Source organism: Manis pentadactyla, chromosome X (assembly GCF_030020395.1).
Source record: "Manis pentadactyla isolate mManPen7 chromosome X, mManPen7.hap1, whole genome shotgun sequence".
Lineage (NCBI taxonomy): Eukaryota > Metazoa > Chordata > Mammalia > Pholidota > Manidae > Manis > Manis pentadactyla.
Window position 1 is genome coordinate 98,628,756 of NC_080038.1, and position 72,089 is coordinate 98,700,844.

Genomic DNA, 72,089 nt, shown 5'->3' on the forward strand with positions numbered 1-72,089 from the left:
TGAGGAGACAAAAAAATGCCCTGCAAATGACAGAACAAGAAAAAAACCAGTGAAAAAAGCTAAATGAAACAGAGTTAACCAATCTGCCTGATAGTTTAAATAATGCCTATAAAAATACTCACTGGACTTGACAAAACAATAGCAGAACTCAAGGCAGTCCTCAACAAAGGGATTGAAAGTCTAAAAAAAAGAACCAATTGGAGATGAAGAATTCAATAAATGGAATAGGAGGGAATGAAGAGCAGACTAGAGGATGCAGAAGAATGGATCAGTGACTTAGAGCAATGGAAAACACTCAAGCTAAACAGAAGAGGGAAGAAAGAATTAAATAATAGACAAGATATCTCTGGTATAACATCAAACATCCTAATATCCATATTATAGGAGTCCCAGAAGGAGAAGGGGAGGGAAAGGAACAGAAAATTTGTTTGATGAGGTAACAGCTTAAAACTTCCCAAACTGGGGAAGGAAACAGTCTACCAGATCCAGGAAGCATGGAGAGCTCCAAACCAGAAGAACCCAAGGAGATCCACATGAAGACACATCATAATCAAAATGTCAAAGATCAAAGACAAAGAGAGAATCTTAAAAAGAGCAAGAGAAAAGCAACAAATTACATAAAAGAGAAACCTCATAATATTATCAGCTGACTGTTCTGCAGAAACTCTACAGGCCAGAAAGGAATGGCATGGGATATTTAAAATGCTGAACAGAAAAAAATTCCAAACAAGAATATTCTATTTATCAATGTTATCATACAAAATTGAATGAGAAAGAAAGAGCTCTACAGATGAAACATAAGTTAAAAGAATTCAGTACTACTAAACCAGTCTTACAAGAAATGTTAAAGGCATTCCTTTAAGAGGAAAAGAAAAGGCCCTAAGTAGGAGCAAGAAATTTAAGAAAGGGAAAATTTTCTCCTGGTAAAGCAATCATATAGCAGAGGCAGTAGATCATTTACTTGAAAACTAGTATGAACGTCAAGAAGTCAAAAATGACCAAAGCAATTTTATCTAAAAGTTACTTAAAGGAATCTATATAAAGGTGTAAAAGAAGCTATTATATACATCAAATGGGGAAGAGGGAGAGTAAAACATATAGTGCTGTTAGAATGCGTTTGAATGTAAGTGACCATCAGCTTCTTATAGATTGTTATATTCCTATGATGTCATATTAGAACCCTATGGTAACCACAAATCAAATACTTATAATAAATACACAAAAAAGAAAGAAGGGAACCCAATCACAACACTAAGAAACTCATAAAACACAAGAGAAGAGAGCAAGATATTAAAGCAACCTGTGTCCATCAATAGATGAATGGATAAAGATGTGTTACATATACACAGTGGAATACTATTCAGCCATAAAAAAAGAAATCCTGCGGTCTACAACAACATGGATGGACCTAGATGGCATTATGTTAAGTGAAATAAGCCAGGTGGAGAAAGACAAATACCATATGGTTTCACTTATCAATGGAATATAATAACAAATCATAACAAAATGAACAAAATCAGTAGACTTACAGACACTTTGAAGTGAATGGTGGTTACCATGGGAGACAGGTTGTGTAGGTGTGTGCTCAGGTACCCCTCTACTGCCTCAGGCATCACCTCCACCTCCTCCTAGTCCTGGGGCAGGGCCCAGTCCTCTAGAAGGTAAGCCACCTCAGACCACATGCCTACTGGGGGATACTCAAATGTCTCCCCATCCATAGGGGCAGCCTGCTGAAGCCCCCCTCCCATGAGGGCAGCCTGTTCCATTCTTTGGCTTACAGTGAATCCTGCCTACCATGCCAATTGTCTTGCCTGAGGGTTTCAGCTCTGGTCAAGTTCACCATGGATTCAGTAAGACCAAGAAATGACAACAGAACATTCTTGGGGTAAAAGGATTTATACCTGGATTTGTTCTCCTGGTGGTAGGTCAAGCATGAGAATTATGTCTGTCTTCAGGTCTACAATCCAAGTCCATCTCTGCCTTCACCCAGAGTACTGGGAAGAGCTCTTCATATAGTGACTCAGTCAATAATAACTTATTGCCTATGGGTTTGGAAAGATTAGACTAGCATTAGGCCAGTTATATCGTCAAGTAGTTTAGGGTCAGGTAAAGATCCTGGCCATAGGAACTTCCATTTTCCCCACATTCTGCAAAAATGATATAGGAGGGCAGTTGGTATCTCTAAAAGCAAGATACTTTTCCTCATATAAAATAAATAGATAACACAAAAGATAAAAACTGGGATCACAAAGCACATGAAACAAAAAGAAATAGGGGTGCGATTTTAATCCTCAACCAATGGGTGATTAGAATATAAAAACCTGGTCATGCTTTTCCTAAGAAAAGGCATCAGAATTGGCAATGACAGACACCAGTTTGACCCAAAAGGGGTAGAGACTTTTGCCTGTTCTACCCTGACTCATTTCCTGTGACCTCAAGCCTTGCCCAGTTTTGACTGAGTGGGTAGGTGATTTTTGACATAGAACATAGATACAGGGATTACAAAAGAAGCATGAGACATTAGGAGAGCCTGGTACGGTGACTGTATGACAATTATGTCCCTAAATAAGTGATATCTGAAATTCTTTCCCCAAGATCCCAGTACTCACATGCTCGTGTATGAAAATCTGTCTCTTGCAGTATTTCTGTGGGTAAAAAGATAGTAAATACTACTCAAAAAATGACAGATGATTTCGTTTCAGCTGGTGCAAGGAACAGAGTTACCCTGCACAGAAAGGAATAAGAAGATGACCTCTGTTGACTTCCCATAGGTAGTGAGCCCCAACTGATAGTGATGAAGCTGGAGAATAGGGGTGAAGTAAGAAGATGTGTTGCATTTGGACCTTCTGTGGGTATCAGACCCTTTACCAACTTCTTCATGACACTTAGAATGTTCTTAGTCAAGAGGATTCCTGGTTCTCACCTGCAGATATCAACAGCATGGAGGCTGTCCAGGAGGTGCTTATCTGAAGGATCTTTGTGGATGTAATTAATATAGAGATCTTAAAATGATATCAGTGTGGATTGGGGTGGACCCTAAATCCAATAATGAGATTCCTTATAAGAAACAAAAAAGAAGACAGAGACAGGGAAGAAGGCCATGTGAAGATGGAGGAAGAGATTTGAGTTATGCTGTCACAAGGCAAGGAAACCTCAGAGCCACCAGAAGTTGGAAGAGGCAAGGGGATGCTCCCCTAGAACTTTTAGAGAAATCATGGCTCTGCTGACACCTTGACTTTGGATTCCTGGCCGCCAGAAATGTGATAGAATTATTTTCTGTTCTTTAAGATATTTTATTTGTGGTACTTTGTTATAGTAGCCCTAGGAAGCTGTAACTCTGGGGGATGGGGAGAAATAAGTTCCCAGCCTGGGGCAAATTTCCTTTGAAGCCAAAATCAGTCAAAGGGAGAAATAAAGTGGGATAAACCCGTTTATTGCTTCCTGGCAGTCGTCCACTTCTGTGTGAACTTGTCTCTCACAACCCAGCTGCCAAAAGGGACTCCACAAAAACTTTCTGGTCCAGATATACCCTGGCTCTCCCCACCCTTGTAATCACCTATTGATATGGATATGGACTACTTCTCTCCACCCCTGGAAACACCTATTGATATGGAGATGCACTAAGGCGAGGCAAGAGATTCTGGAAATATTGCAATATTACCCACAGCCCACCCCTCCAGAAATCTCGCCTCACAGTCTACTCACTCCCCATCTTCCGCAATGGCCCCTGTGTGAGAAAACTGGAACGAGGTAACCAGACTAATAACATACAATAACAACAGCAATAAAATCAAGATAATCCTCAAACTGGAGGATTCAGCTAGGTTCAAAGTCCTATGCAGATTAAGTCCATACCTCGCCCATTCCACAAGCACCAGTAGCTGAATGGATAGGGAGTTTAGAATAATGAAAATGCAGCAGCTGCAGCCAGGGGAAGAGTCCAGGCCACAGGGACTGAAGATGAAAATAACCTTAAGGGCAATAAGATACACATTTTAATGACATCAGCATAGGAAAATCTTGTCCATCAGGAAGGATGCATGCAAGAAAGTGGTCCTATGATAGGAATGGATTATCATCATGGTCCAGTAGACCAGACCTTCACCCCCTCCCTGTGGTATTTACAGATGGGTCAAAATATAGGGCTATGGGAGATACATGTACTGGCCATAAAGATAGAACAAAACATCCCCGTAGAATGCTTTTACCTCCTGGATGTTTTGGGTAAACTACCGTGATCTTTGGGGGCCACTCTGCTGTTACTCCAGGAATACACATGAGGTCAGCTTCCAGGCCTTTTCCCTAAGGTGCCAAAAGGGCCAGCCATCACTGGTCCATGTGTCAAAATATCCAGAGCCACGTCTACTCAGTAGAGTCTCTTGGGTTTAATGCAGTTGGGGCTGGCAGCAGGATGTTGCTCTATGGCCAAATCCTGGCTTCAATAACTCTTCTTTGGTTTGCACATACAGTTGTATAGGAGAGGCAGTAATATGTGCTAGCATGTTCACAGGGCTCAAGGATTCTTTTAGGGGCTTCTCATTCAAACGCTGTAGCACTGTCCATAAACAAACTGACCATCCCTGTAGACTATTGATATCTGATTTCAGGCCAAATTGCAATAAACTGTCTTATATCTGTATCATGCCTGCCCCAGCAGGATTATAGGGTACATGAAATTTCCACTTTATTCCTAATTGCTGCACCCATTCTTATAATGCATGTCCAGTAGAGTGGGTGCCTTGATCGCTCTCAATCACCTGCAGCCGGCCATAGGCTGCAAAGAGATGCTCTAGGTCCCTTTTGATGGTTTGTTGATCTGTACTATGTGCAAGAAAAGCAACAAGCAGCTCAGTAGCTGTGTCCACACAAGTCATGGCATACTGATATCCTTCTGATATGGGCAAAGGCCCAATATAGTTTATCTTTCACTTGACAAGGGGTAATGGCCCCTTTACTGTTTTCCCATGTTGCTGTGGGACTTGGTGTATGCCCCTCTCAGAGCACACAAGGCACTCCTTCTGGGCTCTGCTGATTCCTTCAAAAGTTAACAGCAAGCCCCACTGACAGGCTACAGCCCACATTGTCTTTTGCCCCACATGCAACAAATGCTGATGTAAACATTGTGCTACATCAGAGGCAGATTTTCTTTCTAGCCAATGCATCTGGGCCAATGCGACTGCTTCATAATTCCCCGGGAATGCCAAAGGCAAATGGCCAGTGACATGATATATGGTAACTCTCTTAGTCTGACCAGAGACCCATAGGTCTTGCTACAACTCTTGCCCCAAAAGGGGCTGGTAACCAACCATCCAGCTGGCATGGTACCATGTTGGTAGCCACAGACTCAAGCCCTGAAAGATGGCCCAGCTGTCAGTGAAGACAACTATATGGGAGAGCTCCTACATGAGCACGAGCCATACTGCCCACAATTCAGCCCATTGACTGCTATTCCTCTCTCCATCCTCCATGCCTATCATTTCAGTCTGAGGATAGAAAGCCACAGCTCTCCACTCTGTGGCCTTTGGGTCCATTTTTGCACCCACCCCACAATGGGGCAGGTGTTCATTACCTTTGCCACAACTATTTCAGCGGTGGGCTCCGTAGCCAGCAAGGCATGGTACATGGCAGCTAATTGCTTCTCTATCAAGGTGTACTGGACCTCTGTTCCTTTCCATAATTGTGACCAGAATCCAAAAGGACGGCGGGTCTGTTCAAGCCACTGCCAAAGGCCCCATCTATAACCATCTATGGTTACATGAACACCTAGCTCACAGGGCCTTGATAAGTCTATTACACTCAAGGCCTTTATGGCCTTTACTGCTCACTTAGCAGCAGTAAAAGCAGCTATACATGTTTTATCCCAGTCCAACCAGTATAAGGGCTTCAGAATTTGTGCAAAGTTCAGGATAAACACTCTCCAGTAGCCCAAAAGACCCAAACACTCTTGTGGTACTGCCACAGTGGTAGGGGTATGGAAAGCCTGAACTTTGTCTATTACTGCTTCTGGGATAACTTTAGTTTTACCCAACCAAAAAACCTCCAAGAACTTTTCTGACAAACTAGGTCCCTGAAGGTTGTTCATTCACAACCCATCCTTTCTCCTGTAGATGTTACAGCAGTCTAAAAACTGACCCCTCTAAATATGCAAGAGAACTAGACATGAACATGATATCCTCTATATAATGATACAGTCCATCATTGGCACTTTCTCCCATGCTGCCAAGTCCTGAGTTACAAATCCATGACAAATGGTGGGATTGCGAAGGTATCCCTATGGTAGGACAGCGAGTGTTCACTGCCATCCTTCCCATGTGAAGGCAAACTGTTGCTGACTTTCTTGTGCTATATCAATAGAGAAGAAAGCATTAGCAAGGCCTACAACATAATGATATGTCCCTAGTTCATGACTGAGGGTGTCCATAATAGCTGCTATAGAAGGGACAGCAGCATGCAAAGTGGATGTGACTTTATTCAATTCCCTGTAATCCACGGTCATATTCCAGGAGCCATCTGGCTTTTTCAGTGGCCACACTGGAGAATTAAGAGGACTATGAGTGGGCTTTATGATGCCCAACTTCTCCAATTTCTGTACAGTGTCTCCAATTTCCTTGTGCCCTCAAGCAATTTATACTGCTTAGTATTTGTCACCTGCCAAGGTGCAGGAAGAGCTACAGGTGGGTGCTTAGGGTGTCCCCTCAGAACTGCCTTTACCACATGTACCCTCAGTTTGAACTCACCTGCAGTGGTCTGTAGCCACAGGCCTTAAAGTATATCTATGCCCAAAATATATTCAGGGATGGGAGAAATATACATGATATACTCCTTTGGGGGTAAACGCCCTATCCCCAATGAGATTTGGGCTTTCTTCACTCTAATTGCCTTACCCCCATAGCCATCTATCACAGCAGGGGTCCCAGTAAAATGCTCAGGGTTGCCATGAGTCAAAGAACACTCAGCTCCTGTGTCCACCAGTGCCAGGACATGTTGTACATTCACAGGGGACCAATGAATTTCTAATTCTACATGTAGCCTATGGTCCCCACCATGTCCCACAAGGTGGGGGCCTTGACCCTCCCCTCAGTCAAACTGCAATGCCCAATCCTTTGTGAGGGTGGTGTGGGGGTGAGGGCCCAGAGTGGAGCCTGAGTACTGTCTCTCAGGATGTCTTGCAGGGACACAGGCCAGACATGGAGCTTTGCCTCCGGCTTCCATGTCCTGGACCTCAGCAGGTAAAACTGTTGCTCTGGCTTTAATTGTTGCCACAGTGCTGACGAGAACCAATTGGGCTGCCCATTCAGGTTTTTCTTTCACTACCCCCACTTTTATCAAATCAACCCGCATTTGGATTCTTGGGACCTTCACAGGGCCATTTGCACTTCTCCTTTCAGTTGTAGCCTATACTCTCTTCCATGCTCTAATTGTTTCAGCCTCCCCCAGATCTGCTAAATTACAAGTAACCTCACTTATAGGTCGCCCTATGTGGGGGGCAAGAATAGTCAGTAGGGACCTAAAGAGAGATGGGGTAGCTGTATGGAGCACCAGATTTCTCATTCCTATGGTGATCAACTCCTCATCTGGGCCCTGGGCATCCATATGATAGATGATATTTTTCATGCCGAGCTCCCGTAACACCTGCTGGAGCTCTGCATATGTTTTCGAGCTAGTGGGTAAGTATGGTAAATCACCCTGATTACGTCAAACTGCCCTGATGGCTGCTGTCAGCCATATAGAACCGCCTGATTCCCTGAGGTATGACGGGCACTGTTCAACCTCTGCCAGAGGGAAGGGTGAGTCATCAGGGAAGCCATTCTACCCATTTTAGAACAGGACATAACAATGTTTTCACCCCCATACTGCAGAGATGCAAAAGCCGTGTAGGCAGAAGTTTCGGTGGCTCTGCCAAAACCAGATGCTCATGTCCACCAGCTCATCCTGGGTATAGGGGTGAAGCATGGAGTGCTCTCCAACTTGGGGAGGGGACTGCTCCTCCACCTGAGGAGCCCACTGTTACTGCATTTTTACTTTCTTAATTACAACCATGTGGGCCTTTCATATGTGAGGAGCTGGTGCCTCAGGCGTTGGCCTCATCAACAGTTCTGCCCTCATCTCCACACCCTCATCCTTCCTCAACATCTCCTCTACCATCTCTGGGGCTGAAGGCACTGCTCTTTCCTTCCTCTCCCCAATGGCCTCCTGCAGTGTGGATTTTCCTGCTGCCTCCTCCCTTGCTGCTAATGTATCTTCCAGGAGTGTAACCCATCTTCTCAATAACTGTCTCTCTTTCTTAAGAGCATCCCATAGGTGATGCCAAAGTGTGTTTCCGTCCTGCCACAGTGTGCCTCTCTCCTCAATAACACCTTTTACTATCTCAAGAAACAAACATCCCACTCAGGGCCTCTAAGCAGTCTTCGTTTTCACAGAGGTAGATATTCCACAGCTTCTGGGGTCTCTAACCTTCCCCAATTCTTGGGAAAGACCAACCCATCTAGGTGGCGCTTTACACTAGACCAATTTCCCACTAGGGGCTTCCAAATTGGAAGCCCCACAGACAGTGGGCAACCTGAAGCTGCACCATCTACTGCTTCAGCCACCAGGGCCTCCCCACCATCCCTAGGGGCAACCTGCCCAAGCGTCACACCCGTGAAGACATATTTTGGGTTTAAGGATCCTGCTGACTATGCCAGCTGTTACTCCAGTGAGAAAATAAATTACCAGCCTGGGGCAAGTTACCTTTGAAGCTAAAATCAGTGAAAGGGAGAAGTAAAGTGGGAGAAAGCTGTTTATTGCTTACAAATAATCAACCACTTCTGCTAGCCCATGTCTGTTATGACCTGGCTGCAAAAAGTCACCCCACTAAACCTGTCTGGTTCAGATATACTCTCGTTCCCCCCACCCTTGTAACCACCTGTGATATAGAGATGGACTATTTCTCTCCACCCCTTGGAAACACCTGTTGATATGGAGATGCACTAAGACCAGGTGAGAGATTCTGGAAATACTTCAATTTTACCCACAGAAACTAATGCATATCTTGGTAACAGGAATAGGGTGTTATGTCAGCTAATGCCTAAGAATGTGAAAGTAGCTTTAGAATCTTGGAATGGTTAGAGAATGGAATAATTTTGAAGTACATGATAGAAAAGACCTAGGTGGTTTTGAGGATACTGTTGATGGAAATATGGAGATTAAAGGTGTTCTGGTGAGGTCTCAGAAATGAAGAATATATTGGAAAATTTAGGAAAGTCTATCCTTGTTATCATTGGAGAAAACTTTGCTGAATTATGTTTTGTTGGGTGGAAAGCAGAATTTATAAACAATGGACTTGTATATTTAGCAGAGATTTTGAAGGAATGTGTTTCTTCTTGTTGTTTATAGTAGACAGCCTGGTTTTCTTTGCTGTTTGTAATAAAAGGTGAGAGGAAAGAGTGACATTGAAGAAAGAACTGTTCAGTAAAAAGGAACCAATGCTTGATGATTTGGAAATTTTTCAGCCTATTTAAGTTGCAGAAGATTTTAAGTGTGCTCTGGATAAAGAGCCAAGAGTGTGGCTGGACACCATTTGCTGAATATATTATATGTGTGATGAATGACTCCAATCAACCTTCTCAGCAGAATCCAGGAACAGAGATGAGGTTATCCAGTTAATATCTGTGGAGAACCTGCTCATCTGATGGCATGGATCCCCTAGATATGTATGGGAGACCCAGAAGATTTTGGAGAATAATGTTATGCAATGAAAAACACTTCCAGCTTGCCTAGACTTCTAGGGTTCTAGGGTTCTAAGGGTAAGAAACAGGTTGATAGAACTACTTGGCTTTTAACATGTGTCATCCTTCAATTTAAAAAAAAAAAAGAAGAATGACCCTGAGGGCAAAGACACAGATAGAGAGGCAGAGTCTGGAGAGGGCAGGGCTGCTTCTTGTTCTCTGCCTATCCAAGTTATTCTTGGGTGTTGATACCTAACAAAATTCTGCCTGCTGGGTTTCAAACTGGCCTGGTACCAGTGACTCCTTTAATCCTTTCATACTCTCCCTTTCAGAATAAGAATGTGTACCATATGCCAGTCCCACCATTGTACTTTGGAAACACATACCTTGTTTTCTAGTTTTACAGGTCCACAGATGGAGAGAAATTTTACCTGCACATGTATCATAGCCAGAGATTCACCTATACCTGATTTAGATGATGAGATTTAGGACATTTTGAGTCAATGTTTAGATGAGATATTTGACTTGGAGTTGATATGGAATTCATTAAGACTTTTGGGGATGGTGAGATGAGGTGAATGTATTTTCCCATGGGATGGATGTGAATTTTGGGGAGACATACATAAGAATGGAGGGGGTTGAATAGTGGCATTCAAAAGATATATTTACCTGGATACTCAGAATGTGACTTTGTTTGGAATAAAGGTCTTTGCAGATAAAATTAAGGTAGGAATCTCAAGAAGAAATCAACCTGAATTAGAGTGCACTGTAAGACCAGAGATGGGTGATCTTATAAGACACAGAAAGGGGAATACATAGAAACAGGGAAGAAGGCCATGTGAAGATGGAGACAGAGGTAAAAGTTATGTCCGCCACAAGCCAAAAAACAGCAGGAGCAACCAGATCTGAAAGAGGCAAGAAAGATTCTTCCCTAGAGCCTTTGAAAGAGCATGGCCCTGATGGCACCTTAGTTTTGGTGTCTAGCCTCCAGAAGAGAGAGAGAACAAACTTTTGTTGTTTTAAGCTATCCACTTTTGTTATGTCAGCCCAAGGACACAAATGCATCAATATAGAGACATATGCATGCATGCATGAGTTTTTCTGAAAATAAAATGTTTTCTTATTGAGCACCTTATCTCCAAGGTTGCAGTTGCGGCTTTGAAGGTTATTATGGTTGGATAGCTTTTCATATATATCTTGGGCATTCTTATTGCTTTTAATAACAGTTCTCGATTGATTTTGGTTTCCCTTTTCTCTACTGGTTTCTTTATATGTCAAGGATATTAATACAATGTCAGTCATATATGAGGACAATTTTTTCTTTCCAGGTTATCTTGTACTCTTTAATGTTGTTTTCCCCAAATGGATTATTTTAAAATTTGAATAGATTTGTATGGCTAAGAAAGTAATACTGTTTCCCACATAAAAACATATTTTACTAATACACTAGGGGAACAGAAACACCAGACCCAGGTTTACCAGGTTTACAGAGCATCTCCTAGCTCACAGTCACATGGCCCTGGGGAGCACACACAGCCTGGGCTGTGGTTGGAGGATTGGTCCAGGATTTGGGACTCTACCTCACAGTTCCTCAGGAGTCGCTGACCCTTTCTGAATTACCCTTTCTTCTTCTGAAGTACAAAAATGCCTGCCTCAAACGGATTTTGCATGGATTTGACATAACATGGAACATCATTCTTTATTATTGAAAGAATCAGGGATCCTGGGTGGGACAAGTGCATATAACAACTTGTCCTCCCAGCTGGGACCAGACCTCCTGGCTCAGTCTCAGGGATATACTCATAATGGAGGGAAAACATAATAGAGATGATGAGGATGAAGGTGAAGACACCCAAGAGTTTCTCGTCAGGGCTGTGTTGTCAGGATCCTGAATTAGTCTGTGTGTGAACTTCCTCTGGGATCTTGTGCTTGGTCTGGAGGAAATGAAGGAGGATAGTTAGCAGATTAGTAGAGCCAGGAACCCTGGGTTTTATCTCTTAGCCACCCAGTCTCCCCTCGCTTCTCCTGAGCATCCAGTACTCACCTTGGGCAGAGTGAGCACCTGTGTGGCCCTGGTGCAGTCCCAGTCGTTATCATGAAAGTACCTGGGGTGGAGGAAAGGCAGGTGACATCCATTAGGACCAAAGTGGAGAGTTTCACACCAGACGGTGCCATTTCCTAATCTGTGTGACAGAAACACGCCTGCACATTTACTGGGATATATGCAGCAGAATGAGCCCTGTGACACAGTGTGTCATGGGAAGCTCTACTGAAACTCAAATATTGTCAATAAATGAATGAGGTCCATGAAATTCACAAAAGTAACGCACACCTGTTCAAAACCACTGAGTAGCTTAGTATTCATGGACACGGAAATGTTCAGGCTGATAATGAGTGCAAGAAAGAAGCAAACAAGTCACCTGCAAGTTCCCATTATTCACTCCTCCCCGGCAGCTCCTTCATATCCCCGTGTACACCCAGCACTCACTTCTGAGACTACTGGATGTTCATCCCAGACTGGGTGAAGAAAGCCTGCACCATTTCCTGCTGCTCCTGGGAGAGGGTGGGCATGATACTGCAGCAGGGTGTGGGCACTAGGATGCAGAACACACTCTGAGTCTCAATGCCCCTGGCGTCCCTCACAAACAGCTCATCATTCACAATGTAGAGACTGCAGGACAAATGGGTCCTCAGACAACCAGACAGACAGACAACTGCACACCTCCAACAATGATCCTGTCCCCACTGCCACTGAGCAGTCAGATTCCCTCCATACTCCTGCCGTGCCTGCCCCCCAGATGCCTTGGCTGGTACCTTTGCCCCTCTCACTGATCCTACCTTTGGAGAGATTGTCTGCCAGTTTCACTAGATTTATAGGTTTATACCCAAAGCAGGCACAGTTCTGCACCTGCATTTATCCTTTACAACAACCCAATGAAGTTGATGGCTTAATCCTCCTTTTCTAGGGAAGACAGACCCACAGATAGGTCATGCAACTTAACCAAGGTCACACACCTAGTGAGTGTTAGGTTCAAACAAGAGGCCCATATTCTGATTCCAAAGCCCACACTCTAGGCCACTAGGCTAACTGTTCCTTGGCTCTAGCTGTTGGTTTTCCACAACACTGAGAAAACCTCCAGGATATGCACCACCACATTCCCACACCCCTGGCCCCAGGCTGGACTAGATGTTCCCATGTTGCACCCACAGCACAGCTCACCTGGAATAGCTGGCAAGGGTAGTGATGAATTCCAGGTGAAGGTACAAACAGATAAATATACAAATGTTATATGTTATTTATATCTCAATAAAGCTGGGGGTGGGGGAAGAAGGTACAAACAGGACCCTGAGAATTTCCTTTCACTTCAGCGACAATAAACAGCAACACACTCTAAGAGTTTCAGATGTTTTACATGCTCCTAAGCTATTTTCCTGACAGTCTGATTCGATATTCATGTTGAAGGGGACACTTGTTTCCTGGGAGTCAGAGTATTGGGAATGGGGAGGGCAACAAAATAGGAGCAATCTTCTTCCAGTGACAGGGCCTCTACTATGTGCTATGACAACCACGGCACAATTTTATTTGACTAATTTTTCGCAGGTGCTCAAGAGATGGGTACTATTAGCCACATTTTGCAAATGAAGAGAATGAAAAGTTAAGTAACAGGCCCAAAGCCACACCTTAAGGACCTACTGTGAGAACCATCAAACTCCACAGCCTGTGTCCCTAACACCAAGGGTGTGCAGGGCAGAAAGGCATGGGAACAAAGGCAGGCCTCTGCCCTCACCTGCCCTAGTATTACTGCTGTCAGCTATGTCTAGGTTAAAGGGGAGTATCTAGAGGGGAGTATTTAGAGTATCTAAAGAGCTTTCTGGGAGACTTCATAGCATTGCTCATGGTCACCTGCAGAGAGAGATGGAGAGAGCCACCCTAATGGTGTGGTAGTGATCAGCAGTTGGGGGCGGGGAGGGAAAGAAGTGGGTCTGGTTGTGGGCACCCAATGTGCCTGGAGTTAGCATTATGTTTAGTTGCTCCATTTCTCCTGGTTCCAACTTATTCCACACAGGGTGGGGTTCAGCAGGACTGGCAAGAATAGGTATCTGCAGGAGGGAGTGAGGCAAGTAGCAAGCCTCCTGCCATTGTCCTAGATGTGCCCCTGATGCACACCTTTTGGGTCTGGTCACAGATCTTGTTGCTGATACTCTTCAATGCAGAGGCAGTGCTAACATCCTGGATGAAACACTGGGCCTACATTATCACGTAGTGGAACTACAGGGAGCAGAAGCAACAGCAAAGTGTTGGAAGACAAGCTCCCACTTTCCCTGTGTCCACTAACCTGGGTTCACCATCCTCTCCTACATGAACTAGGATGCAACAGTGGTGGAGTATTGAATTCAGTAAACATTTTTTTTCATATTTTGTACCATAATGAACCTAGGGGTGAAAGAAAGGTTAGAAGAGAAGAGTGATAACACGGAATTAGGACTTGAGAACACATCCTTTTCCAACCATCTGCTAAGCATTAAAGAAACTTCTAAAAAATGGACCATTGACATAATTTATTATTTTATGCCAAATATGGATTTCCTAAATCCCCTTTCTTTCTATTCAAGTCTCTCCTCCAAATAATCAACTTAAGATTTTATACATGATCTCCTTTTTATAAAGTTCCAGGATATCTTACCTAGTGTAGCCCTGACTGCCCCTCTGACAAGCTCCAGAGACATGACCCCCATCTCCCACACTCAGCTTCAGCCAAACTGAGGCATCCAGTGTGGAGATGCTCCATCTCCTTGGATGTAGTTTCTATGTTTGTCTTTAGATAGTCTTCCCCATTCTCCTTGTATATCAGCTCTCTGAACCTGCCTTTAGATGACTAATGCTGGTAACTCTAATTTTAAAGAAGTTACATTTCAAAGCCCTCCTGTCCCCAGCAAAGTAACCTTGAGTCTCTATACAAGTAAGTTGCCCTTGACCTGCCTCTCCTGCACACTCTAGTATTTTACTAGAACAATCACCATGATTTTGAACCAGGTCTCCACAGTTTCAGCCTGCTAGTTCACCCTCATTTCTCTCTCTGGAGGAATTCTCTCTTTCCACACATCCACATTAGTATGGACATGGCCTTGATATGCTACTGACCTGTCCTATGGTAGGGGTAGTTGACTTAGTGGGTACTATGGATAAGTGGAGAGAAGGAAGGAGTCAGTTAATTCTGAAAAAGTCTTCTACACAGGTTTTCCCTACCAATACCAGGGCTACAGTTAGGATTGCCCAAACATTTGATCTAGTTCCTCAAACTGTCATGTTGTAGAAAAAAAAGAATGATATAGTTAACTACAGGGCTACATATTCCACTGCCTAGTCCATGCCAACTGTGCTGACTTGTCACTTACTATCTTATTTAAGGCCCATGTGAATATCACTCATTGGTGCTTCTCCATCTTGTTCATGAATGCATGAAGGATAAATGCCAGAAATACCTCATTTATAGCAATTTTCATACTTCAAGGGAAAAACCCAGGTATCTAGCTCTTCTTTGAAAGGAGGTGTGACTGTCATATTCTGAAATTAAGAACAGAATAAAGCAAAAAAACTAAAACTAAATCAAGGTGAAAAACCATCAGTGGCCTGAATAACAAAATCCTGTGATGACTATTACGGCTAATGAAAATATACCACTGACTATTTAAATCTAAAAAGAAATACAACTTTAAAAGTGCTTGAAAAGTTGGAAGACTCCACTGCAGACACCCCCTTGGTGATTAGAGGTAGGGAGCATTCTCATCCTAAGAAAGAGCAAACACAGGAGTTGTGTTGGGCAGATCCTGAATAACATCTTGAGATGTTATTGCTACTCTGCTGTTTCAGGCTGGGTGACCTGGGACAAATTAATTAATGTCTAACCCTCACTTACTCATTGAAATCTAGGCCAATAATACCATCTGCCTTGAGTGTGTAGTGTCTGTTTCAAGATTCAAAGGCAAATTTCCACCTGAATATAAATGGAAAACAAGTCAGAAGAAATATCTAGAATTAAGCCTGGCTAGACAAAATGAATGATCCTGAAAGAAAGAGGGCAAAAGTTAAAGATGATACAGGGAATAACACTAACAGGTGTCTAATTGGTCCCAGAAAGAAGGAGGGAGAACAATGCAGCAGAAGTATTTTTAAAAATGGCAGTTGGGAAGTTTCCAAAAGTGACAAAAGATATTACATCACAAATTCATGTTTATCAAGCCTAGAGGGGTATGAGGAAAACCAAACCTAGGCCTAGCCTAGGAATACTGTTGACACCCAAAGGAGAAAGCAGATACTCAAAGCTGAGAAAGGAAGGCAAGACAGATCACCCTCAAAGAAGCAACACTCAGACTGGCATCTAATCTCTCAGCAGAGATAATGGTACCTTGAAATGAGTGAATGCATATCTTCCAAGTGCAAAAGGAAACCTGGAATTCCATACTTAGAAATAAGTATCTTTCAAAAATGGAAAACAGTCATTTTAATGAAACAAAGTGTTAGACAGAAAGGCAGAGATGAGCTGAATGAAAAAGAGAGAAGGGCCCATCAAAAATGACTGAAAGAGTTTATTAGATAAAGCCAGAGAGCCAGAAATGACTCAGAGAGTTAATCAGATGAAGTGTCAGGGTCCAAGAGTGAGTCAAGAAATGTCCAGGATCTCTCCAAATAAGAAACATCAGAAGTACATTTCACCAATCAGATCAGGCCTACAGGAATAAGAGCTGTCAATTAAGGTCTTCTCTTGCCTCCAAAATGTTATACAAGAAGCCTCACAATAAGCAGCTGGGCCTGTCTAACTTTAGGCAGTCATGCTGTTACTCTGTACAGGGTGCAGTAAAACTTACTTTGCTTTCTTGACTTTGGTCTCATGCCTAACTCTATCGGACTACCCTGAGACACTGAACTGAGTTCCTTTCTTCCTAACAAAACCAGGCAAATTAGTCACTAAAAGTCTCAAAGTAAAGGAAATATGAAAGTTTCTTCTGCAAGCAGAAGAAATATGACTCCAGGTGGAAAGACAGATGAGGAAAAGAAAGAAGAATCACATTGGTGAATATGTAGACATATCCAAATGAGTATTGACTATATAGCACAGTGAAAATGATTTCTTCTGGGGATTTATATATATATATATAAATATATATATATATTTATTTATAGAATTAAAATACAGAACAGTAACTTGGGAAAGGTAAAATGCAGTCAAAGTTCTATGTCCCTCGTGTTTTCTGATAATATGTAAATAAAGCAAATTACACATAACAGTGTATATTGTAATCTCAAGGGTAAACAGTACAATAATGACAATGACAAAAGAATGTGTCACTAACTTGCCAAATTAGGTAAAAATCAAATAGTTAAAACTGATTATTTCAAAAGAGAGGAAAGGAAAAGGTAATAAGAGCAGGTAAAATAAATGTGAATAAAATATTAGGATGGCATGTTTAAACCAAATTATATCTGTAATTACATATAAACAGAAAAAATATTCCAACTAGAAAGGCAAAAGTTATCAGACTAGATAAAAAACATTCCATCAAATGGGCCTTAAGAGTCTCATGTAAAACTTAAAGATACATAAAATTTTTTAAAATGGCATTTTAAACATTAACCAACTAAAATATAGAATACCCTTATAAATAACATAAAAATATACTTTGAAAGAAAAACATTACTAGAGATAAGAGGGAGATTTCATAATAATAAAAGGTTCAATTAAAGAAGATATTAATAAAACAATTCTAAATTTATTTGCACCTCTATGTAGAGCCAAAATATACCAAGCTGTGATATTGTGATTTATGGTAAGAAATGTAAATTTGGTCTTTGTTCCTCCTGGCACAAAGCTCCTAAAAGTCTTGGAATTTTCTGGAATGAGAATGGTCAATGTTCCTTTTGTTATGTTAATGAGGCGGCTTTTGGGAATCACCTATGGTTGAGGGCTGGTTGGCAGAAGAATCACCATGTGGTTAGAGGGTTGAAACTTTCAGTCCAGGAATCCACTGACCTCCAAGGAGGGGAGAGGGGCTGGAGATTGAGTTCAAATGCCAATGGTCAATGATTTAATCAACCATGGCCATGAATGAAGCCTCCATACAAACTGAATAGGACTGGGTTCAGAACTGCCAGGTTGGTAAACCAGAATGCATCCATGTGCCACTAAGTCGTACCCCAAACTCCATGAAGACAGAATATTCTTTGTTTGGGGCCTCACTGTATGTATTTCTTCATTTGGATGTTGATTCATATTCTTAATATGCTTTGTAATAAACCAGTAATCTAGTGAGTAAACAGGTTTCCTAAATTCTGTGAACCACTCAGGCAAATTAGCCAAACCCACAGAGTCATAGGAACCTCTAATTTATAGCCACTCAATCAGCAGCACAGGTAACAACCTGGACTTGTACTTGGAATTTAAAATGGAAGGCAGTCTTGTGGGACTGAGCCCTTAACCTGTGGAATCGCATGCTCTTTCTGGATAGACAGTGTCAGAATTTGAGTTAATTTGTGGGACACCAGCTGGTATAGCAGAATTGCTTGGGTATGTGTTGGGAAAAAGCTACACATTGAAATTGGGTACAGAATATTAAAAGCCAAACCTAGCAGAAGTAAATGGAGAAGGGGACAAATCCACTGTGACACTGTGAAATTATAACACACCTCACTGAGTGATAGATATGACAGGAGGACAAAAATTCAGTTAGGTGGATTAGATTTAAACAATGTTAGTAACAAATTTACTTAATTGACATGGAACAATGCAAATAACAACCACACATGAAACACTTCAGAGTCAATGCTATGCTGGGCCATAAAGGAAACTTTTGAGAAATTTCCATGAGCATAATGCAATCTACCCTGAATGGTTGGTATGAAGATTCAAGGGTCATGCTGGGTTCTTGCCCCTCTCCTACCATCACATGAATCCCAAGAATGTTAATTCCATCAAACTGCCAACTCTAGATGATCCTCTCCATGCTCCAAACTCTGGACTGACAGGACTACACCACTCAGACATACCCCTCAAATAGATATTTAAAAATATACCTGGGATTTGCTTCAATCAAGTATAGTAAGATGACAGGCACAGAGATAACTTCCTTTAAAAAGGAATTTATTCCCATCTATATGCTGCTTACAAGAAACTCACCTCAAACCCAAAGACATGTACAGACTAAAAGTCAAGGGATGGAAAAACATATTTTAGGCAAACAACAGCGAGAAGAAAGCAGGGGTTGCAGTACTAATATCAGACAAAATAGACTTCAAAACAAAGAAAGTAACAAGAGATAAAGAAGGACACTACATAATGATAAAGGACTCAGTCCAACAAGAGGATATAACCATTCTAAATATATATGCACCCAACACAGGAGCACCAGCATATGTGAAACAAATACTAACAGAACTAAAGGGGGAAATAGACTGCAATGCATTCATTTTACGAGACTTCAACACACCACTCACCCCAATGGAAAGATCCACTGGGCAGAAAATAAGTAAGGACACGGAAGCACTGAACAACACAGTAGAACAGACAGACCTAATAGATATCTATAGAACTCTACATCCAAAAGCAACAGGATATACATTCTTCTCAAGTGCACATGGAACATTCTCCAGAATAGATCACATACTAGCCCACAAAAAGAGCCTCAGCAAAATCCAAAATATTGAAACTCTGCCAACCAATTTTTCAGACCACAAAGGTATAAAAGTATAAATAAATTCTACAAAGAAAACAAAAAGGCTCACAAATACATGGAGGCTTAACAACATGCTCCTAAATAATCAATGGATCAATGAACAAATTAAAATAGAGATCAAGGAATATATAGAAACAAATGACAACAACAACACAAAGCCCCAATGTCTGTGGGACGCAGCGAAAGCAGTCTTAAGAGGAAAGTATATAGTGATCCAGGCACACTTGAAGAAGGAAGAACTATCCCAAATGAATAGTATAACATCACAATTATCGAAATTTGAAAAAGAACAAATGAGGCCTAAAGTCAGCAGAAGGAGGGACATAATAAAGATCAGAGAAGAAATAAACAAAATCGAGAAGAATAAAACAATAGCAAAAATCAATGAAACCAAGAGCTGGTTCTTTGAGAAAATAAACAAAGTAGATAAGTCTCTAGCCAAACTTATTAAGAGAAAAAGAGAATCAACACAAATCAACAGAATCAGAAATGAGAACGGAAAAATCACGACAGACTCCACAGAAATACAAAGAATTATTGAAGACTACTATGAAAACCTTTATGCCAACAAGCTGGAAAACCTAGAAGAAATGGACAACTTCTGAGAAAAATACAACCTTCCAAGACTGACCAAGGAAGAAACACAAAAGTTAAACAAACCAATTACGAGCAAAGAAATTGAAACGGTAATCAAAAAACTACCCAAGAACAAAACCCCCGGGCTGGACGGATTTACCTCGGAATTTTATCAGACACACAGAGAAGATATAATATCCATTTTCCTTAAAGTTTTCCAAAAAATAGAAGAGGAGATAATACTCCCAAACTCATACTATGAAGTAAACATCACCCTAATACCAAAACCAGGCAAAGACCCCAACAAAAAAGAAAATTACAGACCAATATCCCTGATGAATGTAGATGCAAAAGTACTTAATAAAATATTAGCAAACCGAATTCAAAAGTATATCAAAAGGATCATACACCATGACCAAGTGGGATTCATCCCAGGGATGCAAGGATGGTACAACATTCGAAAATCCAACATCATCCACCACATCAACAAAAAGAAAGACAAAAACCACATGATCATCTCCATAGATGCTGAAAAAGCACTTGACAAAATTCAACATTCATTCAAGATAAAAACTCCCAGCAAAATGGGAATAGAGGGCAAGTACCTCAACATAACAAAGGCCATATATCATAAACCCACAGCCAACATTATACTGAACAGTGAGAAGCTGAAAGCTCTTCCTCTGAGATCGGGAACTAGACAGGGATGCCCACTCTCCCCACTGCTATTTAACATAGTACTGGAGGTCCTAGCCACGGCAATCAGACAAAACAAAGAAATACAAGGAATCCAGATTGGTAAAGAAGAAGTTAAACTGTCACTACTTGCACATGACATGATATTGTATATAAAAAACCCTAAAGACTCCACCCCAAAATTACTAGAACTGATATCAGAATACAGCAAAGTTGCAGGACACAAAATCAACACACAGAAATCTGTGGCTTTCCTATACACTAACAATGAACCAACAGGAAGAGAAATCAGGAAAACAACTCCATTTACAATTGCATCAAAAAAAAAATAAAATACCTAGGAATAAACCTAACCAAAGAAATGAAAGACTTATACTTTGAAAACTACAAGTCACTCTTAAGAGAAATTAAAGGGGACACTAACAGATGGAAACTCATCCCATGCTCGTGGCTAGGAAGAATTAATATCGTCAAAATGGCCTTCCTGCCCAAAGCAATATACAGACTTGATGCAATCCCTATGAAACTACCAGCAACATTCTTCAATGAACTGGAACAAATAATTCAAAAATTCATATGGAAACACCAAAGACCCTGAATAGCCAAAGCAATCCTGAGAAAGAAGAATAAAGTAGGGGGGATCTCACTCCCCAACTTCAAGCTCTATTAGAAAGCCATAGTAATCAAGACAATTTGGTACTGGCACAAGTACAGAGCCACAGACCAGTGGAACAGACTAGAGACTCCAGACATTAACCCAAACATATATGGTCAATTAATATTTGATAAAGGAGCCATGGACATACAATGGCGAAATGACAGTCTCTTCAACAGATGGTGCTGGCAAAACTGGACAGCTACATGTAGGAGAATGAAACTGGACCATTGTCTAACCCCATATACAAAAGTAAACTCAAAATGGATCAAAGACCTGAATGTAAGTCATGAAACCATTAAACTCTTGGAAAAAAACATAGGCAAAAACCTCTTAGACATAAACATGAGTGACCTCTTCTTGAACATATCTCCCCGGGCAAGGAAAACAACAGCAAAAATGAACAAGTGGGACTATATTAAGCTGAAAAGCTTCTGTACAGCAAAAGACACCATCAATAGAACAAAAAGGAACCCTACAGTATGGGAGAATATATTTGTAAATGACAGATCCGATAAAGGCTCGACGTCCAAAATATATAAAGAACTCACACGCCTCAACAAACAAAAAACAAATAATCCAATTAAAAAATGGGCAGAGGAACTGAACAGACAGTTCTCCAAAAAAGAAATACAGATGGCCAACAGACACATGAAAAGATGCTCCACATCACTAATTGTCAGAGAAATGCAAATTAAAACTACAATGAGGTATCACCTCACACCAGTAAGGATGACTGCCATCCAAAAGACAAACAACAACAAATGTTGGTGAGGCTGTGGAGAAAGGGGAACCCTCCTATACTGCTGGTGGGAATGTAAATTAGTTCAACCATTGTGGAAAGCAGTATGGAGGTTCATCAAAATGCTCAAAACAGACTTACCATTTTACCCAAGAATTCCACTCCTAGGAATTTACCCTAAAAACTCAGCAATCAAGTTTGAGAAAGACAGATGCACCCCTATGTTTATCGCAGCACTATTTACAATAGCCAAGAATTGGAAGCAACCTAAATGTCCATTGGTAGATGAATGGATAAAGAAGATGTGGTACATATACACAATGGAATACTACTCAGCCATAAGAAGAGGGCAAATCCTACCATTTGTAGCAACATGGATGGAGCTGGAGGGTATTATGCTCAGTGAAATAAGCCAAGCAGAGAAAGAGAAATAACAAATGATTTCACTTATCTGTGGAGTATAAGAACAAAGGAAAAACTGAAGGAACAAAACAGCAGCAGAATCACAGAACCCAAGAATGGACTAACAGGTACCAAAGGGAAAGGGACTGGGGAGGACGGGTGGGTAGGGAGGGATAAGGGGGGGGAAGAAGAAGGGGGTATTAAGATTAGCATGCATGGGGGGGTGGGAGAAAGGGGAGGGCTGTACAACACAGAGAAGACAAGTAGTGATTCTACAACATTTTGCTATGCTGATGGACAGTGACTGTAAAGGGGTTTATAGGGGGGACCTGGTATAGGGGAGAGCCTAGTAAACATATATTCTTCATGTAAGTGTAGATTAAAGATAACAAAAAAGAAAGAAAGAAAGAAAAGGGGGATTACTCCCTGATAGGATAAAACTAACTGTAAATCAACGATTAATGCATGCTTTAAATATCCTTAATTTTGATCACTTAAAGGGTGTCAGATGATCGGCTATGGAGGTACACTTTTCTGATAATATTCCTTTCTCTTAAAAAAAACAGTTCCTTTGTGGTGACCTCCAATGAGTTCTACACAATGGTATAAAGAGCATATCAAAGTGTGGGCAAATGTTCTGTTTGTGTTTATACAGAGGATCAAAGCCTAATTTGGCTACCCAGAAAATGAACTAAGATACGATATGAAGAAGAACTTCCAACATCAGCACTCTCTGGAAGAGTCATACCAGAAGATGATCATCAAAAAACCTCAACAAAGATCCAGGCGATGCTGCAGTTGTAGCTGCATTCATCCCACTGGTTCCTGGACTTGCCATTGGAATGAAGAAGGAGATATCTAAGCTGGCCTGTGCATACAGTAAAACAACAAATTTGACTGGATCTATACTGCTGGAACTCCACCAAGAATTAGGAGAAGTGCAAGTTGTAACACTCCAAATTCTTACGACTACAGACTATTTACTGTTAAAAGAACATATGGGATGTGAACAGTCCCCAAGAATGGGTTGTTTTAATTTGTCTGATTTCTCTCAGACTGTTCAAGCTCAGTTGGACAATATCCACCATATCATAAATAAGTTTTCACAAATGCCTAGGCTGCCTAACTGGTTTCCTTGCTTTCACTGGTGATGGCTGGTAATTATAGGTCTGCTTTGGTTATGTAACTGTATTCCTATTATGTTAATGTGTGTATGCAATTTAATTAGTAGTTTAAAACCTATACATGCTGAAGTTACTCTACAAGAAGATATGTCAAAGAAATAATCAATCTTCCCATGTTTTCTTCCATCTGCTACTCCTATAGCTTTTCTTCTTCCTTCCTAATTACAACCCTTAAATAGAATTCGTGCCTCAAATAGAATTTACCAAGTATCATAATTCTTCCAAGTGGTAAAGATACCTCAAGACAAATACTGGGCATAAAAGCCACAGGGCATAAATCTGCAAAGAAGTAAAAAGCTAACCTTTTCAAACAATATTGCCTCTCTCTCACTTACCAACTTTACATTTCCCTGTATGGCCCCGGAAGATGACTGGTTAGCCAGAGATGGGTAAGATTCCTCAAGGGAGGAACAACCTAAGACAGGCACAGTCACAGGGGGGCCATCAGGTGAGAAATTGGGGATCAACAGAGGTGAGGCTTAGAACCTCACTCCCTCTGTTTTGAGAGAAATTTTCTGCATCCGTGGATGTTTTATTGCCCTTGTCTAGCTTGGATTAACACTTAGTCTACAGGCACACACTTGATCATCTACATGTGCTCTCTTACAACACTAAACTATGTTTTCTACCTTTATCTTGTATCTACCTACCACTTCAGCATTTTATTAAAAATAATATAATAATAATAATAATAATAAGGGAGAAATGTGGGATTCACATATAAATCAAGCATAAAAATCAAACGAATATTCATATTTGACCTGATTGTTTATAGTTCATAATGCGTGATCAAAACCAAAAGTTTCTGTGATGACTGCCCTTGTACTGTTCACCATGTAAGAATTTATTCACTATGTAAGAATTTGTTCACCATGTAAGAACTTGTTCATTATGCTTCAAAAGATTGGAGACTGACGAGAATTAGGTTTGGGGTGGATTAGTTATTGTGCATTGAGCATTGAGTCCCCTATACAGAATTTTATTGTTGTTAACAACCATCTGATCAATAAATATGAGAGATGCCCTCTCAAAAAAAAAAAGGAATTTATTACATACAGCCCCCAAGTGGAGGGGCCTATGGCACACAGGGCCACATGAGGAAGCACCTGGGTTGGTCCAGAGACAGATGGAATGAAAGGAAAACATGGACCAGAATCTTTACTCTGACTTCATGAAAAGCAATGGGAGAGGCAGGATAACTATGCTGAGTAACCTTCAGATTGAATAGTTTGAATAATTTCGGTGGGCTCAGGCTAGAGGAGTTGTCCCTCGTTATTCATTATCTGGCCTTGAACTGATTTAGGGCAGGGAGAATATTGGATTGGTCTGTGAAACTTTGAGAAAGGAGGTGGTGGTTGGGGTTATGTGTTCTGCATTTGTTGGTTTGCATATCAAAGCCACACTCATAGGTAAGTTGATTGCTATCTCTAGGAATTATCTCACCCTGGCAAAAGCAGTCCCTCACGGGGTCTACAAGGTCTCTATGGTGTCAAAGCATTATAAAATGTAGTTAATAGAAAACATGATTAAAAAACCATGGGGAATTTTTCACCTCAGTCAAGCCACAGGAGGGGAGGTTTTCCCACATAGAACCAGGATACATTTGTCGGGGCCCATTGTGGTCATGTCCTCAGAAGAATGGAAAACACTCAGCCTGGGCCCTCATAACCCTCCATCTAAAGGGGGCTTTGCTGGGTGTCCTGTTTGACAGGGTTGGAGAGAGGTTACAGACCCCCTTCTGCCCTGTGGGGTCCTGAGACCAAAGGTTGGCAATGACTAATGCAACCATGTTACAGCCTGAAGACAGCAACCTGTCACCAGTGTCCTTACTGGGTACTCTTGAGGTGAACTGATGGGGTCTGCAGCTGAGGGTTTGGTGAAGATCCAGGAGGGCTGCTGAGGAAGGTGAGAACAGGCCCAAACTACTCTGTCAGGGCCATGCAAACAAGATGGAATCCTGGTAGGAAGACCTTTTTCCAAGGGCATAGAAAGGGAACCTTGGCCAAAGAAGGCTTAACTTTCCATTCTTACTGACCCCTGACTTTGTGACCAGCCTAATAATGTTCCAGGAGCCATTTACAGCTGCACCACCCATGCAGAAGAGGCCAACTAGAGTCAGGAGACCTGGAATCTAGGTACTTACAGCTGCAAAACCAGGAGACGCTGCACTTATAGCTGCTCTACAGCCTACTGCATTACATGGTATTCCTTCACTTTTCCTCACAAGGGGCCTCTGATCATACAGTCACCAGCTCCTTGCCCTTTCTGAGATTGCAGTCTTAGTGAAGTGGTGGGAGCCTGTCTGGGGCTTTTCAAATGTTACCTGGAGCAAAAAAGGCTGGAACTGAGCTCCATGGTATAGGGATGACCCTACCATGCACCACTTTAATTCTTCCTGCAATATATGGGTTTCTTAGGAAAGAGTAAAGTAACAAAAGATTTGGTATAGCTCTGGGAGTAAGGGGGCTCCCCTCCCAGAACATATTCCCCTATGAATCCAGTGAAACCAAAGTAAACCAAGGAAAAGAGCAGGTTGGGAGAAACTGTTTTTATTGTTCACAGCTTGCTTGAATTCACTAGCTAGCCTTGGCCCCATTCCTCCCCTCTGGCCATGAGGCACAAGCTCACTTCCTCCCCACCCACCCCAGGAGGAACTCCATGGGCAGGTCCTTGGTGACTGGCAGATGCCAGACCGATTATATATCAGGAACAGAGGGGAGGAGAGAATGGCTGGCTGGTTTCTTTCCACCACTTGCCTGGATCCACCAGAGGCTCTGAAACATCTGTTGGTATGTAAATGGACTAAGGCTAGGCGGGAGATTTTGGAAACTCTGCCATTTACCCCATATTTGGAAATAGTCATATGGCAGGAAACAAGCCTTGTGCATGCCAGAGAGGTCATACTCAAAACAGTCCTGGAAGTGGAAAGGAAATAGCCAACAGCCAGTGGGTCACTGCAATGACAACAGAAAAAGAAAGCTTGTTTTTCCTTTTAAAAATAGAGTCAATGAGGACAGATGTCCTCTGGTGGTCAGATCCAGAATTGTAGCTCTGAAATTCTCAGGTCTGGGGCTCAGTCTCAGGTAAGAAGGGAGGGAGGAAAGGTCATGGGCTGTGTATCAGCTAGCGTATCAGGCAGAACTCTCTGGCATTTCCCACCCCCTGGCAGCAATCTTTCCTGAGTCTCCATGTCCTGAGAGGGGACATACAGACCCTGAGTGAGCTAAAAAGAAATCTGTACATGATAGAGTGTGAACATTTGGGGTGAGGGAAGTATAAGAGTGAAATGCATACACATACACAGATTAACCATCATGTCAAGAGTTAAAATTTTGTAATTTTATAAAACAGTATCATGTAAACACTTTTATAAACTGGTAAATATACATGAACTTTTTTGTCATTTGGTTATTAGATATTTTAAGTGTTTCAACAAACTTACCTACTATCAAAATATTAAACCCTAAAAATATATATTTAGAAAATGAAATCATTCTGCACCGTCCATCTATATGATCCTCTCATCTTGACCCACAGATACCCATTATAAATAGATCAATGCACATTTTCCAGAAGTACTCCTCTTCAGGTAATGTGATTACGTATCTTCTAACATTTGTATGTATTTTATATGAACAGATTACTTTAAATTATCAATCATATAAGTAATTTTATGTAAATTGGTCTTTTCATTTCTTTTGCCTTCCCTAGATTATTCTTTCAGCTAATGTTTGGCATCTGTCCAATGTTCAATGGCGAAGCATTTTGCTTTCTAGGTGAATTATTTATTCATAACTTTTGTCTCTCTTTCTCTGTAGACTAATTAGCAACAATCTTCTATGTACACATATTAGCTGAAGCCCTGTAATATTGTTTGTACATATTTATTCTCAACTTTTCACATTTTTATTTTTTTCTTCTGATAATACATAACTAAATTGTTTTTAAACTTTCATTGATTTTTTATTTTAAAAAAATGCAGCAAAAATGAGTAATACACAGTGTTTCATCAAAGACCAGACCACTGGGGATGTCAACAATCAAATCCTTGAAGGTGTCAGGACACAAAGGGAAAAGAGCTTTGTACCCAATTCTACATTTGTGAAAGATGGGAATCATACTTGACTACTTGTTTGACCTCAAGGAGCTATGTAATGTTCCTCTGGATAAAGTAATTCTGTAAATGATAATTTATTCCTGACATGGAAGTTACTTTTCCTGTTCTTCTGCCTGAGCCCCACATACCAACTTCCAACAGACCAATTATTGGACCCCTGTATCCAAGCCTCTAAGTCCTGGGACTGGCATTGCATCTCCACCATCATCTTCACCAACAGGGATTCTTTGAGTACTCTGGGCTATGACATAGACACCAGAGAAGTTTAAAACCAGATGTATGACTCTGAAAATACTTTCAACTATGTTACAAATTTAATTAGAAAAATTAAAGGGAAGTTGATAAAGGCATTGTCTTTCTCAAATAGAAAAGTTAAATATAAATAAATATAAAAGATTGGGTAAATATTCAGGATGTCTTTTATAAGCAAATATTATAATATATAAATAAATCTGATTACCAAGAAGTGTTGTTCAAAGTCTACAGTGGTATATACATATTTCAAATCATTACACTGTACATTTTAAACTTTTACAATGTTATGTCAATTATATCTCAATAAAACTGGAAAAAATTAATCAGTCCAAAGTCTACAGTGAAATAATTTAAATAAAACTAACTACACATCACAAATATATAAAGATGAAAGTATAAACAATTATATGTATATGTTTGTGTGTGTGTATAAAATATATTAAAGAACAGTATACATATATATTGCAATCCGATTTTGAGTAAATGTATAAGTTCATATGAAATTATTTATGTAGTACTATGAATTTACTTATATAGTACACACAGATATATAGCTGGAAAATATAAACTTCATTATGAAGGACAGATCTCGAAGTATACCAGGATGAGAAATACACAAGAAAAATTTCCTTCATAAATACACATTTCTGCACTGAATTTATAATATATTACAAAAATATATTAATTTTAAAATCAGAAAAATCACATATAAAATTCTAAAAGATTACAGTAATTCCTTATTGGATATTTCATTACAAAAAATGTATGCATTTTAACTATGTATGTGTGCATATGTTTATATATGTGTGTATATACACATGCTTATGTATGTTTATATATATATACATTTAATATTTCTGTGTGTGGAGATAGATATAGCTTTTTTTTTTAGTCTTTCTTATGTAATGCAGGTTTCTGGTAATCATTAGTGAAAGGGTCGAAGAAAACTTCCTGACAAGATTTAATGTGCATGGTCTCTGTCTGAGTCACTCTTAATGCCTCACTTGCCATAAACTTTCAGAAAGTTCTCTCTGATGGGGCCCCTCCTTCCCTCCCTCCAAGGCTTCCTGCTGTTGATGTCCGAGCTGCAATTCTGGATGTGGTCAATAGATGGCACTGACTTCTAATTTTTGAATTTTCTCCATTGAAGACTATTAAAAATGAAGCAAACATCTATCAAAAGTTATTTTGCACTGTGCATGGTGAAAGAGTATGTAAAACAAAACCATGACCAAATCCCTTTACTCAGCAGTTTTCTTCTCTTTGCTCTGGTTTCACAAGTGTCAATCATATTGCAGGCCTGGGGTCAGAGCAAAGACTGCAGAAGGCATTCAAGTATTTCTACAAATGTGCTGTGCTGTTAAATTTCACACAGTTTTCTGGAAGTGCCCAACTGCCAGCTAGTGGACTTCCACACTGGATTTCCGCAGAGATTAATCAAGTCCTAAAGTATTCCCTGACTGTTATCTCTGGTTAGGGTCTCAGATTAGCTCTGTACTCCTTTATTCCCTTAGTTACTGCCTCCTTACCCCCCAGATCTAAGTTTCAACATCACTCCTAAGACACATCTTAATGGTTTGGTTAACCTTAGTCATATAGAAACTCTACCAGCTTCCCCACTGACAGATATACTTTTTCATTTGCAAGGGGTCTGACGAGAGTGAGATCGAAATTACTCATGGACCATGGCCTCACTCAGTGGTCTGAAAACTCTAGTGCTTTCAAACCTCTTATCTGAAGATTTGCTCTAGGATTTGCCTCTTCCACTTTTGAGGGGGATGCCTGGCACACAGGCCAATTCAGCAATGGAACCCCAGAGTTGTTCCATGGAGGGCCCTGGGGGCTTGGACTTCGGAGAATCTGTGGAGGCTGTGGACTGACACTTACTCCTCTAAAAGATCCCACGAGAGCTCTGAAATGACAGCCTCTTCTTTTCAGCAGTTTTCTGTGACAATGACCACATGAACTGTCTAGAGGTTGAATTGCAGATTTAAAAGTTTTAAATGATTTACTTTGTAGAATATGCTTTTAAATATTTCTGAAATACTAAAGTGAATTTGAAAAAGAGGAAAAATTAAAGAAGCAAGCCAAAATCTCCATTAACTGTTGATTAGATAGCATCATTCTTTATGTTCTCATTAACTGTGTGCATAATAGGACACTGGCCTATCTTTTAGTGAACATAACATTAAATCCCTTGACATAACTGCAAGGTCAACATGGTGTTTCCCTCTTCACATATGAGGAAGCTGAGCTCCACTTCCCAGGCATGAGGCCAAAGCTCTCGTATGACCTTTGCTGCCTTGTGGTTTCATCAAATTCCAACAAGGACCTTTAAGGAGGATCCTCTGTTGAACCCCTGGATGTGGAGCCTGAAGCTCAGGACTTAGTGCCCCATCCTGACTGAAAGGGCAAGCTCCCAGATCCTATTTCAGCCAATCGGGACCTGGATCCTATTTCACCCAATCGGAGCTTAGTCCGTCTCCCCCTCTAGTCAGCAAGAAGTACACCCACCACTCCTGGACCCTGCCAATTGACCAAAGCCACGACTCATCACCCCCACAGCTACCCCCAGGCCCAGCCAATCAGCCAGGGCTACGACCATCACACCCCCCAAACCGCCCTGGAAACCCATAAAACTTTTGTTCTGGGGAAAATGCGCTCTCTCTGGCACCTGGCCACTGTGTTGGCACGGGTGTGAGATTGAGCTCGGGCTAGCTCGAATAAAGGCTCTTTGCTTTTGCATCCGTGTTGGCTCCTTGGTGGTCTCCTTGGGATTCGCGACTTCGGGCACAACATTTGGGGGCTCGTCTGGGATCCCAGAGACCCCCAGGACCCGCGACCCGGAGAGCCCTGTGCCAGCTGGTGAGTGCACTCAGTTATCTGTCTGTCTTTGTGTCTCACTGTTTTTGTTCGCGAACAAGCCTGAAGCCTATATAAGCCTGTAGGAGCTCCAATCTGTATCAGGGTCGGCATTGACTTAGGTGGACGCACTGGCAGGTCGTCGACTGGGGGTCTTGGGAGATGTCCCTTGCCCCCGTCTGGAGGATAAAGTCCTCTTCTGTGAGGAAAGTCAGCTGCTGCTGCAGTCTGACAGGCCCTCAACTTACTTTCAGTTTTGCCTCTGTGGCCACGGCAGATTCTTCTCTGTAGGCGCCTGTTTGTTGTTTGTCGTGTTTGTCTTGTTGACAGAAGAAATGGGACAGACTCAGACGACCCCCTTCTCTCTCATGACAGACCATTTTTCTCAGACGTTAGGGAGAGAGGTCACAATTTGAGCACGGACGTCAGGGAAAATTTCGTGTTTTCTGCACCTCCGAGTGGCCATCCTTTTAACGTTGGCTGGCTGCTGGAGGGAACATTTAATCCAACCACTCTTTTACAACCGCAGTGTGGAAGTCCAGAAGGGTCGGTGGCAGACTTTTTGTTCTAGTGAGTAGCCAGTTTTCAATGTCGGATGGCTACCAGAGGGAAACATCATTAATACTCAGTCTGTATGTTTGTGTGTCTAAGTGTGTAAATGAAAATATCTTTCTACCTCCAGATGGTATTAATGAAATTGATTTAAAGACAAGCACTTTTGAAAATTGGGCATTCTAAAACTTCCAGAAAATCTGATAAAAAATGTTAAGCATTAACGCTAATTTGGGTTTGGCTAAGGTGTGCATGTCCTTATAGTTAGCAGCTGCCAAAGTTTACTTTAAGTCATTTAAGTTGATGTTACCTGTTAAACATTTCAAGAAGATGCTTAAAGAAAAGCTTGACTTTGTCTAATGTTTAGTAAAAGTTTTCTAATTAATCTAGCATGGTTGCTAAAAATAAGTAAACAAGTGTAGCAAATAAACATCTTAATAATAATACTGTATTAATGTATAACAGTGTATATATATATATGCAAACAGCCTGAGAATTTTTGTGGTAACCAAAATTTTTAAAGTTTGCTAAGTTATATAGACATATTTTGTGCCTAATGAGAAATTGTGTTGTAAAGCACATTTCCAAAAATGATAATATATGTTCATAGATGTATCAATCTGAAGAATGCTAGTGTAACAGTTTACAGTGCCCTATTTTTCAGTGTTCACTGAAAGTTAAAGTATCAAATGATTTTAAGTTCTAATGAAAACTATTTAAATAAGGAAAACATTTCTCTATGCTAAAAGATGTATGTTTTAATAAGAGAAGGTATAAAGAATGAAAACTCGTCTGCATGCTAAAGAATGTGTTTTTTGATAAAAGAAAGTAACTTTGTTCTAAAGTACAGCTATATATTTAAAGGGGGACAGAGAGACAGAGACAAAGAGAGAGAGAGCAGTGTGGTGCAGCAGCGTGGTGCCTTTTGTTGTGGCGGATCCGCTCAGCCTGTTGCTTTGGGGGAGGGTCAGGATGTTTAGAGATAAGGCGGGATAAATCCAGTCAAGCCCCAGGCAAGCCCAGGCATAATTCTCACCAGCTTATGTGCTTGGGACCATGGGGCAAATGAAGAATAAATTACTATATTCTTACAGATATAGTCGTGCTATGTGAAATTAAAGCAAGAGAGTCTTGATATCAAGTACACAGCAAACTTAGAATTTTGTTTCCAGTTAAAAAAAAAAGTTTTCTTTAACTGTTAGTCTGCTCTTAATGTTGAAAGATTGCAAAAGGTTCTCTAATTGTTTTATCAAAGCAGTTTCTCATGCTTAAAGTCTCAGTGAGTTGCCAGAATATTTTTTAAAAAATGAAATCTTAATATTAAAAAGACTAAAAGCTAAAGTTTGTTAACAACTATATAACCTTTATTTGCCTTTGAAATATTTTGTTGTCATTCTGGTTAAATAGATAAGTATTGCTTCATAGCAACCTATAATCCTATTTAAGCAAGTGCCAAAAAAAAAAATCAAATGCAAAAAGGTGCTTTTACCTCTAGCTAACTCTGATATTTTCCAGAGGGCCCCTGGAACATGTCAGAGGAATTTTTTCTCATTGGAGAAAGTATTTGACTAATTTGGCTTATTTATCTGATATATATATATATTTACCAGGAAAGCACTGTCAAAGAGAATGATGCTAAACTTTGTTACTGAATGTTTTGTGTTACAGAAATATCCAAATTTTCTTATATCAACTCTTATAGTAAGTTCTCATCAAGTCTTTAACCATTGTCATTTGTAAGTCTTTTGTCATTTATAGTCACTGTTTTATCCTAAACTAGTAAAGAACTAGATTTCAGCAGAACAGGTATTAGTTATATAAGATTACATAAACTAAAGAAAATGATTTTGTGTCTTTTTGTTTCAAATGTTGCTGATAAAGTGTTTTAAGCTTGTTCTCTTAAGCTGACAACAGTTTAGTAAATGACTATCTTTATAAGCAGAATTGAAACATCTTTCTCTTTACCTGATCCCTCCAGAATTTAAAAACTTTCAGTGACTATTTTTATATTCCATGGCAGTATGTTTATTTGCACAAATTCAATAAGAATCTGCTTTCCTTGTAAGAAGACTAATTAAAAACACTGATTATACTACCAAGGCTTTGACTGGAATGTCATACCTGAGAGACATGTGCATAAACTCAGATATGAACAACTTTAAGGAACTAAGATTGACTTTATAAAGCCAACAAATTATAAAGCCAACAAAGCCCCTTAGAAGAACTGGTGTGGTACCTTGCTTACAGAGTTCCCAGCAGCCTTACCAGGTGAGTAAGGAAGGTCACTTTCTGGCAGGTGCAGAGACCTCGAGAAGAGAGGAATTCATCCAAATCTACAGGTACTGCAGGCAAAGCCTGATGCCAAGTCTGGCTTGGCTGTCTGGCCTCAAGAGGCCTTTAAAAGTTCAATCTGAAATTCCTTACAAAAAGTTCCAGCAAAGCATATTTAAAAGAGCCTGTGTAATCAATTGCTCTTCTTGCTGCACTTATGCAAATAATCAAGCCAGCTGTTAATTATTTTCTTAACCTGGTTACTTCTAATAAAAATGAGGGTGATTTTAGAGAAAAGTATTGTTTCAATAACGCAGCCTTATCCATACTAAATCCTAATACTAGTTATTGGGACATAAACTAGATCCAGAATTCCAGCTTCTTCAAAATATCTAGCTATTTTTTAGTTTTCTCCTATCATTGCAATTAAAATTATACTATTTCTAGTTCTCATATTCAACCATGCATTCTTAATCTCATCAAGTTTGTCCTTCCAGAATGGAAAGTCCAACTCCAGATGTTGCTACATAACCTAATAACACAATTTGTTTTACCTTGTCTAGAAGCCACAAAACTGCAAATAGTAATAGAAATGAAACCCAGAATAGAAGTGCCCATCTTCTGAGGCCCTCTCAACTGACCAGTGATAGAGACCTAGCTGCACCCTTTACTGCGCCCCCTTCTCAGCACGAAGCAGCCAGAGCGGACATCGCCCCTTTTCCCTAGCAGCAGCTAGAGTCTCTATCTGTAGAGGGGAGAATGAGACAGGGACCATAGGCTTAGACAGAATAAAGTGAGAGCCTCTGAAGAAAGCAAGGCAGGATATTTGCAATCAGAGCAACGTAACTACATGCTGGAAACCCTCCTCCTACTAAAACTATGTTGAACATTAAGCTCTAGAATCATTCTTCAGTGAGATCAGTTAATGTTCCCCAGATAAAGAAGAGTAGCACATGTTTTATTATGCTAATCATTTGTAATCGTGTATAAGATTCACTTTAGCATACTAAAAAGCCCAGGCCTATGTGCTGTCTTTCCTCCTTCTGATCTAAGTAATTTTGCAAGCTGAGCAACTGACTTAGCATGCAGACCCAGCTGTAGACGGCATAGTAAAAGGCAGGATTCTTTAGCAAATATACAATATCTCAGCCCACCTTAGAGGCTGGGCACGCAGTCTTTTAATGTGCACCCGGACCAAGGCGCCAGTGTCCCAGAGAGAAATCAAGGCAGGAGATTATCTTTAATCAAGGACCCCTTGCCATCCTACTCCTTTTACTAACCCTTAGGCCCTGTATCATCAACAGGCTGGTCCAGATTGTCGGAGACCACATGGGGGCCGTCCAACTGATAGTCTTCCTTGCTCAGTACAAGCCCCTAGTAATCTTGTTACCCCTGCTTACCTGATAACTTATTAAAGATAGAATTAATACAGTCAAGCTAATAGTGCTAAGACAACAGTATCAGCCTTTATCTCCTTACAACTGCAAAACCTTATTAGACCCATGATTGGGTCCCTTCTTAGGATCCAGAGAAAGGGGGGAATGAAAGGGCAAGCTCCCAGATCCTATTTCAGCCAATCGGGACCTGGATCCTATTTCACCCAATCGGAGCTTAGTCCGTCTCCCCCTCTAGTCAGCAAGAAGTACACCCACCACTCCTGGACCCTGCCAATTGACCAAAGCCACGACTCATCACCCCCACAACTACCCCCAGGCCCAGCCAATCAGCCAGGGCCACAACCATCACACCCCCCAAACCGCCCTGGGAACCCATAAAACCTTTGTTCTGGGGAAAACGCGCTCTCTCTGGCACCTGGCCACTGTGTTGGCACGGGTGTGAGATTGAGCTCGGGTTAGCTCGAATTAAGGCTCTTTGCTTTTGCATCCATGTTGGCTCCTTGGTGGTCTCCTTGGAATTCACGACTTCGGGCACAACACTGACATATGTCATTGGCAGAACCCAGACTGCACCCCATCTTCCTGACCCCAGAGCCCTTCCCCTTCCCATTGAGTATACTGTTATGGGCTTTGCTTCTGACCATAATAGAAATTCCCATTCAGTTTAGACAGTGTGAAAAATATGTTCAAGGATGGAAGGGGAAAAATAAATAGCAACCCCACAACCCACTGACAGTTAACTTTTGGAGCTCTCTTCCTGACACATGAACACTAGCTAAAATCTAATTTCAACTTACTGTGACTATTTTAGGCAACACTTTTGTCTTCAGTTCTACTGGTTTAAACCATATCACACAGATATTGTTTCTAAGAAGAAAAACTATGTGCTACCTTTGAAAATGAATTAACTTTGCAAGAATAGTCAAAATCAGACAGAAACACTCAAGGAATGTAATTACTTGTTTCTCAGATTAAGAGCTTCATTTTAAGGCCAATTAAAGTGAACCTCTGTATAACAACATATTTGCTTATAGATAATGGAAATTCCAGACTATAGAAATTGAAGCCATAATTGTCACCTTCATATATATCCATAGGAATAGTGAAAGAAGCCCTTAAATGTGCCTAAATTGGTGATCTACCAAAACTCAGTTTAAACACCTTATTCTCCCTAATAATGTAGATAACTGTCGAATCACTATGTTGCTACTTGAAACCAATATAATAGTGTATATCAACTATACTGCAATAAAAAATAAACAATAAAAAATAAATATTTTATTCTCTCAAAGTAAATGTGGTTGGATACCAAGCAATCCTTGTTCAATGGAGACAACCCACTTTTAGGAGCCAGGAAAAGTACAGAAATGAATATCCACAATGGAAAGGAAATCGACTTTTTACTGACAAAAAAGTATGATGTACTCATTCTTTAGTATATTGAGCACTAAACTAAGCATGAGAAGGAAATGGTTGCAAACTTGATCATGACAAGCTCTCCCCTGTAGCAATCCCAGGCGTGTGTGATGGTGCACTGCACTGTATGAGCATCAACAGCCACACCTCACTTACTCTAAAATTAGGCCATCAGCCTTAACTGGCTGCAGCAATCATCTCGGATCCACCTCCTGTCTCGCTTCCTTACACAAAAGCAACACCCACCCAGAGATAAACTGCATCCCTCCCCCTGTACTAGTCTCATCCTTAAATGAAAAATCTCAGTGGTTAAGAGTGTGTGCATGGGAAGTGAAGCAGATCTGGGTTTGAGCCCTGGTTCCATTTCTTTCTATCAGTGGTGCCCACGTTTGCTCACCACGCACTCAACTCAGAACGGGAAAACTATGTCGGGTCTCTATCTCTTTATAAGTGGTCTGGTCATCCTCACTGGCTCCATCTGCACCTGGCTTTGCTCCAGCAGTCTCTGTCCTCTTGAGAATGCACAGGGTCTCAGGTTTGCCTTGTCCTCCCCCCAACCACTCACTGTCATGAAGTGACCTGGTGTTCATGGTTGGGTCACAGTGTTCTATGGACATAAACCATCTCACAGAGCACCAGCATCAGACAAAGTCACCTAGGCCACGATGAAGTGAGACAAAAAAACAAGATCACTGCACAAAGCACAAAAATGGCCAAACACCCTCTTCTCAGGGCTAAGAGGAGGAACTGCTGCTTCTTCAGCCTTGGTCTGGTCTCTCCTTCTAGAAAAAAAAATATTAATATACCTGTGAATAAAATTGTAACATTTCCAGAGTATCTCCCCTGGCTTTAGTGCATTTGCATATCCTCAGTGGTGGAGAGAAGTTCATTTCCATGTCAATGGGCAATTACCTGGGCAACCGAGGGCAGGTCTGAACCTGAGAGTTCAAAGAGAGGGGCTGGCTTGTTTGCTTGCTTTGCTTCCTTCTGGAGCAGGGGAGGGAGACAGTGCTGGACTGCAGTTTGTAAGCAATAAACGGGTTTTAAACTTTACTTCTCCCTTTGACTGATTTCAGTTTTTAGAGTTATTTTGCCCTGGGATTTCCTCTCCCTGGATATGCAATACCCAAGCAGGGAATTATTCTTTTTTCCTGACAGCACATAATCCAGAGCAATATCCCATTTCCTTGAACCCTCTCCAAAATCATCTAAAACAAGCCCAAATCCTATGTTTCATTCTTAATGCCCTCTTATTGAGGCACCCCATGGGTCTCCATGGTACACTTTCTCCCTAACAGTAATGAGGATAAAGCTCAACTTTGGTTAAAAGTGTGTTCCTGGTGTGTAACATCATTATAATTTTGAAGAATATATGAATGTGAATACATATTTATTCATCTGTAATTCAAGTTAATATTCCACCTACAGATAACCATATCTGGAGAGTATGTACCAATCCATTGACAGAGGTCACTTTTGTTCAGAGGCTGAGGGTTAAAAGGTGAGAGATAGATACCAGATAATTTTCTTCTATAAGTACACATTCACTTATTTGAAATTATATAAGCAGGAAATCATCAAGGTAACAATTTGGACAGAATAAATTTGTAAATGACAAAAAATATACACATAAACTTAATATTATTGAACTATGTACAAAATATAGTGCTTGTAAGGGGAAAAGCAAGTTAAACTAGTTATTTAGACATAGTGTTTGTATGTGTGTTTACATGGTGGAAACATAAATTTATGTGTCTGTGTTTTTATGTCACAAGTTCTATCACACACACACCCCTAACACACACACACACACACACTCAATGGTGCACTTCCTTTCCATCTCAGACAGGGGCTGGGCTTCCAGTCTTGGGACTTACAGATGCCAAAATTGGTAGAGGGACATCTGCCTGTGGGTAGAAATTTCCAGAAGTCTTTATCTGGTCCTATGAAGCTCAGGTCCTTGCCTCCCTCCCTACACTCTGGTTGTGTCCCCCTCTGCAATTTTAGAGTTGCCTTGAGAGCACATGGATCAGAGCATATCACTTCCACACTCTATTCGCCTCTGCCCTCAGAATGAACTCGACTTTGTACACGGCTCAGTCCATGGGGCTGCTGTCTGCCTTTCAACCTTCTCTTCTGCCCTCTGCACTTTGTCTGCCAGGCTCCGGCCACTCGAGCTCATTGTTGTCTGTTCCAGGAAAATCTGGTAACAAGCATATCACAGGGCAACTCATAAAACGTCTTCCTCTTGTCATTCAAGACTCAGTGCAAGTGTCACTTCTTGAGAAAGAGCTTATGTGACAGCTTCTCCCATAATAATCCCTGCCCTCATCTTTTCTACTCCATTTATATGTTCATTTTTTTCAAAGCACTCATATCCATATATATTCACTCTGGCTACTGATTTATTTACCTATTTATGGCGAGTTTTGTCAAACTAGAAAGTTAGCTCCAGGGACCCTGCCTGTCCTGTACTCCATGCTGTTCAGTGCCTTGTATAAAATCATTGAAGAAATATTGCTTATATGAAGGAATTGTTACTCACCTGACATACTACAGAAGAACAGCTATTTAAAGCTTTGGGGTACAAATAAAAATGAAATTAAACATTAAAAGATTAAAAACTTTTAGAACACCTTGTTGCAAATCTACAGCAGTGCTTTCCAAACTTAGATGGATACCAGAACTAACTGGAGATGTTACTCAAAATGTGGACACCTCCCATCCTACATCCTTGTTTTTGACTCAGCATATCTAGGGTGGGCCCCTTAATCTGCTATTTTAACAGGCACTCCTGATGATTTTAATGAAGTGATCTGAGGAACACACTTGGACAAATCCTGACCTAAACAGCTGACACTTGTGTAGCATTAATTTAATCTCTATCATGCAGAGTTCTATGGTACGTGGGATGTCTCAGTAATGTAATTACTGGAAAGGGCACTGGTCCTTCCCTCCCACCCAGGACCACAGATTGCTTTACCACATGGGATCACACTTGAACTCCACAATATTCTAGGGGTGGTGAAGAGAATTAGGTATTGGTATCTTGTTGTATACAGATGCTGGAGGAAAGGGTAGTGACTTACCTAATGTCCCAACAATGGGACCCTATCTTTTCATTCCTGCTCCAGGAACCTATCTAGCAGACTTGACATCACACTTGGTTCTCTATCAGCTCCTGTTTCTGGGGCTCAGAGTCCACAGCTCCTTTGCTTACCCACTAGAAGGGAGAGTCAGGGGAAGAGACAGCATGTGGAACAGAGAGGCACATGAGAGGAAGGGAAAGCTTAGGAATGCAGGGGACAGGGTGAGGATGTCCTTGCCTGTCCCCACAGCTGTGCAGGGATGCGGGGCCTCTTCCCCAGCGCCATCACACAGCCCCCTCCCGACACAGCAGTGACCCTGAAACTCACATCATGGACATGTGGGATCATCCCTGCTTCTGTTATAAGGCCACATATTCTCTCTGGTACTCAGGCTGTTATGTTAATGTCAGACAGATTGCATTGATAGCATGAAGGGGGCAAAGTTGGAATGGAGAACTAGCATTGCTGAGGGCCTCTAGATGAAACACAGACTTTCTCTTCAAATCCTCAAGGCAGTGCTCTTTGGTGGGCATCATTACTTCCTTTCTACACATGGGGAGATACTCAGGCCCAGGACGCAAAGCACAAGGCTGTAGGAATTCTAAGGAGGCATCAAATGGATATAGAGAACAACCTAAGGGACCTAACACTAACCAACTCTGGGACAGTTTGAGCATCAAAATGTAGAATAATAGAAACAATATAACTTTATGGTCATAATAGGAATCTGTGAGTCACAGTGGTATAAAGACTTAAATAACTGATTAAATAATAAAGAAGAAAGGAAGGCTCTATCCTAAGCTGAATGCCCACTAATAAACCTAGAAGGAATGAGAAATAAGAAAAGCAACACTTAACAACATAACATAGTCACAAATGAATCAGGTAAGAGTTCTGAATGGATGCTCAGTCTGTACCAACTCCCACAGCAGACAGTCACCATGGTAACCATGCTGGACAAGGAAAGCTGGGAAAAGCAAACAATAACCACCCTGACTGGATCCTAACATGTGCTGAAACTGAATAGGACTAACATAATGCACAATAATTAACCTCAAGTATTCGTCTCGATAAATATTCCTGGCGGCTTAAGAAATATGCAAACACACACATACATACCCACGTACATACTCTCTCCCTCTCCCTCTCTCTCACCAACCAAAATTCCAGGTATACACAGACAGAGATTTACTGTGAACAAAAGAAGAAAAATCTCATAATTCAATAGACTCAACTGTAACCACACAAATAAATTTGAAAGCTACTAAACAATGTTCTTACAGTGACAGACTTCTCGGAAGATGCCCTGTAGAATTGTATCTGGACATTTTTCTCCCTAGTTTCAGTACAATCTCCAATAACATGTAAAATGTGATCTGGAAATACAGGCAAATACATGTCATGTATCAAATGTCTTTTCCATCCTAGAGTAGCCTGTGCTTCCAAACAAAAAGATTCATTACTTATTGTTATGCATTTAGCCACTGACAGCTCAGTGAAAATATAATAGCTGTTGTAATTAAAAATAATGCCAATTACAGTAGCATCAACAGACTGAAACATTTAGAGATAATATGTCCAAAGATGTGCAACATCTACACACTGAATACTACAAAACGCTGCTGGGAGAAATTTTAAAAGTTTTTGAATTAAAAACTATTAGGAGTAGAGATACCTCGTATTCATGGGTCAGAAGATTTTGTATTGTTAAGATACCAATTCTTCTCAAAATGATCTATACTTTCAATGCAGTCCCAATAAAAATTGTAGTACACTTATTAAAAGAAATTGACAGGATGATTTTAAAATTCATGTGCAATTGAAAAGGGCCTAGAATATGATAAACAACTTTGAAAAAGAACAGAATTGGTGGAAGAATACAGCCCAATCTCAAGACTTACTACAAACCTTTAGTAAACAAGACAGTGTGGTTTGGGCATCAAGGCAGACAAGTAGATCAAAAAAACAGAATAAGGACTCAAGAAATAGACTCACATATATACAGACAACTGATATTTTACATAGGAGCAAAGGCAGTTCAGTAGAGCAGAGGTAGTCCTTTCAACAAATGGTGCTGAACAAATGGAACAAATTATCTATATGCAAAAAATTGACTGATCCATACGTGCTTCATACACAAAATTCAACTCAAAATGGGTCTTAGGCCTAACTATAAAACCTAAAGCTATAAAATTTCTAGGAGAAAATTCTTGTGGTTTTGGGTTAGGTAAACATTTCTTAGATGTGACACCAAAGCAAAATCTAAAGTTATAAGAACATATTTATAAATAGGACTTCCTCAAAATTAGACATATTTGCTCTTCCAAGGCAATGTTGGTAGAATGAGAAGGTAAACCAGTGATTGGGAAAATATTTGCAAATCATGTATCTGGCCAAGAGCTTGCATCCAGAGTGTAGAAAATCTCTCAAAAGTCAGTACGAAACCAACAAACACTCCACCAATAAATGGGCAAATGATTTGAACAGACACTTCACCAATGAATATATACAAATATACAGGCAAACCCAAGAGAAGATGCACCTATCCTCAGTCATTAAGAAAATGTAAATGAAAACTACAATAAGATACAATTACACCCTGGTGAGAATGCCTAACATTACAAACACTGACCATACCAAGCACTGGCAAGATTGTGGAAGATGGAACTCTCCTACACTACTGGTGGGTAAGAAAAATGGCACAATCATTTTGGCAGTTTCTTTAACAATGTTAATGTTACATATACCATATGACCTGGCTATTGTGTTGCAGAAGCCATGAGAACTACAAACAAGGAGTGGGGACACCAAGATGTTTGGCGAGAAGCAGAGTTTATTAGTGCTGGCACTGGCTCAGCAGATTCATATCCAAAGGCTGAGCCCCAAGCACAACGGGGCCATGCATTTTATACATTCACTACAAGGGTAAAGGAGAGTCAACCCCCAGGAATGTTGTTCTGGGAGCTGTTAGTGTACTATAGGTTCAGCCAGAATGCTAGTTATGTTTTAACCCATCTCAATAAAGGTTACTCAGATACCCTATTGTGAACTAATGGACCTACATGACTATGATCAACAAGCTGTTCCATATCACTGAGTCCCAGTGGGGGATACATTGTTACAGAGCTTCAACCTCAAGCACCCTGGTATTCCCCTACATTCCTAAAACCTTAAAGAAATATTGTCCCTTTTTTTGGCTTGGCTTCCTACCACAATTGTACTCATAGTATTTACCCAAGAGAAAGAAAGCACATGTCTATACAAAGACCTACACACAAATGTTTATAACATTGTAACTTACAAGTACCCTAAACTGAAAACACTCAATTTCCCATAAAAATCTGGATGGATAAAACAAATTGTTGGATATCCATATAATGGAATACTACTTAGCAATAAAAAATACAATCATGCAACAATATGGATAAATCTAAAAGTAAGTAGGCTGAATGTAAGACTTCTGTATTATTCAATTTACAGGAAATTATAGGTAATGAAAATTAATTTACTGTCACAGAAGTTCAGTGGTTTCCTGGAAACAAGCACAGGTCAAAGAGACAGGAAGGCTGGACACAGGTAGATGGGAAGATGACAAAGGGCCAGGAAAAGGCTTCCTGGGGTAATGGATATGTTCATTAACTCGACTGTAACCTTGGTTTCACAATGTGTACATATGTCATAACTTACTAAAGCAAATACTTGAAATATGTGCAGAATATTGGGTGCCAATCATATAACTCAGTAAAGCATTTGAAGCAGATTTGTTATTTGTTAAGTCTTTGATGAAGTTAAATAACTCAGGGGAACAATTCCCACTAAACTGCTCCTGTTATATTAACAGATCCATACTATGTCTCATCAAGTTGGCCCACACTACATTTATTCAAATAGAAATGATCACTACTTCATGGATATTGCAACATCAATCTATTGATTTATATAATCAGAAAAAGATATGTAAATTTGTTGAACCTGCATTTTAAATATCAAGATCCTTCCTCAATCTAGATCATTCACCGCATTCAGACAAAGACATCGAACATGGGCCTCAAGGGCTAGTACACATTATGTAGCTGCCAAAAAGATGAATTTCTCCTGCTAAACCTCTTCTCCCAGGATGAGACCCAGGTAGGTCCCCTACTTTTAGGCCAGTTTGTGAATCTCACAGGAGCTATACCACAACATGCTCTTCTCATATCTATGAACTCACTTGAGTGTCAGGCATCACATCCTACCAAAGATGTGACCTCCTGGCGTCTCCTGAGGTCTGCTGCCCTTGAACCTGGAGTAGAAGCTTCAGCTGTCACCAGGACACAGATTCTCAGAATCCACTTCTTCAGACACTTGATATGAGCTCAACCACTGGCATGCAGAGCTGCACAGGCAAAGACACATCCAGCTATCACTACACTTTACTGGACTAACTATGTGCCTCCACCATGCTAGGCACTGGGCTAATGACCATAACAGGTAAGACTGGGGAGTGATCCTAACAACCACGTGTTATGTTACAATGACCTTCTCCCCAGGGCCTTTCTCTTCGGCTTTCCTTGACTATGCACTATTTAAAAACTTCAAAAGCAAAACCAAGTGGCCTGACTTCATGCAGGCATTCATGATCCTGCCATGGGCACAGGGCCATGGGCTGCTCACCTGCATCCCTGTATGTTCCCAGCCACGCTGGGGGTGAAGCACGCTCTTCCCCATTTCGCCGAGGCGGAAGCTGGGCTCAGAGAGGCATGACCTGTCTTAGCTCCCGCGCGCCTCTGCCTTTAGTAGTGACGTGGCTCCTGGACAGCCCCGAAGCCGGACCCACACTCCCTAGGGCCAGCGCGGGGGCGCCCCCTAGTGGCCAGCCGGGAGACTGAGTCCCAAAGCGGGAGGAGACGCTTTTGATCTGGGTCCCCCTTGTCTCTCCCTCCCCGAGGGCGGTCAGCCCGCACCGCGGAGACCCGCACCCTCAGCTCAGTCCCAAACACCTGAAACTGGCACCTGTGTTCCCTGCCAAGGTACATCTGACTCTAAAAACGCCGCCACAGTCTCCATGGCAACTTCCGGTTTCTGTGGCAACCTCTATGCACAACCAGATCCTCCACACCAGAAATGCCCTGCACATCCTCCACCCACTGGCCTTTTGCTGAAAGCAAAACACCTTTGCTTTTCAGATCACCGCGTGAGAAAGTCTGCCAAGTAAAGGCATTAGACTGTGACCCAGGTAATTGGCGGAACTCTGCCCAGGTTTTTGGACCGAAGAATGTCCCCGCCCTCTCAGGATTTTGTTTGCTTTAAAGATACAGTAGGAGAGTATTAGCAGTACACACAGACCTGGGGGAGTATCCTAAGGTTCTTGGAGCTGAGCTGTTCCTGAGAGGGTGAACACGTAGGAAATCGCATGCCATGCTAAGCAGCTCGCCATCTGTGGCAGAAAACTAAGAGACTGTCTATAATCATGTAACTGAATGATCTAGGAACACAGGAAAACGTCATTTAAGCAATTTGGGAATTATTTCAAGGAATCAGGTCTAGAATATTACCTACTAGGCAGAGATCTAGTCGACTGAACCATATGCTGGTTTACCCTGGGGAGTCCTTAGCCACAATTTCTGGTATTTTCTTCCATGTGGAGAGACATCCTTGACCAACACACTTCTGGCCCATCTATACACTCATACTTCCTCTCCAGCAGTAATAACTTGCCCGATTAGTGATTTTGGAAGAAGAAACGAGGGTTGTGCAGCCCAGGCCTTCTCCTTGCAAAACATTTGGTAATGTTAAAAAGGAAAGCCATGGGCCAAAGTGCAAGTGCTGGGCTAGGTCACCAAACTAGGGCTTATTGACTAGCCTAGCTGCAGTTTAACCTCCCCCAGAAATGTAGTCTTAGTCAATCAGGGATTTTGTGGCCAGAACCCATGAGGTAATCTGTCTCTTGAGCACTCTTGATTCACCACCACCACCACCACCACCAAAAGATGAGGTAAGTAACCTGCATGGTTAATACCCCCAGCGCTTCATCTCAAGGGAGGGTGATCTTGCCTGCAACAATCCCTTATTTTCTTTTGCTAACAACTTTTTGCCCTACTCTCCAGTCTATGAGAACTTTCCACGTTGTATAACATTTCAAAACATTCCTCTGCTTGCTGGATGGGATGCTGCCCCAGTCGCGAATCGCTCAATAAAGCCAATTAGATCTTCCAGTTCACTTGGTGGAATTCTGTTTTGTTCAAAAGAAGAACACAGGTGCCCCACACAGTGTCTCTGCTGCTAGGCCAAGTCACCTAACCTAACTGTAGTTTCAACGTCTCCCAGAATGTAGTCAGTCAGGAATTTTCTGGTCAGCATCCCTAAGATAACGTCACATATACCCTCTCCATGCCCAAAGGAAGATGAGGTAATCCACGTAATGAGACCCTCATCCATGCCTCCTCTCACACACATAGATAGCACTGGAATTTGTACAGCATGATCCTTTAGGACACGAGATGTGTCCATGCTACACAGCTTAATGTATTGATAAATGTAGCCTCTTTCTTGCATGGATCCCCTGCTGTAGAGAAAGTAAGAAATTTCCAAATGAAGGCACTTCAGAGCAGTTTATCAGAGCACACTGAAGGGCTGCGCTTGGGCCATGGTCCTCAGCAAGATTATGAACCAACTCTTTCTTAAACATAACAATCACGTTGACTTCACCTGACAGTTTTTAACAGTAGTAGTCTGTGCTCGGGGAGCATGTGTTCTGCTCTGGCCCTCAGGGATAGGTCTTACAACGGGCTCACGGCTCCTCCCTTTTCTGTGTCTGGCTCAATGCACTTACTACTCCTAAGGTCTCTGTGGGATAAACTGCAATATTTCCAGAATCTCTCACCTGCCTTAGGCCATTTACAGATACTGCTCAGCTTCTCGTAGCCTCCGGGACAAGGGTAGGGGAGAGGCTGTTGTCTCCCACCCTCCGTTGCATAATTGGTTTGGCACCTGTGAGTTGCCTGGGATCTACCTGCACAGCGGAGTTTCTCCCAGAAGGGGCGGGTGGAGAGGAGAGCGCGCACTGTGACTGCACAGATGGAGAGTGAGAGCAGCGGCCAAGGGGAACAAAGGGAGCCAGGCCTCATTGTGAACAATAAAGGGTTTCCCCCAGGCTAGCCTTTCCTTAGAGTGCTTTCAGTCACACAGGTTTCTGTGACCCGGGCTGGGAACAGGACACTCCACTCCCACCCCCAGCCCCCGCAGCTACACTCCCCAAAATACTTGAGTTTCAACATGAAGGAGAAGTTGATCCAAACTTTACCCCCAAGTACATTATAGACCCATTAACATAGTAAAAAATCACACCCTCCCAAGCCATGAGAACAAAGTATAGCCAAAAATTCCCCTGCCCAACCTGAGGGTGGAGCAAGCTCCAAACTCCAAGAAGACACTGCCAGTTCCCTTTGAAGCATACCTCCACTTGATAAATGTTCCTCTCCCTTTACATAAAAAGGCTCCCTATTGTTTCCTCAGTGTGACTCCCTCTGGGTCTGCCTGCACCCGTCTCTCTAGTGTGTATTTTCCCTTTCCTCTAAACTCTCATTCTCCAAATAAATTCCTAAAGCTCAACTGCTTTTTGCATCCATTCTTGAATTCTTTCTTGTGGCAAGACCAAGAACCCATCTCTGGTAACACTGTCATCTGCTGGGGGCTCAGCTGGGGCTATTGACCAGAGTACCTTGGTTCTCTTCCATACGGTCTGCCAGGTGTAAGGTTGTAGGATAAAATATAGGACACCCAGTTAAATCTGAATTCCATATAAAGAATAAATAATTTTTAGTACATATATATATATGACATGAAATATAATTTTCTTTACTCAAAAATTCAAATTCAACAGGTGCCTGTATTTTTCTTTGCTAAGTCTGACAACCCTAAGAAAGGAGCCTGTCGATCTGTAAATTTAATGACCATCTGTAGGGAAAATGGAAGTTACCATGGCCAGGATCCCCACCTGACACTAATCTACTTGGGCAATGCTCACAGGCATATGCTTGCACACCTGTCAGCAGTGAGCCATTAGTTGTCTGTGTTGCTATATAAGGAGCTCTGCCCAGGGGTGGGGCGGCAGCGGTAGCGATAGTCATGGATTGTGAACTTGCCAGAGGGAGATGTGATTCTAGCACTCGACCTGCTGCCCTGAGAATAAAGCTTGGTATAAAGTCTTTTACCCTCAATGTTCCGTTGTTGTGTTATTCGGTCTCAGTGAATCCAGAATGAACTTGCCCAGGGCTGAAATCCCTCACAGGTGAGACACCATCTGAGATGACTCTCCAATGGAGCAGGTCTGAGGAAAACAAGCAGATCAGATGAGAAATAAAGACAAACACTAGTAATAACACAGAAAAACTGGCAATAGAGACAAATCTGCTTGGTGGAATGAAGGGGAAGTGGATTCTCCCAAACACTGTTTGGTGCCACATGGGCATATCCATTTTCTAGGGCCCATATTATTATGACTTGAAAACTTGAATGGCCTTTGATCCAGAAGTCCTATTTCTACCTACAAGGGAGTTTTGTGTGAGGGTTTAGAAAAAGAACATCAAGGTAATTATGACCTGTATCTAGGTTACGGGGCCCTGGCTGAGGGGGCAAGACAAGTTGACAGATGAGTTTCTTGTTCCAAGAAAGACAGCCTCTATTTGTGGAGCAGATTGGTTAACCAGTCCCAGGTGCATGTTCCTCACTTAGTGGCTGGCTTTAACCTTCATGACAACCTGGACAGTGAGGTGTCACTAGCCTCTCTTCATGCATGTATGTCAGTACAAAGCATGTGCCCCTGAGCACAGAGATGGTTGTCAAAGCAGTCGTTCCCCATGCCTACTGCCAGAGCCAATGATGGAACCTGGCAGCTATTGAGGATGGGCATCCAGCTCTGAGACAGATTTTCCTGTTTGATTGAGGGGTGGATGGAACAGTGCTGGGGACCTGAAGAGATTGAGGCAGCTAAGACAATGATCAGCTAAGCCCTGAACAGTGTGGACAGGTGAGGGTTGACAGTAAGGGCCTCCCATGGCTGCATCACAAGGATATATTCCTACGAGTGTGAACGCTTTGTCAAAGAGCCTAAGCATTACACTTCTGTCCAATTTAACTTTAAAATCTCTTTACTAATGTGTCTCAACAATTAAAATACGGGAGCACCTGTTTTTCCAGACCTGTCCAAATAATAGGTTTCAGAAAATTACTGATACCTGGTAATCTGATACACTTTTATTGGATGTTTGGTTTCCTTTCCTTTTCCCTACATTTCTTCATAAATGGTATATTTCACATGTGCATTTATAAATACAAAGCTGATAGTCCCACTTAATGCTGCATAATATCTCCTGCAACAATTCTAATTTGAAAAAAACAAAAAAAGCCCAACCAGTGACTTTGTGTTTACCCTGCACCCTTTTTAAATGGGGCCATGACCCCGGAAGATGACTGGTTAGCCAGAGACGGGTAAGATTCCTCAAGGGAGGAACAACCTAAGACAGGCGCAGTCGCAGGGGGGCCATCAGGTGAGAAATTGGGGATCAACAGAGGTGAGGCTTAGAACCTCACCCCCCTGTTTTGAGAGAAATCTTCTGCATCCGTGGATGTTTTATTGCCCTTGTCTAGCTTGGATTAACACTTAGTCTACAGGCACACACCTGATCATCTACATGTGCTCTCTTACAACACTAAACTATGTTTTCTACCTTTATCTTGTATCTACCTACCACTTCAGCATTTTATTAAAAATAATAATAATAATAATAATAATAATAATAAGGGAGAAATGTGGGATTCACATATAAATCAAGTATAAAAATCAAATGAATATTCATATTTGACCTGATTGTTTATAGTTCACAATGCGTGATCAAAACTGAAAGTTTTTGTGATGACTGCCCTTGCACTGTTCACTATGTAACTTATTCACTATGTAAGAATTTGTTCTCCATGTAAGAACTTGTTCATTATGCTTCAGAAGATTGGAGACTGACGATAATTAGGCTTGGGGTGGATTAATGATTGTGCATTGAGCATTGAGTCCCCTATACAGAATTTTATTGTTGTTAACAACCATTTGATCAATAAATATGAGAGATGCCCTCTCAAAAAATAAATAAATAAATGGGGCCATGAGAAATCCATACAGTGCTTGGAGGGAAAAATTTAGTACAACCTCTTTGCAGAGACATTTGGAAACGTCTACGAGAGAAGAAAGTAAGGCCTTCATCAGCAGTTAGGCACAGAATGAAGATAGTCTTGGACACATGTGCAAACATTTTCAGGGCAACATGGCTAAAACTATCAAGAGAGAACTACAGTCAGCTTCTTAGAGGAATATAAGAAGTGCTGTTTACAGAGAACAATGGGATGCTGAAGGGCACTTACTCTATATTACTTATATATTTATAGCTGTAACATGTACAAAAAATATATATATAAACATGTGCAAATATAAACTATTATGTATGTGCATTATTCTCTCACAATAACTCAGAAACATTCCTACAATTATATACATATGTAAATAATTGTATATGTGCAAACATAAACAATTACATCTGTGCATTGTTCTCTCACAAGAGCTCTGTGAAGATGGTGTCATTCTTCCCAACTGACAGATGACAAACTCAGGGACTCACCAATGGAAAATCAATCTTCCAGAGTTACCTAGTGAGGAACAGGAAAAGGATTCTACCTTTTGCCTCCCCAAAGGCCAACCAACAATCTCCTTGATAGATGGTGACCTTCTAAGGACTTGAGAACTTGTAGTTTTACACATTTCTAGTATTGAGGCCACACTGGTGCTCACTCCTCATCCACCAACCCCTCTCTGAAGAAGCCAATGGTGCAGATGAAGTTGTGTACATGGTCCTGTAGTGGGTCTGGTGTCAGGGTCAAGGGCCTGTGATTCCTGCCTCCTCCTTATCTGCATGCTCTTCATTTGGGGTTCAATGGGAAACTTCTCCCAATAGCAATCAGAAGATAAAATAAGGGGACAGAAAGTGATTAGGGTTAAAGGACATGGTTTGGTGATCTTCTTTCCTCACCCCAGATACCTCAGCAAAGCTATCCTGTGACATGGGTACCGGCCCAAAGCTTCATTTGTTATGCAAGTATGAGTACAGGCTACTTCTTACTGCCCCATTTCCAGGGGGTCTCTACAGCAGTTGTGCTGTTTGGTTCAGGTAATGGTCACCAGTCTGTAGGAGAGAAGGCCGGGTCTCACATGTCTTAAACTCCTACCATATGCCATCTCCTTTGTACAGGGTTTCTCATTGCCCCTACCCCCAGTTCTGTAAGGAAGGCATCGTGGGTCCCCTTTTACAGGTGACAAGGGTGGGCTAACAGGGACTAAGCAAGTATTTCAGACATGCTCACACATCAAGTAAAGATAGGAATTGGGTTCCAGCTTTTGTCCTCATCAGCAATATTCCATGAATTGTTAATTGCCGCCCACCACACCACACCAAAGGGCTGAAAGTAGTTTTTGAGGCTAAAGGAGTGGTAGACATTTGTGGTACATTAGAATTATTTGTGTCACTCAAAGGATCATGATACAGAAACAGTTAATTCACGTGTGGTATTAAAATTTCACATTCTGGGAAGGAAGGGCATTATGAAGAAATAAAAGTCTAAAGGACCTCCATAATGGGGACAATAATGAGAGGAGTTTGAGTAACACTGCCTATACCCAGTGACCTCTTATGTAGATGATGAATGACCAGATCTTGGACACTCCCCCATGAGTGCTCACTCAACAACCCCTCTTGGTGATGAGGATGATAATGATGGTCGTACAGTTGAAGTGAACTCCTCCACCTGGGGCCAAGAGACTTCAAAATGAGGAGTACGTAAATTGACTGTTTTTTAATGTGGTAGACTGACAGGGTCTGAGTCAGAAGAACATGCATTTACTCTGAGACAGATGATCTGAAGGGTAAAATATTAATGTTGACAAAATTCACATAAGCATGTGGTACTCTAAATTGTATCTGCTTTAATTTTAACATTAATTGGAGTAACCTATTATTAAGTCCATATTTTACTCAGGATACAGCAAGTTATGAGAGGTTAGATAAATTGGAGAAACAGTGACATTATTTCTGTGTGTGTTCGTGTGTGTGTATATTTCTGAATCTCAACCTTCTTTTATCATAGTCATTGACAAACCAACTTACGCAGCTTTCTATTCAGCTCACAAAGGCGTTGGACTTCCAGTCCCAGGACTTGAAGATCCCAGGATAGGAATGAATTTACCAGTTTGTCGCAAGGGTGTAGAAAATTCCAGAAAGCTTTGGCCTTATATAATGGAATCCATGCACCTCCCTTAACTATCCCCTTTCCTTACCCTGCAAAGCCCCTTGACTTTCATGCCTACAATTCTAAGTCTGACCACCAGGTGGTGTCTTTCACCATTTTCTACAGGTTATTTTTCCCAAAGGAAAATAGTACTATATTTATAAACAGAAACATCTTTCTTCTCAAAGCAAATTATGAAAAAAATAAGTACTGAATGATCAAAACCCTGTATAAAAATTCATATGTTAATAAAAATACTGAGAGGATGTATATATAGTTTCCTTTCCTTCTTATTCCTGCAGTACATCTCATTAATACGTTGATGTGTATTGGGTGTTCACTGTATGCCAAGCACTGGCAGTTCAGTTCCATTCATCTGCATCACACATCTTCCTCCTCTTGGTCTCTCGACCTGTATCAATGGAAATGTCCATGGGGAGAAACATGTATGTTAGTGCCCACCTATGGTGAATGATTCAAAGACTCCACTCCATGCAAATTTAGTCCACATTTCTCCTTGAGCTCTAGAAACCCAGACTCTTAAGAGATAATGATACAGCTGAGTAGGTTGAACTAAAGGAATATAAGGCACCTGGTAACCCATCTTGTAATTCATCCTCTTACATAGCACTTACAGGTTATTACGTGCTCCCGGCCAGACTTCAAATGCAGAGAGGAAAGGAAAAGGCAAACTTTGTGTGGTTTTAGTCTTGGTTTATCTCAGGGGCAAGAACTAGAGGTTTTACTTTCTCCATTTTCCCTTCACATCAGAATGATAAATTTCTGAACTAGTTTTGAGTTGACCTTATCTCTAGGAGGGTGGCTCCTCCCATTTAATTATCTGAGAGGTCCAGCTGAGGTGAAAGAGTTTCTGCTTTATGTAAAACCTCCTCTGTTCTCCTCTCCTCCTCTAAGGGGTCTAGACCCAGATCCACAGGAGAGAGAGGAATAGACACCTCTCCTTCAGAGAGTAAAAGAGATCAAGTTCTCGAAGTTAAGCACAGGAATAGGACGCCAGACCAAACATCTAACTCTGCTCATTTGGTAAAATGGTTTTCACAGATTTATCGCATGTTGTTCACCTCCCCAAAGCATTCCTCTTGGATTGCCTGTGAGAAAAGAGGCATTCTCATGTGTTGTGGAAGGCAGTGTAAAATAGTACAAACCCTGTGGAGGGGATTTGATACTATTTAATAAAATTACATAGGTATTTACTCTTGAAATCAGCAAACTCTCATCTAATAATTTTTTTCCAAAGGTACAATACACAAAGACACAAGCATGAGGCCATCCTGGAAGAACAATTCATTATCAGGACACTAGAAACAAGACCAATGTCCACCACAGGGGACTGGTTGAAAAATATAAAGTATATCTACATCCTAGAGTGCTAGGTAGGTACAAAATATGATGAGGACTCCTTTTCTGTACTGCTATGAAGTGATTTACTGGATATTTTGTTAAGTAAAAAATGCAAGGTGCATACAAATGTGCAGAATTAGTATTGTCCAATATGGTAGCCACTAGCTACATGTGGCTATTTAACTTTGATAAATTATATAGAGGTATTTATTTTAAACAATTTAATTACTTAATAAATTAAACCTCAATAAAATTATAAAGTATAAATTCAGTTCTTCAGTAGCACTCACCATGTTTTAGTTGCTCAATACACCCAGGTAGCTAGTGGCTACTGAGTTGGTCAGTGCAGATACAGAACATCTCCACCAGTGCAGAACCTTCACTTGGATAGTGATGGCCACTATCCACATTTTAACTGTGAATGAGGGAGGAATTTAATATATATCTTATGTTTGTTTTTGTTTTTAAAAAATGGAAGGCTAAAATAAAAACTGATAAAAAATGTTCATAAGTGGATACAAGAACAGCCCAGGATGGAAGGAGGTGATGTATATTGCCATACAAAATAGAATAAATAATTACAAGGCTCCATGCACTGAAAAGGGTATGCAACAATAACCAGCTCAGCAGCAGTGAGAAACTCTAGTCCCCAGACTGAATCCTCTGAAAACATTTTCCACTAACAGGGACCAGGCTTCCTTGGAGAAATGGCTGATTGCAGGTCTAGGTAGGGATTTTGTACCAGATGAATCTGGACTGAACTTTCACACCAGAAAACACACCAAAGATACAAAAGTCAACCTGAAGAGACTCCCATAGGCCAAAGATAGAAAAATTAGACATCAAATAAAATAATGATCATAGTGAACTAAAACATGTCAAAAATACAGACATCTATGTCGTGATGACACTCTAAAAGAAAAGTAAAATACAAACAAAACAAGCTCAACTGCTCACTTTTGGAGGATCCCAGGGAAATAACTCATTATTTTGAAAAGTGGAAATACTGCAAAAGAATTTAATGTTCATCTTTCACTTCCTGTGTGTACCATACTTCAGTGAAGCCCAAAAGTTGATGGGGGGAAGTTTCCTTTATAGAAAATTTCCAGCCTATAACTGAAGAAGTAATTATAGATTTAGAACGTCACCATTTTTTCAACTTTCAATGGCATGCAGATACAGGCAATGATCTTAAGAGACTGCAAAAAAGCTCAGGTGAAAAGCCGATGAAAACTTGTAGAATGGGTGGGTCAGGTTCATAACATTAGAACCCACTGATATATGTCAACATCACATAGGAGAGATAACCAGACACACTGAACTCCTGGTATAATGTTACAGGAAGAGTGCAACACCACATATGAAGTACTCCTGCCAAAAACCTGAATTGACTCAATCCTCTAACTCTAACAGCCAATTAAAAGGAAATAGGTGGCATCAGAGAAACATAAAGTAAAACACAGTGGGGATACAATCAGCAAAATCTAGAATGAAACTTCCAGTGGCCAAAGGATCATACAATAAGCAAATGAATTCAAAAGTTAAAAACAAAAAGGAGTGAGAAAGTACCTTTTTTAGGCTGAAAGACACTTAATACTACAGAGGAAGTTTAATTAAGAGAAACTGAAACAGAGAAAGTAAAATTCAAACTGCAATGCCCACCAAAACAAAACAGAAAAAGATAGAAAATACCAAATGAGTGAGAGGATGTGGAACAGTGGCACTCTCACACATTGCTGGTGGGAATATAAACTGGAAGAACCACTTGGAAAAATTGATTGGCAGTATCTTACTAAGCTGAACATACGTATACCCTATGACTCAGAAATGCCACTCTTAGGTCTGTAGCACTTACATGCCCAAGAGAAATGAAAAGATTTCCCTTGCCAAAAGATTATGTATATAACATTCACACCATAATTCATAAGACAAAAACTGGAAAATACCCAAATCCTCATAATGGATACATTTGTTGTGAAATATCCAAACAGTGTAACACTACATACATATCAATAAGAATGAATGATTTACAACTATAGACAATAATAATGCAAATCTCACACACAGTATTTTGACTGAATGGAGTCAGACACAAAAGACATGATACCTGATTTCAGAAAATTTTCTTCTAATCCTCCAATATGGTTAGGGGCTGAATAGGAAAATCAACATCCCATTTCCTTTTATTTGCAGGTACTCAGTGCCTTCTTATATTACTTAGAGGATAGTAACCTCAGAGAACCATGCATCCACTGAGCCCTTGAAAAGGGATTCGCTGCACACAGGAACGAGGCTCATGTGATATGTGATGGACAGGAAACCGGGTGTGAGACAAGAGACATACCGGGTCCCGGGGCCAGACCTAGCCCACTAATTCTAGGTGGCCTTCAGTCAGTCACCCCCCCTCATCTGGACTCACCTGCCAAAGGGGGTCTGAAAGCCTTGCCTTCCAAACAATGAAGCCTGGGGCCAGAACAATGTGATTTCCACCTGGAAAAGCACTCTGAGTTCCTCAACAGAAAAGAATTCACCATGGAAGTCCAAGTAAAAGTTGTCCAATGCAATGTAATTTTGATGATTATTACCTCTTTTTTGATTTCATAATTACTATCATTTTACTTTTATTAAATAAATGCCCTCTGTCTATGGCAAAATACCTACTGAAGCATAGTTTCTACCCAAAGAGATACAGCCTTACCCTAATGTCAACCACCATGTACTCAGTTCAACAAATATCTTTTTCTTCTCCTAAGTGTACTGGTTAGAAGTGTGGGCTCTAGAGACAGACTGAGTCCAAACCCCTATTTCTACCAGCTCCAAACTGTGTGACTTTGAATACTATATTAAAAGTATTCTTCACTAAAGAAGTCTTCACCTTAGAGTGATTCAATAGTCTCATCTGTAAATCCAGGATTATGACTGTAGAAATAAAAAGCCTTCAAAAATATTGTATTGTTTTTTGGTTTACAAAAAGATACATGGTTAGATGCTCAGGGAGGAAGCCAAGATGGTGGCATAAGTAGAGCAGCGAAAATCTCCTCCCAAAACCACACGTATTTTTGAAAATACAACAAATACAAGTCTTCCTAAAAGAGAGACCAGAAGACACCGGACAACAGCCAGACCACATCCACACCTGCGAGAACTCAGTGCCTTGCGAAGGGGGTAAGATACAAGCCGCAGCCCAGCGGGACCCAAGTGTCCCTCACTCCAGCTCCCGGCAGGAGGAGAGGAGTTGGAGCGTGGAGGGAGAGGGCGCCCAGGACTGCTAAATAGCCAGCCCAAGTCATCCGCACCAGAGCACAGACACAGTACGTGCGTGGGGTGCTGGAAACTAGGGAAACAGGACAGTAAGACCTGTGAGTGGGTCCCTGCAGCCAGCTCCCCTGAGACAAAGAAAAGCGAGTGCTTTTTGAAAGTCTTAAAGGGACAGGGAGCCCACAGCTGGAAGGAAGCGTCCAGGGACACCTAGCCCAGCAGCTGGGAATCCCGGGGAACTCTGGGCATTCTAACCCTCTGGGCAGCAGGGCAGCTCAGAGGCCCCTCACAGAGATAAACAGCCTCCAAGCCATTTCCCCTCCGACTCGGCTCTGCCATATCGGAGGAGCAGCCCGAGGCAGACAACACCCACAGTAAACGCGTAGCTAAACTCCACAGCGGCTGGGCAAGAATCAGAAGCCCCGTCTCTGCACAGCTGCCCAGCACAAGCTGCTAGAGGTTGCTGTTCTCCCAGGAGAAGAAGGCCACAAACCAACAGGAAGGGACGTTCTCCCAGCCATCACTTGCACCAGCTCCACAAACTATCTCTATCACCATGAAAAGGCAGAAAAATTTGATACAGACCAAAATCACAACCCCTGGGAAGGAGACAGACCTAACCAGTCTTCCTGAAAAACAATTCAAAATAAAAATCATAAACATGCTGACGGAGCTGCAGAGAAATATACAAGAGCTAGGGGATGACATCTGGAGGGAGATTACAGAAGTGAAACAATCTCTGGAAGGATTTAAAAGCAGAATGGATAAAATGCAAGAGGTTATTGATGGAATAGAAACCAGAGAAGAGAAACCCATAGAAGCTGATGCAGAGAGAGATTAAAGGATCTTCAGGAATGAAACAATATTAAGAGAACTGTGTGACCAATCCAAAAAGAACAATATCCACATTAAAGGGGTACCAGAAGAAAGAGAGAGAGAAAAAGGGATAGAAAGTGTCTATGAAGAAATAATTGCTGAGAACTTCCCCAAATTGGGGGAGGAAAAAAGTTGCTCAGACTATGGAGGAACAAAGAACTCCCAACAGAAGGGACCCAAAGAGGACAACACCAAGACACATAATAATTAAAATGGCAAAGATCAAGGACAAGGACAGAGTATTAAAGGCAGCCAGAGAGAGAAAAAAGGTCACCTACAAAGGAAAACCCATCAGGCTATCATCACGCTTCTCAACAGAAACCTTACAGGCCAGAAGAGAATGGCATGATATATCCAGGGCAATGAAAAAGAAGGGCCTTGAACCAAGGATACTGTATCCAGCACTATTATCATTTAAATATGGAGGGATTAAACAGTTCCCAGACAAGCAAAAGTTGAGGGAATTTGCCTCCCACAAACCACCTCTACAGGGTATTTTAGAGGGACTGCTCTAGATAGGAGCACTCTGAAAAAGAGCACAAAACAAAACACCCAACATATGAAGAAGGGAGCAGGAGGAATAAGAAGGGAGATAAATAATCATCACACTTGTTTGTAATAGCTCAATAAGTGAGTTAAGTTGGACAGTAAGGAAGTAAAGAAGCTAACCTTGAACCTTTGGTAACCACGAATCTAAAGCCTGCAAAGGCAGTAAGTACATATATTTCAATAATCACCCTAAATGCAAATGGACTGAATGCACCAAGCAAAAGACACAGAGTAATAGAATGGATAAAAAAGCAAGACCCATCTATATGCTGCCTACAAGAGACTCACCTCAAACCCAAAGACATGCACAGATTAAAAGTCAAGGGATGGAAAAAGATATTTCATGCAAACAACAGAGAAAAAAAAGCAGGTGTTGCAATACTAGTATCAGACAAAATAAGCTTCGAAACAAAGAAAGTAACAAGAGATAAAGAAGGACACTACATAATGATAAAGGCCTCAGTCAAACAAGAGGATATGACCACTATAAACATATATGCACCCAATACAGGAGCACCTACATATGTGAAACAAATACTAAGAGAATTAAAGGAGGAAATAGAATGCAATGCATTCATTTTGGGAGACTTTAACACACCACTCACTCCAAAGGACAGATCCACCAGACAGAAAATAAGTAAGGACACAGAGGCAATGAACAACACACTAGAACAGATGGACCTAATAAACATCTATAGAACTCTATATCCAAAAGCAACAGGATACACAATCTTCTCAAGTCCACATGGAACATTCTCCATAATAGACCACATACTAGGCCACAAAAAGAGCCTCAGTAAATTACAAAAGATTGAAATCCTACCAACCAACTTTTCAGATCACAAAGGTATAAAACAAGAAATAAATTGTACAAAGAAAGCAAAAAGGCTCACAAACACATGGAGGCTTAACAACATGCTCCTAAATAATCAATGGATCAATGACCAAATTAAAATGGAGATCCAGCAATATATGGAAACAAATGACAACAACAACACAAAGCCCCAACTACTGTGGGATGCAGCAAAAGCAGTCTTAAGAGGAAAGTATATAGCAATCCAGGCATATTTAAAGAAGGAAGAACAATCCCAAATGAATAGTCTAATGTCACAATTATCGAAATTGGAAAAAGAAGAACAAATAAGACCTAAGGTCGGCAGACAGAGGGACATAATAAAGATCAGAACAGAAATAAATAAAATTGAGAAGAATAAAACAATAGAAAAAATCAATGAAACCAAGAGCTTGTTCTTTGAGAAAATAAGCAAAATAGATAAACCTCTAGTCAGACTTATTAAGAGAAAAAGAGAGTCAACACACATCAACAGAATCAGAAACGAGAAAGGAAAAATCATGACGGACACCACAGAAATACAAAGAATTATTGGAGAATACTATGAAAACCTATATGCTAACAAGCTGGAAAACCTAGGAGAAATGGACAACTTCCTAGAAAAATGCAACCTTCCAAGACTGACCCAGAAAGAAACAGAAAATCTAAACAGTCCAATTACCAGCAACAAAATTGAATCAGTAATCAAAAAACTACCCAAGAACAAAACCCCCGGGCCAGATGGATTTACCTCGGAATTTTATCAGACATACAGAGAAGACATAATACCCATTCTCCTTAAAGTTTTCCAAAAAATAGAAGAGGAGGGAATACTCCCAAACTCATTCTATAAAGCCAACATCACCCTAATACCAAAACCAGGCAAAGACCCCACCAGAAAAGAAAACTACAGACCAATATCCCTGATGAACGTAGATGCAAAAATACTCAACAAAATATTAGCAAACTGAATTCAAAAATACATCAAAAGGATTATACACCATGACCAAGTGGGATTCATCCCAGGGATGCAAGGATGGTACAACATTTGAAAATCCATCAACATCATCCACCACATCAACAAAAAGAAGGACAAAAACCACATGATCATCTCCATAGATTCTGAAAAAGCATTGACAAAATTCAACATCCATTCATGATAAAAACTCTCAATAAAATGGGTATAGAGGGCAAGTACCTGAACATAATAAAGGCCATATATGATAAACCCACAGCTAACATCATATTGAACAGTGAGAGGCTGAAAGCCTTTCCTCTGAGATTGGGAACAAGACAGGGATGCCCACTCTCCCACTGTTATTCAACATAGTACTGGAGGTCCTAGCCATGGTAATTAGAGAAAAAAATATAAGGAAGTCAAATTGGTAAAGAAGTTAAACTTTCCCTCTTTGCAGATGACATGATATTGTACATAAAAAACCCTAAAGACTCCACTCCGAAACTACTAGAACTCATATCGGAATTCAGCAAAGTTACAGGATACAAAATTAATACACAGAAATCTGAGGCTTTCCTATACACTGAAAATGAACTAATAGAAAAAGAAATCAGTGAAACAATCCCATTCACAATTGCATCAAAAAGAATAAAATACATAGGAATAAACCTAATCAAAGAAGTGAAAGACCTATACCCTGAAAACTGCAAGACACTCTTAAGAGAAATTAAAGAGGACACTAACAAATGGAAACTCATCCCATGCTCGTGGCTAGGAAGAATTAATATCGTCAAAATGGCCATCCTGCCCAAAGCAATATAAAGATTCAATGGAATCCCTATCAAATTCCCAACAGCATTCTTCAATGAACTGGAACAAATAGTTCTAATATTCATATGGAACCACCAAAGACCCCGAATAGCCAATGCAATCCTGAGAAGGAAGAATAAAGTGGGGGGAATCTCACTCCCCATCTTCAAGCTCTACTACAAAGCCACAGTAAGACAATTTGGCACTGGCACAAGAACAGATCCACAGACCAGTGGGACAGATTAGAGACTCCAGACATTAACCCAAACATATATGGTCAATTAATATACGATAAAGGGGCCATGGACATACAATGGGGAAATGACAGGCTCTTCAACAGATGATGCTGGAAAAACTGGACAGCTACATGTAAGAGAATGAAACTGGATCACTGTCTAACCCCATACACAAAAGTAAGTTCGAAATGGATCAAGGACCTGAATGTAAGTTATGAAACCATAAAACTCTTAGAAAAAAACTTAGGCAAAAATCTCATGGACATAAACATGAGTAATTTCTTCATGAACATATCTCCCTGGGCAAGGGAAACAAAAGCAAAAGTGAACAAGTGGGATTATATCAAGCTGAAAAGCTTCTGTACAGCAAAGGACACCATCAATAGAACAAAAAGGTATCCTACAGTATGGGAGAATATAATCATAAATGACAGATCCAATAAAGGGTTGACATCCAAAATATATAAAGAGCTCACACACCTCAACAAACAGAAAGCAAATAATCCAATTAAAAAATGGGCAGAATTGCTGAATAGACAGTTCTCTAAAGAAGAAATTCAGATGGCAAACAGACACATGAAAAGATGCTCCACATCGCTAGTCATCAGAGAAATGCAAATTAAAACCACAATGAGATATCACCTCACACCAGTAAGAGTTGCCATTATCGAAAAGACAAACAACAACAAATGTTGGCAAGGTTGTGGAGAAAGAGGAACCCTTCTACACTGTTGGTGGTAATGTAAATTAGTTCAACCATTGTAGAAAGTGGTATGGAGGTTCCTCAAAATGCTCAAAATAGAAATACCATTTGACCCAGGAATTCCACTCCTAGGAATTTACCCTAAGAATGCAGCACTCCAGTTTGAAAAAGACAGATGCACCCCTATGTTTACTGCTGCACTATTTACAATAGCCAAGATATGGAAGCAACCTAAATGTCCATCAGTAGATAAATGGATAAAGAAGATGTGGTACATATACACAATGGAATATTACTCAGCCATAAGAAAAAAACAGATCCTACCATTCGCAACAACATGGACGGAGCTCAAGGGTATTATGCTTAGTGAAATAAGCCAGGTTGAGAAAGACAAATACCAAATGATTTCAGTCATATGTGGAGTATAAGAACAAAGGTAAACTGAAGGAAAAAAACAGCAGCAGAATCACAGAACCCAAGAATGGACTAATATTTATCAAAGGGAAAGGAACTGGGGAGGATGGGTGGGAAGGGAGGGACAAGGGCAGATAAAGAAATGGGGCATTATGACTATCATGTATAGTGTGGGGGGGCACGGGGAGTGCTGTGTAACACAGAGAAGAGAAGTAGTGATTTTACAGCATCTTACTATGCTGATGGACAGTGGCTGTGAAGGGGTATGTTGCGGGGACTTGGTGAAGGGTGGGAACCTAGTAAACATAATGTTCTTCATGTAATTGTAGATTAATGATACGAAAGAAAAGAATATTAGCTATAAGGAAGTTATAACCCTAAAAAGAAAAAAAGCGGCAGTCGGGGATGGAGAAAGAAATGTGCCTTCAGCCCCAGAAATAGACGAGGTGGGGACAGATGAAGAGGTGGTGCTGGAGGCACTGACCCCTTCTGTATTGAAAGCATGCCCAGTGGTTGTAAAGGAAATAAAGACCCAGCATCTTACAGTTCCCCAAGTAGAAAAGCAGCTCCTTTCCCAGGTCGTGGAGCACTCTATGCTCTGCCCCTATCCTCAGGCTCAACTGGTGGATTTGGGCTCCTGGTTCAGGCAGAAGCCCTCAGAGTCAATATCAGCTTGGCTGCTGCATCTGTCAGACTTAGAGGTGGATGGAATTGTTCTGTCTGGATCAGAGATGTGAGAGCTGGCTTCCCTGACAGTATAGCCCACTTGAAGCAGCAATTACAAATGCACATAAGACTCCAGGGAGTCACTCCCTCCTCCATTGGCTTATGGTTGCACTTTGTGCTGTGTGGCCCAATCAGGGTGATCTACCATCCTCTCCTGCTAGATGGCAGGTGTATGCTGAGCTCCAACAGGTGTTACAAGAGCTAGGCATAAGAAGTGCAATCAATAGTCCAGAGAATTATGGCCCAGATGAAGAGATTTCCACTACTGGGATGAGAAATACTGTGCTTCAAACGGCTCCACATCCCTCTTTGGGTCTTTGGAGTCCATTCTTTCTCCTCACTTAGGGCAGTCCATAAGTGAGGTGACACGTACAGTAGCAGACTTATGAGAGGCTTAAGCAATGAGAACTAGAAAGGAAATAATGTCTGGAACTTACAAGAATAATTTAAAGGGCCCCATGTAGGTTATGAGGACCCAGATGTGGGTTGATTTAATACGGGCAGGAGAAGATGGAAGGAAATTACATGGGAAGTATAATAGGATCCTACTAGAGCTATGGCAACACCTGAAACCAGAGCAGCAGTTCCATCCATTAAGACCATAGAGGCAGAAGTCAGAGACAGAGCCACAAGTATGGCCTGTTTGTTTGCAAGACTTCCTGATGGAAAGTGAGCCAATCTTACTCGAGCTCACACAGGAAGATGATTGCGGAACACGGTATTTCTGAGGAAAAGGATGAGATATCTGCCCTGAGGGACCAGCGGGGTACCAGAGGCCACATGTTGAAATACCTATCCATTGGTCTGTAGTGAACATACAGGCTGTCCTGGCTTTGGTGGACACAGGGGCTGCATGTTCCTGATTCACAGTAACCCTGGGCAGCACCCCAGGATGCCCAGTATCATAGATGGATATGAGGGTAAAGCTATCAGAGTGAAACAAGCCCAAATCCCTTTGGGAATAGGGCACCTACCCCCAAAAGGGTATACTGTGTATATATCTCCTATCCCTGAGTAAATTTTGGGGACTGATATTCTGCAGGGTCTATGGTTGCAGACCACTGCAGGTGACTTCTGACTGAGAGTACATGCCAGAGTCCAGCTCCAGCTAAGGGGTGGGATGCTGGAAGGTGCAGGACGGTGTCGGCACATGGAGAGACAGGACGCGAAGTCAGTTGGAGGAGGTCTATCAACAAAGTGCCAATGACATCTTTATTTATACCATTTTGTACAAGGATATGATTATTTTTTATTCTTTTGATTAATAAGTATAGGCAAGCTTTTTTCTTTCTGTTTTCTTCTAATCTATACATGGTTCGCCAAGTGTTAGACAGGTGGTCTTTTTCTGTTCCTTGACCTAAACTTTTTTTAGCAACATGTACTCTATTGTGTCTCTCGTTTCTATGCAAAGTGGTTTCTAAATGATGCATGTGACTGCAGAAGCGTGCAGGATGTAGCAGTGACTATGGAGTCTATCAGCTTAGGGTGAAATACAGGTCACCCACTACCACATTTAGCTAGGCAGGTATCATCATCTATATTTCTAATGCAATGGGTACATTTTATCCCCTCATAATATTTATTCTATCATAGGTAGATAGATGCAAGATAAAGATAGAAAGCATGATTTAGAAGTGTAAGAAGGCAAGTGTAGATGATCAGGTGTGTGCCTATAGACTAGGTATTAATCCAAGTTAGACAAGGGCAACAAAACATCCATGGGTGCAGAAGATTTCTCTCAAAACCGGGGAGGGGGTGAGGTTATGAGCCTCACCTCTGTTGGCCTCCATTTTCTCACCTAATGGCCCCCTTGCGACTGTGCCTGTCTTAGGTTGTTCCTCCCATGAGGAAACTTACCCATCTCTGGCTAACCAGGCATCTTCTGGGGCCATACAGGGAGATGCAAAGCTGGTAAGTGAGAAAGAAGTAGTATTCTTGGAAAAGGTTAGTTTTTCACTTCTTTGCAGATTTATGACCCATGGATTCTATGCCCAGCACTTGTCTTGAGGTATCTTTACCACTCGGAAGAATTATGGTACTTGGTAATTTCACATATGAGGCACAAATTCTAGTAAAGGGCTGTAATTAGGAAGGAAGAAGAAAAGCTATAGAAGTAGCAGATGGAAGAAAACATGAGAAGATTGATTAAGTGTTAGAAAGGGTTATTCTATTCAGTATTTCCCTATAACTCTATTTCTCTAATTTTCCTATAAAACTCTTCATCACTAATTTCATTAGCATTGTAAAACGGGGGGCATTCCCACTTAGGTGGAGATGGGGTAGTCAAAGTTTGACTAACTAACTGCAGGTTTTGGTATTCCATGCCAAGATCGCCATCTGGCCCCTGCATGTTCCATTCTTCAGGAGCACTGTCCTGAAAAGCTCCTGGGAAATTTATGTTCTCATCTTTTCCGTGTTGCTTATTAAAGGTTAGCTTATCCCTTGGCAAAAATGCAAGCAAAAGCAAAGCCAATAGTATAATGGAGAATCACAAAATCAAGGTGGGTAATAGGGGGAGCCAGCTGCGAAGGCCCCTGCTTTGCAGAGGTCTTCCTCCAGCCTGAGCTTGGCTACACAGCTTGAGTAGCATGGCTCCTGCCAAGTACGTGTGGTAAAGGCAGTTCTGAGTGACATGCTAGGCACCTGCCCATAGCTTTGCCTGTGCCAAGACAGGTGACTAATACCAAACATGCAAACTGCCTGGAGGGCATAAAGAGATTGGAGAAACTCTCCAGGAGATGGAAAAGGTGGGTATTATAAAGCCCACCCATAGTCCTTTCAATTCTCTAGTGTGGCCAGTAAAAATCCAGATGGCTCCTGGTGCATGACTGTGGATTACAGAGAATTGAATAAGTCATACCCTCTATGCATGCTGCTGTCTCTTCTATTGCAGGCCTGACAGATACAGTCAGCCATGAACTAGGAAGATACCATTATGAGGTAGATCTTGCTAATGCCTCTTTTCCATTGACATAGAGCTGGAAAATCAGGAACAGTTTGCCTTCACATGAGAAGGATGGCAATGGACTTTCACCATCCTTCCACAGGGATACCTCCACAGCCCCACCATCTATCATGGACTTGCAGCCCAGGACTTGGTTACATGGGAGAAACCACCAACCATGTGGCTGTACCATTATATTGATGATGTCATGCTCACGTCTGATTTTCTTTCAGATCCAGTAGGTGCTACACCTAGACTGCTACAACATCTATAGGAGAAAGGATGGTATGTGAACAGTACCAAAGTTTCAGGGACCTGGTTTGTCTCTCATGTTCTTGAGGTCATCTGATCAGGTAAGACCAAAGTTATTCCAGAAGCAGTTATACATAATGTCCAGGCCTTTCTTTCCCATACAACTGTAGCACTGTTACAGGAGTATTTCGGTCTTCTAGGCTACTGGAGAGTGTTTCTCCTGAACTTGGCACAAATTCTGAAGCCCATATAATGGTTGGTATGAAAGTGCATCAGGGGGGATTCGGATGAGACATGTGCATCTGCCTTTACTACAGCAAAACGGACAGTCAAGTCCATGAAGGCCCTGAGTGTGTTAGACTGATTAAGGCCCTGTGAGCTGGATGTTCATGTGACTGAAGATGGTTATGGCTAGTGTCTCTTGCAGTGGCTTGAACGAACTTGCCAAATGATTGAATTTTGGTCACAAATCTGGAAAGGCGCAGAGGTATGATACACTTTGATCACAAAACAACTGACTGCCGTGTATCATGCCTTGCTGGCTACAGAACCCATCACTGGAAAGTACCCAATAAAGGAAATAACCACCTGTCCCATACTGGCCTGGGTAAGAGACTGGATCCAAAAGCCAAGTAGTGTTGTGGCACACACGCCCATACTAGCCAAATAGGGTGTTTACCTACATCAGTGTAGTGCCCTCTCTAGTAACCCCTTGAGTGAAGAACTCTAACACTTATTGGGGCCAGTGACATATACAAGTGAAAAGCAGGAAGAACTTGCTTTTGAGCCACTAGTAGCAGATTCCCTATCAAGAGGGAAGAGCCCCTATACCCGAAGATTCATGGTATGCAAACAGCTCCAGCTATGGGCAGCTCCCAAAATGGAGAGCCATAGGTTACCATCCTAAGACTAAGAAATATGGATGGAAGATGATGAGGGGAAGAGCAGACAATGGGCAGAGTTGCGGGCCTTGTGGCTTGTGGTCAACTAAGAGCCATCCCCGAAAGTTGTCTTCACTGATCGCTAGGCTCTCTATCAGGGCTTAAGCCCGTGGTTGCCAACCTGGTACCATACCAACTGGCTGGTTGGTAATAGATCCTTTTGGGGGCAAGAATTGTGGCTAGACTTATGATCCTATGGTTCGGCTACTATCATTACAGTATACCATGTGACAGGTCATTTGCCACTGGCACCCCAAGGAAATGATGAAGCAGATAAATTTGCCCAGGTACGTTGGTTAGAAGGAAAGCTTGCCTGTGATTTAGCCCAATGGTTACATCGGGGATAGTTGCATGCAGGGCAAAAGACAATGTGGGCTGCAGCCTGTCAGTGAGTGCTGGAGTCCAGCTCCAGCGGAGGTGGGGGGGGGGGTGAAGTCCGAAAGGATGAGACAGAGTCGGCGCGTGGAGAGACAGGACATGGAGTCAGATGGAGGTGGTCTCTCGACAAAGTGCCTATGACAGCTTTATTTATACCATTTTGCACAAGGATATGATTATTTTTTATTATTCTGATGATTAATTAGTATAGGCAGTTGGTTAATAAGTATAGGCAAGCTTTTTTCTTTCTTTTACTTTCTAATCTATTCATGGTTGGTCAAGCATTAGACAGGTGATTGTTTTTCTGTTCCTTGACCGAAACTTTTCCTATCAACATGTACTCTATTGTGTTTTACATTTCTATGCAACGCAGTTTCTAAGTAGTGCACGTGACTGTAGGAGCGTGCAGTATGTAGCAGCGACTATGGAGTCTATCAGCTCAGGGTGTAATACAGGTCACCTAGTGCCACAGTTAGCTAGGATTCTTTCCCACAAAAATATTCTTAGAGGCTTTAATAAATTTATAATCAATCTAAAATCATAAACTCATATCTTCACCTTATACCCCTTTATAGGGCACAGTAGGCAGCAAACTAAATTTCCCCTTCTTATCTACATTTCTCTTTCTTCTGTGTGGATACTAAAATCTCCCTGACATATGCTACACAGGTCTCTCATGACTCTACTACTGCAGGGACTAAACAAGTTCTTACATGGTGAACAATGCAAGAGCATTCATATCATAGAAACTGTTTCTGTTTTAACTACAAACCTTAAACTATAAACAATTATGTCAAATATAATGTATGATTATTCATTTGATTTTTATACTTTATGTGTGAATCTAATAAAATGTTAATGTACTAGGTAAATGCAAGATATAGATAGAAAGCATGATTTAGAACTGTAAGAAGGCAGGTATAGATGATCAAGTTTGTGCCTACAGACCAGGTCTTAATCCAAGCTGAACAAGGGCAACAAAACATCCACAGGTGTAGAAGATTTCTCTCAAAACTTGGGGGGTGAGGTTCTAAGCCTCACCTCTGTTGGCCCCCTTTTTCTCACTTGATGGCCCCCCTGTGACTGTGCCTGTCTTAGGTTGTTCCTCCCTTGAGGAATCTTACCCGTCTCTGGCTAACCAGCCATCTTACGGGGCCATACAGGGAGATGTAAAGCTGGTAAGTGAGAGAGAAGTAATATTCTTTGAAAAGGTTAGTTTTTCACTTCTTTGCAGATTTATGCTCCGTGGCTTCCATGCCCAGCACTTGTTTTGAGGTACCTTTACTTCCTGAAAAATTATGGTACTTGGTAATTTTACGTATGAGGCACAAATTCTAGTAAAGGGCTGTAATTAGGAAAGAAGAAAAACAAACTATAGAAGTAGTAGAGGGAAGAAAATATGAAATGATTAATTAAGTGTCAACAGGGTTATTCCATTCAACATTCTCTCATAACTTGATTTCTAGAAAACTTTCCATCACTAGTTTCACTAGCATTGTAAACAAGGGGGACATTCTCAGTGGAAATGGGGTGGTCAATATTTGACTAACAAACAGCAGGTTTTGGTACTTTATGCTAAGATCACCATTTGGCCCCTGCGTGTTTTATTCTTCAGGAGCACTGTCCTGAAAAGCTTCTGGGAAGTTTATGTTCTCATCTTTTCTGTGCTGCTTAGCAAAGGTTAGCTTAGTCTTTGGCAACAAAGCAAGCAAAAACAAAGCCAATAGTATAATGGAAAATAACAAAATCAAGGTGGGTAATAGAGGGAGCCAGCTGCAAAGGCCCCTGATTTGTGGGGGTTTTCCTCCAGCCTGAGCTTTGCTACACAGCTTGAGTAGCATGGCTACTGGCAAGTGAGGCTTGCCCTTGACCTTAGAAGAAGTTATTAGAGCTCAGCAGTAGTGTATTGTGTGCTCCAAAAGGGACTTACACTGAGTTCCACAGCAACATATAGCTAAGGGGCCTATACCCCTCATCAGGTGGCAGGTAGACTATATTGGGCTGGGCCTCTACCTGTGTCAGAAGGATATTGGTATGCCATGACTTGTGTGAACATGGCTACTGGACATCTGGTTGCTTTTCCTTCTCTTTGCGCAGACGAGCAGACAACCAAAAGAGGCCTGGACTGTCTCTTTGCCGCCTATGGCCAACCACAGGTAATTAAGAGTTATCTGTGCACCCATTTTACTGGACATGCACTGCAAGGATGGGTGTGACAGTTGGGAATCAAATGGAAATTTCATGTGCCATAGAATCCTACCACAGCATGCATGATAGAGAGGCACAATGGCTTGTTAAAATCCAGACTAAAGTCAGATACCAATAGTATGTGGGGATGGTCAGTCCACTTATGGACCATGCTATGGCATTTGAATGAGACCCCAAAAGGGAGCCCTGAGGCCCGTAGACATGATAACGCATATTGCTGCCTCCCCTATACAAGTGCAAGTACAAATCAAGGAAAAATCACTAAAGCCGAGATTCATCCACCAGAATAATAGCTTGCTCCCAGCACAAACTGCTCCAAACCCCTTAGAATCCATTGAGTGGACATGGCCTTGGACCTTTCGACAAATGGAGCAAGGATGGATGGCTCTCCTGGCAACTTGGGACAAGGATTGCAAGCTGGCCTCAGGCATATTCCTGGAATAACAGCAGAGTGGCCCCCAAAGGTCACAGTAGTATATCATGAACTGTCAGAAGGTAGGAGCATCTTACCAGGGAGTTTTGTTTTAGCATTATGACCAGTGCATGCATCTCCAGTAGCACTATATATATACCCTTCAGTAACCCCCACAGGGAAAGGAGTAAAAGTATGGTATACTAGACTTGAAAGGGGCCCCCTTCCTGCTACAGTCCTATGACAGGACCACTCTCTTTCATGCGTCCTGCCTAATGGACAAGATTTGCCTATGTTAGTGGCATAAAAACATATATATTTTATCACTCCTATGGTCTTTGTGGATTGGGAACTTCTTTTGGCTTGAGGATCACTGTAGTTTTTGTTCCTAGGAATCTCCTCTGACTTGAGGATTATTATAATTTTTGTTACCTGTATCAAAATCTTTTTGTACCTTAATTTTCATTATTATCACTAAATTATTGTTATACTCTCTTGCTGTTGTGGAATCTGGTTATTGTGATCCAACTTTCTCGCACAGGGACCATTGTGGAAGATTGAAAGTGTGTAGATTGTAAAGAGAGAATCCTGGAGGGGTTGAGTGTAGGGAAGTTGGGGTTCCTATGGTCAGGATCCTCACTGAACTTAAACCACCTGATGATGTAACTTGCCTGTTGCTAGGCTGCCACTTTCACACCTTTAGGCAATAAGCTATTATTGCATTATACAGAGAGCTCGGCCCAGTGCTCTGGGCAGTGGCAGAGATGTTAGTGCTCTATCTACTGCCAGGAGAACAAGCTGGGTAATACACCCGTTCACCCCAAAGAACGTTTGTTGTCATTTTCTTTGGTCACATTGAATACATAGTGAACTTGCCTGGGGCTGAAATCTGTTGGCAAGACAATTGGCATAGTCACCAGGATTCACTGTTGACCAAGGGAAAAGACAGGCTCCCATTATGGCAGGGATTGTTCAGCCATGTGCCCGTGTGAATGGGGAAAGAGTGGATTGTCCCCCAATAGGTATGTGTTCGGGAGTGGCTTGCCTCCTAGGGGACTGGCCCCAACCCCAGGACTGGAGGTAAGTGGAGGTGGTATGTGAGGCAGTATGGATAGTAAGTCTTTTGAGAGACAGAGTGCCTGTGAGGCAGAGGGGACTGTGGATTGGCTGTTTCTCACAGTATTTAAAAAGTCTACAGAAGAGGAAGACATGCTCCTGAAAAATCCCCAAGAAATACTGGCATGAGACCATGCATTGCAAACCTCTGTGGATATCCGGAAGAAGGAAATGGCATTGATGTGAGAGGAGGCAGCACGAGAACGCTGGCAGTACGGTGCATTTGAAGAGGTAAAAGAATCCATATAGAATGAGATGGCAGCACTGCCAGATGCTCTGAAGGAGGAAAAGGCCATCAAGGGAAAAGCTGAACTCCTGACAGGTGCACAGCAGAGGTGGCATGAGAACGTCAGCTGTGAAGCATTGAGGTGAAGGTAAGAGAGCTGCTGAAGACTGAGCTAGCTCCGAGGCATGGTATAAAAGGTAAAGGTTGTAGCAGAAGAGGCACTTGGTGAAGGGCTGAGAAAGGTGGCATCGGTCCCGGAAATGGAGAAGCTGGGGAAGGATGAAGGGGTGGTGCCAGATGCGCTGACCCCTTCTGTATTGAAAGCATGACCAGTGGTTGTAAAGAAAATAAAGACCCAGCAGCTTAAAGTTCCCCAAGGAGAAGAGCAGCTGCCTTCCGAGGTCGTGGATCACTCTATGCTCTGCCCCTATCCTCAGGCTGAGCTGTTGGATTTGGGCTCATGGTTTAGGTAGAAGCCCTCAGAATCAATATCAGCTTGGCTCCTGCATCTGTGGGACTTAGGGGTGGATGGAATTGTTTTGTCAGGACAAGAGATGGGAAAGCTAGCTTCTCTGGCAGTGAAGCCCACCTTGAGGAAGCAATTACAAAATGCACATCAGTCCTCAGGGAGACACTCCCTCCTCGACTGGCTTATGGCTGTACTTCATGCTCTGTGGCTCAATCAGGGTGATCTACCATCCTCTCCTGCTATATGGCAGGCATATGCTGAGCTCCAACAGGTGTTATGAGAGCTAGGCATAATAAATGCCACCTATAATGCAGAGAATTATGGCACAGATGAAGAAATTTTCACTACGGGGATGAGAAATATTGTGCTTCATACTGCTCCCACATCCCTCTTTGGGTCTCTAGTGGCCATTCTTTCCCCTCACTTAGGGCAACCCAGAAGTGAGGTGACAAATACAGTAGCAGAA

The 72,089-nt window shown here is 41.5% G+C and overlaps 1 long non-coding RNA gene across 1 annotated transcript; it reads right to left on the reverse strand.

Annotated features, from left to right (window-relative positions):
- Positions 1-11,428: 11,428 nt before the first annotated feature.
- Positions 11,429-44,545, reverse strand: LOC118911615 (uncharacterized). Its single transcript, XR_005024511.2, has 3 exons — positions 44,304-44,545; positions 11,752-11,812; positions 11,429-11,641 (listed from the first exon to the last, which is right to left on the reverse strand). It is a non-coding gene; the product is annotated as an uncharacterized LOC118911615 (long non-coding RNA).
- Positions 44,546-72,089: the final 27,544 nt, after the last annotated feature.